The sequence below is a fragment of the Mercenaria mercenaria genome, chromosome 11, assembly GCF_021730395.1.
Source record: "Mercenaria mercenaria strain notata chromosome 11, MADL_Memer_1, whole genome shotgun sequence".
Taxonomy (NCBI): domain Eukaryota; kingdom Metazoa; phylum Mollusca; class Bivalvia; order Venerida; family Veneridae; genus Mercenaria; species Mercenaria mercenaria.
Genome location: NC_069371.1, coordinates 48,029,010 through 48,101,098, shown reverse-complemented (window position 1 = coordinate 48,101,098; position 72,089 = coordinate 48,029,010). Strand labels below are relative to the sequence as shown.

At 33.3% G+C, this 72,089-nt stretch overlaps 1 protein-coding gene across 1 annotated transcript; it reads left to right on the top strand.

The window, feature by feature from the left end:
• Positions 1-18,692: 18,692 nt before the first annotated feature.
• On the top strand, positions 18,693-56,969 carry LOC123532458 (calcitonin gene-related peptide type 1 receptor-like). Its single transcript, XM_045313899.2, has 12 exons — positions 18,693-19,153; positions 28,934-29,372; positions 29,567-29,658; positions 33,762-33,853; positions 37,688-37,841; positions 42,189-42,339; positions 43,179-43,239; positions 52,660-52,726; positions 53,275-53,357; positions 54,481-54,616; positions 55,045-55,086; positions 56,183-56,969. Exons 1-12 carry the CDS (start codon positions 19,103-19,105, stop codon positions 56,375-56,377), a joined length of 1,563 nt encoding a protein of 520 aa, XP_045169834.2. The 5' UTR covers positions 18,693-19,102; the 3' UTR covers positions 56,378-56,969.
• The last annotated feature ends 15,120 nt before the right edge of the window (positions 56,970-72,089 follow it).

Below are 72,089 nucleotides of genomic sequence, written 5' to 3'. Positions count from 1 at the left end.
GAGATCGTAATGTTCGAAATCTTACAAATCATAAAATAATTGTAAAGACAACAGTTTTTTTTATAATATCTCGTGTGGCAATTTGAGACCTTTTCACATAACACTGTCTTATAGTAAATGCTTTACTATATTAGTTTTGGGTAGCAGACAGCAACTTACATTACCTTTGGTGCTATTTTTGTTAACATTCCGTTTGATCATAACTGACTATAATCTAATCACACGGATGATTGAAGCTCACCAAGTTTGCGGTAGACCGTAATGTCAATTAGAAGATAAGACAATTGATTTAATACTTTTACCTACACGAATGAAGATATGAACCGCGCCATGGGAAAACCAACATAGTGGGTTTGCGACCAGCATGGATCCAGACCAGCCTGCGCATCCGCGCAGTCTGGTCAGGATCCATGCTGTTCGCTATTAAAGACTATTGCAATTAGAGAAACCGTTAGCAAACAGCATGGATCCTGACCAGACTGCGCGGATGCGTAGGCTGGTCTGGATCCATGCTGGTCGCAAACCCACTATGTTGGTTTTTCCATGGCGCGGCTCAATTATATCTAAAGTGCCTTTCTGTGCCAGGACTTTTGTATATAGAAATTTTGTTATAGATCTAGTGTTTATAACGATCCTCCTACCGATTGCAAATATCCGTTCCGACATGCGCTTTTATGTCTTGCATATAATACACAGTCAATTTCGAATATCAAGAAACTTTTAAACAAAGTTTTACAATATATTGACATCTTTTGTAAACAGCACATTGGGTCCTCGTACCCAGATAAAAGCTGAAAAGCCGCCGTATGTCCTATAATTGTGTAAGTATGACGTTAAATCCAACAAAAGAGCTGTTTGACATTCATAAGCACCTTCACTTGATAATCAGATATGCAAGGCAAAGGTAGTAAAATAATACTCGAAAACTCAGAAGAACGTAAATGGATAATTTATCCTTCTTTAAAACCAGCTTATAAATGACGTTAGGGTGTTAGATAACGCTACCAAATAGAAATAAAGTCTTTGAAAAATCCGTGTTTGTAAAGATATGCAATAATTGTGCATACCAACAGAGAAAACATTTCAACAATGTAAGAAATATGTGACGTATGTCTGTTATAATTTGATGAAAAAAGTAACAAATGACTGATGAGAAGAAGGCTATTTTTTCAAATTGTAATAAATCTTATAAACTTATTTTTATATAAATAAAGATGCGCACAGGGAATTAATTCCTCTGAAATATTAATTAGTTTTGATAATACGAATGGCTCAGGGCTATTGCGACCTGGAATTTAAAAGTATTAGAGGCATAGATACATTATATATATTCCACTTTCTTCCGTAACCCAGATTAAAAAAACACCGATGGAACACACATACACCTTGTACATGTAGCTGAAATTAGAAATCAGTGAAATGCTATTGGCGAAATAGTGGCTATAGGATATATACAGCTGTAGTTAACATGCTGGACCAGAACTATCGATATAGTTTAAGACGTTTGCGTGTTGGAATTCTTTTCGCTGCTTTTGATCAACTTTTACCTATTGCATTTTTGCCGTGTAATGACGTCAACAGAATAGTTAAAGATGCACCCTGATCAATTCAAGCTCTGAGCCATTTGTATTATCAAAACTATTTAGTATTCAGAGGAATTAATTCCCTGTGCGCATTTTCTAGAGACAGAAAAAAAAAGAAAGAATGCAAACGTATTAATTTCCTTGTTTTATCTTATGACTATCTCCTACATATTCGGAAAAAAGGGCAATTCTATTGTGATCTCAAACGTAAACAACCTATCGTTAACTTATAACTGAGGTAAACGATACTGCCCCTTTAAATGCTATGCAATAAGCTACGTAGAATTCAAATCTTATTTTGTTATTTTCTTGAACACATTTAGTAGTATATAAATTGTAAGTGACATTCAGAAACACAGTAATTGTTTGAAAAAGTGACATTCAGAAACACAGTAATTGTTTTTTTTTATTTGCCGTCTTTTCTGTTGTATAATATCTACGGAAGGTCGGTGGTTCTACCCAGGTGCCCGCTCGTGATGAAATAATGCACGGAGGGGCACCTGGGGTCTTCCCCCACCATTTAAGCTGGAAAGTCGCCATATGACCTTTCATGTGTCGGTGCGACGTTAAATCCAAAAAAAAAAATATATTGTATAATATCGAGTCTTTTTTACACTTAAAATAGAAGGTCAATATTTAGCCCTGAATTATTTATCTAATAGTATATTCAATAGAAAATGACAATCGTCAGTGACTTTTCCTGTATTCATTTGTGTCTAATTACATTTTAGCTTTTATAAGGTCAAGATTGTTACAATTATTTACTTCATCCTTTGTGTTTCAACAAAAGAGTTTTTAATAAAAATAGAAGAGATGACTGTCTGTAAGCATCTAGCGCTTTTTACTAGATACTTATCGTTCTGTTTCTTTACAATGTTGTCATAAAATAATACATTATATTATAATTATCTCTGCAATGGATGGTTAAATGTGACCCATACTAGACATGCCAATTTCTGTTAATAGCCAGGTGTTTGTTTGGCGATTAATGTCTTTATTCATATACATTTGTAATTGCATAAACAGAGAATGCATTGTTGTATACATTGCACTTTCTTACGAAATATAATATCTATTTACAGAGATCAGCATTATTTATGCAAGATTTTTATCATTTGTACGAAATACATTACATTAATTTAACTGTAACACACTGACCGAGGGTTACACAAATATGACAAGAAAACTAATAAAACACTACTGTAACACTATTTCTCATCGCAAGCAACATTGTGCATGTTATAATATAAATTCGTTTTTGTTAATTATCAACGTATAATAAGTTTAACTATCGCCTTCATTTTCCAGAAGGAAGAAAATTCTAAATACGCGCATGGATGTCGTGATAACATTTACATTAAATACATACCATTCCATCAAAATATATAATGTTCATTAGCAATCACCAGTTAATATCAGCTATGCAAGAATGAGGGAATGAAAGAACTATATCTAAACACAGAGCTCAGAATTATGTAATTGGATAATTTCTTACTCATTAAAGGCAGCTTATACATCACTTGGAAGTTGTTACATTATGAGATAATACAAGAATCTTTTTTTAATCATATGATTAAAACGTTTTATTAATGAGTTTTGTTAATTTGATGTATCAGTCTGGGAACATCAAGATTAAGGGTGACTTGATGTTCTAGTGCTAACACGCTCGACTATCAGTCCGGTGGTACGGGGTTCAAACGCTGGTAAAGGCACTGGAAATTTCTGCTCTTGGGTGGATCCCATCTAACTATGAGGGACGTTCTGGTTATTCCCGAGAAAGACGGTTTCGTGTGTATCGGTGCTAAGCACCGGGCATGTTAAATGAGCCAGACTGTTTATTTGCAAAGAGGTAGGCTAGGTAAACCGGAAAGGCCTGTATCTTATTTAGGTATCTCTCTTTCTGTTGTAGGGGCCTTCTCTCTCTCTGATCTGACAGTTCAGTGTCTGTACTAGGAGAGGATGAATTTGTCACTCTGAATGGCTGTATTTGTAAAGTTAAATCTGGTTTGGTAATAATAATAATTGTATTGATGATAATAATAATAAGGATAACCTAGTAAATAAATAATAGAGATTTAAGACATACATGCATTTGAAAATAAGCGACTGATGATCGTTTGCTGTTTTCCTGTATTCACATTTGAAATGGCTTCCCTTGTATTCTTTTGTGCCTACTTAGCGTTTCTATGGTCACATTTTGTGATAACTTATTTTTCCAAAGCCTCTTTTCATACATCACGTATGAAAATAAAGGAAATCTAAATACTACGCAAAATACAGTCTGACATGAATTTGTGAAATGTGTATGAGTTCTGTAGTTTGAAGTAAACGAGTGTAAAATAAGTGATCGCATATTTTCTCTAGTGCGGTCAAATTTCGTAAGCTTACTGTGAAATAAACGAAATGTAGAAGTGAGTGAGAGTGTTTAACAGAGATGTGTTGAAACAACTCATTACGATCATATTATCACTGGGATAAATAGATTTGAGGAATGACATATATATTTTAAATAATAAAAGGAAAGAAACTTCAGAAAACCAATAAGTCAGAACTGTACACGGCCAACCAAATATTATCTAAAATATGCTGTTAAGTCCATACAACCATACAACATTAAACACGTCTAATAGAAGTTAAGAACAAAGTGCTTATTAGTTAACATTAAGTATATTAGGGAATTGATACTTTTGAAAGTAGTGCAATTAACTAGAGATTTTAGGAAGAATGTATTCGCATTTGCATTCCCACGAAACAAACCATTTGGCAAAATCATTAAGAGTCCAGTCTAGTGACCATAACTTTATCGTGAATTTCTGTGTTTCTAATTTTTGATTTCGTAGTATCATGGGAATGAAAATGACACTAATCTATTATCAATAAGCATGCTTAGCCTACAAATGTTTTTATACTCTGATTTGACCCCTTTTAATTTGAATTGCTTAGCTTCCTGTGGTTTATCGTCTAATTTATCACGGTTCACCTTTCAGGTGCTTGAATATTGTACCATTCGGGCTATAACGCCCTCGTGGTACAACTCCTGCTATTATATTTATACCAGTTGGAAATGTGTGACCAACAGTCATCAAAATCGTTGGTTGTAACATTAACACTGACATAGTTATTGGTCATATCGCGATTTTCGAAATTTGGCACTAAAGGAAGCCCACAAAATTGTTTCTTACTAATGTACGCAGCCAACATAGAGCTTCAATCATTCAGTTACGAAAATATGAAGTATCTTAAATGTAAACAGTTTCTTGTTGTTAACAATGTTTAAGACTGTCCAAATCAAGCTTAATTCAAGATAAAGATCATTCGTCTACGAGTTTATTATGGACTTCGTGTTTATTGTCACCGAGACGTCCTGGTTTCGAAAACATCAGTCTATAAAAGTGTTCCTAAATAATGCTTATAGATAGTAAATGATTAACGATAATATTAGGTACGTTATAAAGGTGGCTTTATAAAAACAAGGCAATAAATAAATATTGATATATTATAATAGTAAAACTACATAAAAACTATTGTTTGTATTGTACTGAATCTGTTTCTGGTACTGCTCCTTTTTCAAAATGAAAATATTTCCTAGCATCTCATTACAAACACAATGTTTTGGTAAGATCAAATAAATATATATATAATAACATACATAGGTTTTATCGAAACATGAAAACGTCACCGTCTACAATTTCACAGAAATAAATCTCAAAAAGGCCATTACCAGATGTTTCATCCCTGGTATGTATTACCTATACGCATCAATTTATGGACAATTTTTGTTTTTGTTTTTACATACAAAATAACAGTAACACTGTCATGTCATTCAGTGTTAAGAGCTTCGATCGCTAGTATATAAGGCAAATTTTATTACCATGCTGTTTCAATATGGTTACGTCGTGTTGTTTGTTTTGAAGAATATTGAAGGAGGCTTTCAAAACAAATATAAATCCTTATGTGAGATCCTTATTTCTTGCCTGTCTGGCAGTGAAAGTCAAATTAATTGAAAGGAAACAGATGCGACCTCACAATTTCAAGTAATATTACTACGTCAATCAAGCTACAAAAATGTTTACCTAGTGTCTATATACTTGAGTTGTCAAAGCATATGGATAAGCCATCGACTGAAAATTAATTCTACTAACGTAACGTTGATATAAAGATGTATGTATAAATCATTTCATATATGCGTTTGTTTTACTCTGACACAGGCAGTGACGTAATCCAGTGACTAAAAGAACCATTTTACTACACAATGTAACTCCAGTAGCGCAAGTAGGTAAAATACTGTTTGTTTGTCAAATTTTACTACGGGTATCGTGACAATTTCCATAAAGGACAAAGTAAGTTTTTTTTTCTATTCTCAAGAATAGCTCAACATAAAGGCATAATATTATTTTATCAGCTCTGTTTTGCATGCAAGTGATTTGACTAAATGTATTTTCAAAGTTCAGTTGGCAAATGAAATCTAATATTTCAAAAGACGATAAACATTTATAAACAATTAGTCTCTGGGATACGCTTGAACGCTTGCATGGCTCAGTGCTGGTCGATTTCTAGAATACTATAATAGAATTAAAATACAGCGTACACATTTCTCTTTTACTGGCATCATAAAGATTTAAAGCTACAGTGGAGTCCAGACCAATTAAACACACAGAACGTCTATAAACTGTCATTTAAAACTGGTGATGTGCCATTAGAATAACCAGGAAGTTAAAAAAAATCAGGGAATACTCTTCTACTGTCTGCAGGAAGGAAACCATGTTCGCCTTCATTGGTTAAGATAAATTTGTTCCTGTTGATGCTCTGAAATGAATACAAGACGAAACAACATTTTAATTGACATCTTGAGCTGTAGCGATTAATATAATCATCCATTCTTCATGAGAGGCCAATTTACTCTTGATTTTCGGATGGAGAGAATCATACGCCATATTGTATGGATAATTTTTATCTCAAATGTATCAATGTTTTTGTGCCCCTCCTCCCTCCCCCATGAGTGGTGGGGGCATATAGATTTGCTCTTGTCCGTCCGTCCGTCCTTCCGAGAATGTTTTGTTGCGCCTGGCTCCGAAAGTATTTGACGTAGATTCACAAAACTTTACAGGAATGTTGGTCAGCATGTATAGTTGTGCACCTGGGGTTTCGCGTCCGGATTATTCAGTCGTGTAGGAGTTATGGCCTCTGACTTTGTAAAAATTGGTCATTTTAATGTTGTGTCGCGCCTAGCTCCAAAAGTATTTGACGTAGAGTCACAAAACTTTACAGGAATGTTGGTCAGCATGTGTAGTTGTGCACCTGGGGTTTCGCGTCCGGATTCATTCAGTCGTGTAGAAGTTATGGCCCCTCACTTAGTTAAAAATTGGTCATTTAATGTTGTATCGCGCATAGCTCCAAAAGTACTTGACCTACAGTCACCAAAGTTTACAGGAATGTTGATCAGCATGTGCACCTGGGGTTTCGCGTCCGGATTCATTCAGTATTATAGGAGTTATGGCCTCTGACCTAGGAAAAATTGTCATTTTAATGTTTTGTCGCGCGTAGCTCCGAAAATATTTACCTACAGTCATTATTTCACTACACAAGACCAGACTTTTTGTCCAGACTTACTCAAAAAAAAGTTTATGAAACATGTATGTTAAAATGTACTTGACCTAGAATCATAAAACATTAGAGGATTGTTTTATAGCCTATGAAGTGTTCTCTTTAGGATTTTACTCAGCTAGGCCAGAGTTATGGCCAACTAAGTGAAAAATACACGTAAGATTTCTTAAACGTTTTTGTTGCAAACATCTTAAAAATTGTTTAACCTGAGTCATTAAACCATGTTACAGTGGCAGGAGTGGGGGCACATGTGTCCTATGGACACACATCTAGTTATTTTAGATTTCGATTTCTAAAATATAATAGTTTCCAGTTGTGTACACACTGACACTTAGCGTCTAGAAATCTTCTGACAAGTCCTGATATTTTAAAATGATGCCGTCACGGAGTTAGTTTATATGTAATTGCAGATGAATGCGTATGTTCGTTAAAATCGGAGAAGTAGAGTCCAAAATTTCAAAATGAGAGTATAATTATTTATATCTGGTAATAGTTCACTGGATTTAATCTGGCGATAAAACACGGTCAAAGATTAAAACATATTCAGTTGCAGGTATCCGTTATATCACATTAGCCATAATAACCACAAAAAGCAGTTAATGTTATACAGGTGTTTTTGCGAGTAGTAGAAACTTTCTGATCTCTCGTTTGTTTTTACAAAAGAAAACTACTTTCTTTCAAATGACGACGAATGGTCTAGATGAAACATTTTTAAAAGAGGTGGAAATAAATTATCTATTGGATGACAGACATGACCTAAACCCTGTCCATGTAATAAATATGAAAATATTTTTTTTCCATTAATTAACCACATTCCATGTCCGACGTCACACTTAATTATATCCAACATACGTTCTCGAAGACGTAATTATTATTCTCTCACGCGAATACATTTATGTCTCCCACACCACTGTAGTGGGATACATATTGATTTACTCTTGTCTGTGTGTCCGTCCGTCCGTCCGTCTGTCACAAATCTTGTTCCGCGCTCTAGGTCGAACAGTTCTCATCCGATCTTCACCAAACTTGAATAAAATGTGTTTGCCAATAAGTCCTCCGCCAAGTAATAATTAGCCAAATCGGTCCAGGATTTTCGGAAATATGGCCCTTGACACATTGTTTTTTATAATCAAAGCACTGAAAGTCTGATTGGGAATTGCAGTTGTGGGAGACATGCGCTTTTCTCAAAACCAGCTCTAGTTTTTATTTTTCATTTTATTTAATGAAAAATAACTTTTCTCGTAGTTCCTTACACAAAACCGACCAATCAGATTGAGCATTATTACAAGTTCCCTACACAAAAGCGACCAATCAGATGGGGCATTATTACAAGTTCCCTACACAAAACCGGCCAATCAGATGGGGCATTATTACAAGTTCCCTACACAAAACCGACCAGTCAGATGGGGCATTATTACAAGTTCCTTACACAAAACCGACCATCTGCCTACACAAAAGTTCCCTACACAAAACCGACCAATCAGATGGGGCATTATTACAAGTTCCCTACACAAAACCGACCAATCAGATGGGGCATTACTACAATTTCTCTACATAAAACCAACCAATCAGATGGGGCATTATTACATATTAAGGTAGTGAACACGTAGTAACAATTTCTGTTCGTTTACATATACTCCGTACGCGATTTCAGCACGCTCCGGTTGTTATGAAAAAATGATTTTCTGCTATCATGGCTGAAGGTAGACGAAATCGCATACATCACACGGAATTGCCAGTTGTCACTACGGCTACACAAACCTTAAGATAGTAACATAATTATTGCAGGCGTCCTCTCTCTCCCCGCCATAAGATGGATTGAAAGAAGGCGGAACATCATTAGAATTTGTATTAGCAGACGTGTACTTGATTAATTTTCACAGCTAAAAATGCTGTGATTAACAAACGTCTGCCAAAATCAACATTAACAACAAAAAGCACGGTTACGCTCATGAACATTTCACTTAAAGAGCATATATACGTCACTAAATAATACAATAACACTCTCTTCGACTAGGTTAAAGCGATTAAAATATCGAAGTATGCACTTGGCTGCCAATAATTATTCATTCCTTAGGTATTTTTTTCACAGATATGTAGCTAATAACAATGCATCGCAAAGAATATTATGCTATATATTTACATTCACTTTAAATAAGCTGTAATTATATAAAAAAATATTGTTCAAAGAAGCCTTGTACATTAGCAATTATCTTTGTGTTTTGAATTTACTAAGTGAAATAATACATTCCCTGTAGTGATCCCTTCCTCTTGTATTGTGCTTTAATCGCCACCTCAGTGTGTAAAGACAGGGCAAGGACAAATTAAATATACGAAAGGAATAAAAGACACAAAGCAAAACCTACAATAGTATATGCTCGTTTTAACGATATACATCTTCACAAAAATACATAGAAGAAGAAGCAAATTCAGATAGACAAGGACAAACCAAACACATAAAGAAACAGAGTGTGTCCCGATCTTGGAAGGTTCAGTAGCACCCGCTATGTAAATCCCATACCTATATTGTTACAGTTAGGCTTTTTGACACATCAAACACAATTATAAATAATTTTCATCAAGCGAAATTGTACTTCTTGTCAATCATCATTCATACAGCATCAAGTAATGGGGTTCACACACGCTTCAGTCTGAGGTTAATGACCAGCCCCATTTTCATATATATCATTTTTGTTGTTCGGTTTAACGTCGCACCGACAAAAATTACAGATCATATGGCGACTTTCCAGCTTTGATGGTGGAGGAAGATCCCAGGTGCCCCTCTGTATATTATTTCATCACAGGCGGATACCCGGGTAGAACCAACGACCTTCCGTAAACCAGCTGGATAGCTTCCTCGTATAAAGAATTCAACGCCCCGAGTGAGGCTCGAACCATATATATCATTTTGTAAGAGACAGGAAATATGTACAATGTACCTTATACCGTACTATTATATTGTTCCTGACTAGACCACGGATACGTTTTACTAGATGAATGCATAATAATAATGACAACTAAAGAGCATTCAGGTTGAAGATTTCCATTAAGAATGACATCAAAAGTCGGATATAACTATAGCTTGGAGCTAGATGATTGCGTAATGCTCTAAATGATTTTAAAAGACATTTCTTCTTCAATGGCAAAGTATAATACTAATGAGAGCGTGGTAATAATCTATAGATATTGTCTATATCTAGTTATCTTAATGGTATTGAATTTTTATTGTCTAGTGTCTAGTGTTTACAATGACCCTTGTACCTATTGTAAATATTCATTTCGTCATGCGTTTATGTGTCTTGCACATTATGCACGGTCTATTTTGAATAAATGAAGAAACTCTTTTAAACACAGTTTTACAATATATTGATATCTTTTATAAACAGCACACTGGATGTGTCAGTATGACGTTAAACCCAACAAAACAGTTGTTTGACGCCCATTAGCACCTGCGGCTGATAATCAGATATGCAAGGCATATGAAGTGAAAGAATAACTCGAAATAATAGAGCTCAGAAGAATGTAACTGGATAATTTATCATTCTTTTAAACCAGCTTATAAATTATGTTAGCGTTTAGATAAAGTTACAAAATAGAAATATATGTAAAATTCTTTTTGTGAAAAACTGCATTAATTTTGTGTATCAAAAGAGAAAACTTTTCGACCGACAATGCATGAAAAAGGTGGTGCATGAATGGCATAATTTGATGAACTGTAATGATTGATGAAAGAAAAATGCTTCTTTTTTCAAATTGTAATAAATGTTATAAACTGTGTTTTCATAACTACAGACGCGCACAGGGAATTAATTCCTCTCAATGCTAATTCTTTTGGATAATTCGAAGGCTAGAACTAATGAGATGTAGAATATAAAATTACTAGAGACATAGATACATTATATACATTTCTCCTCCGTCCGTAACTCAAATTAAAACCCTGGGCGAACACGCAAATATCTTTTAGCTGAAATAGGAAACCGGTGAAACATCATTGGCGATCATGGAGGCTAGTTAATGTGTAGGATCTATACAGCTGTATTTAGAACATAGAGCTTCTTTGTATTGTATAAATGAAAAAGGAAGGACATGAACTCACATTAAGAAATGTGGTAGCTATTTAGTGGAACTGAGACATTAATAATATGACAATTTAAATACTTTTCTGAGGAGAAGAGATTCGCGAAAGAAGACAGACTTTGGTATCTGAATTATATTGATCTCAAAGATAACAGATGTTTATTAAAATTTGATTTCAGGGTTAAGTACCATCTATTGAATTACGCGACTTCTATAAATATGAGTCCTCAGCAAGCTTTCTCAGAAATAGTTGCTTCAGATTTCCCTCTGCAGTGGAAGTGCACAGGATCAATTAATTGAGATAAGACAATTTCATTTACATGCAGAACTCTTTCAAAAACAAAATAAGGGTAATTAATGCTAAATCTGGGAATCCCTTACTGTTAAATTACATCTACGTTAATTTAAATAAATGATAGCGTCTGTGGCAGCTGAGTGATTAAGTTCGATGTCTTTAATCACTTGAATTTATCCTTTTCTAGCCTAAAATAGTTAGCGAAGTTGAACCTTGGATCGTTTTCTACTATGAAAAGTACAAAAAGACGCTATATGACCTATAATTTTGTTGGTGTGACATTAAGTCCACCCCCACTCCACCCACAAACACACAAATAAAAATAATGAAAAATAGAAATTAAAAAAGTATTTTTAACATCTCCCTTTGATTATCTATACATCTTCATTATTTTTCATTAAGCTTGACACTTACACAGAAAATAAACCCTACTCTAAACGTTGTCTTCATCTACATCACCTCAACTCAACTCAGAAATATCTACATCTGTTATGTTACAAACACTGATATGACAGTAACTATATAGTAAAATGATCGTAATGGCAACGTACACACTAGAATGATCACATTTTTAAAATTATGGAAAATGTCATGAATAAAATGTCATAAAAGATGCAGAGGGGGTATGCTACCCTTGTTCTTTTGTCTCCTGTATTCATTAACTAGCTGAATGTCAAGTGTAGAGCTTTTTTTCAGTCAGTCAATGGCAATATGTCTGTGAATAGTAAAAAATGGTTTGTAATTGTCCATATATAAATTTATTTGTAGAACGTTTATTTTTTCCTACAGGGTGTTTGTGTGAACATTCCTGAAGTTACAAATCGTTTTCTTTTATCACTTATTACACATCAAACGTACATTTTAATACAGAAATAAAATTGTCAGGGATTCTTCGCTTCATTTTGTTGTGTCCATTTAATATGATCATCTGTTTAACGGCACATTAAAAACAGCGCGTAGAAATTCGCTATTTTGCAAGCTGTTACATAGGGTAAAGACATTTAGAATAGATGCTTTTACACTGAACGATCTGTCGGTCTTATTTGATTTAAGATTTAAATAATCAACAACTTTTGATGAGGATTCATTATGGATGGGAAAAAAGACCTTAAGGTTAGAGAAATAAATGATTTGAAATTGTAATAAATTTCGAAACTGACGAAACCATTATGAAAATTTAGACCGTGACTACTACAGAAAACTGATCTGAAATCTAGTAGATAAAATTGAGCCAAGTCTAGCCAATATCTAAGAAATAAACTGCTAGTTTTCACCATCGAAAGTATTTGAGACGAATGAAACACTAAGAACGTGCTCAAACTAGTATTGGAAATTTATGAAACGCCACTCGCGTACCAAGAAATCTAACGAGAGGAGTTAATGCTTGATTTTTATCTTAGCTGGCAGCGAGGAGTAGAAATATTGTTGGTTTCCTTTACCTTTTAACGAAGCTTACTTGGTGCTTTTGTTTGTATTTAAAAGATTAACGGCAAGAAAATTTACCTGCCGAGAAAAAATGAATGACATCTTATTAATTCTGTATGATTTATTGTTGCCCGGATATTCGGAATGAAGGGTATTACTTTTATAAGTATATGGATTATTTTGATCTCAAAGGTAAAATGTAAACACGTTTGTTTTTGTTCAAATATTTCTTTCATTATTTTTTTATCATGTTCCGATATTTTCGTAATTTAATTTAGAATTAGTTTTATGTATATAAATTTCGTCAGTATCAATTTTTTCAAAGCAGAAAAAATGACTTTATATTAGAGCGAAAATGAAATAAAAAATAGATTATAGCATAAAGGAACAAACTGCTTTATAGTTACTGTAGTACACGGACACGGAGGAAACGAATATAAAACACCCAGATTAATTGTATAAGCAAATTAAAAACGACTCAAATTTCTATGATGAGGCATTATGTAAAGCTAAGACAAGTTAGAAACATATCATATTTTCTTTGGAAAATATTGAACTATTACGTAGAGTCAAAGGTACTTTAACATTGGGAAAGATAAAAAACAAACATGTCATATATAAATGCGCTTTAAAGTGGATTTGCGTCGTTTCTATGCAGATCCGATTCATGGCTCAGGTATATCTCTTATATCGGCATTTCTGAAGTTTAGTGCGAGTGTCCTATTTAGCACTATCTGGTCACAGACGGGATTCAAGATAAAGGTATTACTTCAACGAAGCAAAACTGCAATACATAAGAGCTTTGTCAAAGAGAAAATATCCTTATAGTTGATTTATTATGGTTTGCTTCAAGACATTAAATAAATGCAAACATGTTATACATTTCCTTTGTCTATATCTTACAATGACCACAAGAGGAAAAATTTTAATACGTGGGTAAAGATTATTATGAAGTCAATGTATACATTGTTTTGGATCAAACATTTCTTATGAAATGACTCCATGTGTTATATAGCCGAATTAGGTTGATGCATTTGTAGTAATATCATTTTCATTTTATACATTTTAACTAGATCTATTTCATGTAAAGTCAAAACTGATTAAAAATTACTGTCACTAGAAATGCGACAAAATAACTCATGTCGAAATTTGTTATTAATATGAACATATATTGTATCATTAAATGTCTTTTATTTACATGTACGTAAATTAAAGACCTAATATGGTAGCACTCTTTCTCGGCGACAAACAATCTGTAACGTGACGTCAATATTTCCGTGTTTAAATTATATTAAACGTGATTTTTTCCAGAATCACTTTTATTTTCTTGTACATAACGCTCAGAAAACACATGAAACAAAATTAATATACAAACTGTAGTCTTTTATCAACGCCCATTGACATTAACAGCAGATGATCAAATGATTATGCAAATCATGAGGGAATGAAAGAATTATACCACAAAATAGAACTTAGAAGCAAGTAATTGGATAATTTGTTACTTATTTAAACTACTTTGGAAGTGCCAGATAACATTAAAAGAGAAGGAAAATCTAATTTCATAAGTCTTAAAATAAATAAGATTTATTAATGAGTTGTGTCAATTTGGTGTATCAATCTAGTTACTATTTCCTTGGCCTATCAGGAACCTATGCGCAAGAAAATGAATAGAAACTTTAACAATACTTAGCTCTATATAAAAACTGTATCAAGACATTGAATAATTTATGCCCAAAAAGCTCTTAAAGATCAAGACTGTTAAGATTAAAGAAGTTTAAGTTAGTTAGGGGGTTGACTGTAAAAATCAAGATTTTTTTAGATACTAATTGCACTGCGTATTTTTTTTAGTGTAGGAATAATATCCGTAAGTATATCCTATTCTATAAGTCTTTGTCAGGTCGATTCACTTAGATGTTTACGTCATCATTATACACTATTTGTTTAGTATAATTACTATGATTTACATTTGAAAAAAATGCATTATCTCCAATTGTTATAATCTATAATCTCAAACTGATACAAAAATAATATGATTGGAAATAATTCTTCGTTATCGTCTGAATGAAACCCATGGCACAAAGCTGATATCTATATACACATTACGTATATTTCTCGTGCTTTCATCAAGAGCTACAAAAATTATAACTTACGCTAAGGAAACACGCAAACATCCTTAAGCAGAGCTGATATTGGAAACCATAATTCACATACGAGAGTTACTGTAGTAAAACCCTATTTCTTTGTTGGAGAAACTAACCTATTATTTCTTCTTATTTTCTTTGGTTAATGTGTTCGTTATAATTCTGTCTATCTACGTTTTTATGTCAGAAAAATGGAGTGGCATGAAATGTCATCAAGGTACTTTGTAACAGTACATGAATTCATGAATCGTGTAAAACATTATTTTCGTTTGATAGTTTGGCATTCTTTCGTATTAAATATGCCAAAAGAGCACACGATTTGCCGTAAAACTGAATAATTCGCGAAGCACATGAATACGGCATTTGCCTATTTCAATCAAGGGTCAACTAAGTTTTGTTAGATGATTTAGATAAAATAAAACCTTTTGTTTTGCTAAAATGTAAACCTTAGAATTTCGGTTGTCAATGAAATGTTGAAATGTATAAACAAGAATGAAGTGCAGATGAAACTAACATAGGAAGGAACACAAAATGGAAAAAGCGATTATCAACGGCGAATCAAAACCATTTAACAATCCACCAAATCCAACATTGTGTCAAAACATGCAGGACAGTGGAAAAGAAAAAAAATCTCCCCGACATTAGAATCAGTTACACACGTAATGATAAATAAAGGGACGATAAATATGTAAACAAAATAAATGTTAGTGTAAAGATATATAACAAAGCAAACTTAAGGCACCATGTACGAATATATTCCATGTGTCGGTAGCCTAGTGATAGAACGCCCTCTTTGAATACGGGAGGTTGCGGGTTCGTTCACTGACGACGTCATGCCAATGACCTGAAAAGGGCACTATAGTAGCTTTCAAGCTTGGCGCTCAACATTAAGAGGATTGTTATAGGACTGGTCATCCCGGTGTCAGTATAATTTGACTGCGTGGGGTGTCATTTCACGTGAATTTGGCATTATTTTCCAGTGATGCAGCAATACAGAGTTGGGCATTGCGCTCACTGCAAAAAGGAGATTCCGTTGTGTGTATTATATGACTGAAAAAATGTTGAAAAAGATGATAAGTCCGAACAGAAAGAGTCACGTTCCATGCCTTTACATAGTTACAAGAACAACACCAAGTTTCCTTCAGATCATGAAATATCATACCACTGAAGCAATATCGTTGATTTTTTCATCTCATAGTTTTTTCTTTAATTTGCAGTGATTGTTAATTAAAATACACATTAAGCAAAAAATATGTCAACCTCTCAATGAATTAGAAATGGAAGTTAGAAAGTAAATTCTTGCATGAGAAATAATAATAAAATACATTCTACTGCTTTTTTCTATTTTTATTAGACGTTAGATAATTATCTTTACAATGGATGGTTTTAGAACAGGTTCAATTCTAGACATTCCAATTTGTCTTAAAAGTATTGTGTTTGTTTTACGATTAATATCTTTATATGATTGCATGGAGATTGCATTGTTGTATATACAGCACTTTCCTTGTTGCATGTTACAAAAATTATATTCTATTATTAGAATTACATTAGAACTAAAGTGCAAAATCATTATTTTGTATTTACTGACGAGGAAACAAACATGACGAGGACATAACTGAAACATTGTTTTAGACTGCAGACTGAAATATTTTAATTTAGATATATACGTTTTACATTATTAGGCAACAAAAAAGAGGATATGAAATATCGGTGTCAATTTTCGGAATGAAGGCATTTCGTAATATGTGTGTATGGTTAATTGTGATATCAAATGTAAATTTTTATACATTTAAACTACCTAATGTAAATCAGAACGGAGAAATACTTTACTGTCACTTGAACTCCATTGAAATCACCCATGCTGAATTCAAGCAAAATTTTGTACTAAACTCAAACATCTTTGTGACAAGAATTGTGAAGGTTTGGTAAGAGTATCTCCGCTTGAAACACTTTTCAGGGTGTCAACCAGGAGATCTTTATCATTTATTCAACCATCATTTCGTGTAATTACACATTCCCTTACATGAGACGGATTGGATCATGGTCTTAAACATTGTTTTTGCCTGAACATTTATTTTTGAATTCGAGTTAGGACAAAATATATATTCGGAATTTCGGAATGGTATACGAAAGGATATAGTTTCTAAATTAGTCAATTAATAATGGACTTAGCCTCCAGAGATAGTGCCCTTTCATGCCAAGACGTTCGTAAATATCTAAACCATATTTTGCTGCTGTTGCATCTAAGGCCTACCTCATTCAAATAGAGAACTCGTGTTTGACATTAAAACAAAAAAAGCAAGGAAACAAACATTTACACTGAAAGCAATTTCTGTCATTTAACAGCTGTATAATGTTCATTAGTATCAGCGGCTGATTATCAGATATGCAAGAATGAGGGAATGAAAGAACTATATTAAACAAAGAGATCAGAAATATTCAATTAGATAATTTCTTACTCATTAAAGGCAGCTTATACATCACTTGGAAGATGTAGATTACATTACAAGATAAGACAAAATCTGTTGTTGTAAATCTTATGATAAACACGTTTTATTAATGAGTTTTGTTTATTTGGTGTATCAATCAGGCAACAACCAGATTAAAGGTGACCTGATGTTCTAGTGCTAACACGCTTGACTCTCAGTCCAGTGGTCCGGTCAAGGCACTGGGGATTTAGAGATAGTCTTGAGTGTTTCCCACTTAACTAAGAGGGCAATACTTGTAATTCCGAAGAAAGACGACTTTGCTTCTATCGGTGCTATATACCGGGCATGTTAAATGAACCAAACTGTCTATTTGCAAAGAGCCGGACAGGCCTGTATCTAATTGATTTATCTCCCTCTTTGTTGTTTTTTAATCGCTCTGTCCCGCTGACCAGACAGCTCTGTGTCTATTCGAGGAAAGAATTCGTTTGTCGCCTTGAATGACTGTCTTTGTATAAGGTAAATCTGGTATAGTAATAATAATGATGAAGGTAATGATAATGAAGGTAATAATATGTGAGGCAGCCATCCAGCTGGCTTACGAAAGGTCGGTGGTTCTACCCAGGTGCCCGCTCGTGATGAAATAATGCACGGAGGGGCACCTGGGGTCTTCCTCCACCATTAAAGCTGGAAAGTCGCCATATGACATATCATGTGTCGGTGCGACGTTAAATCCAACAAAAAAAGAAGAAGGTAATGATATCAATTTCCATAACGCATCAAACAATTGTTCTTATCAACATAGAACGAAATAGAAACGTTTCGTATAAGCAAAACTAATATCAGAGGCGTCCCTTTCTGCAAAATTGCATGCGCGATCTGACGTCATTCACCTAAAAAGTCATAAATCAAAATGGTAATCATAAGCGCAATTTGCATGAAATCCTTACGTGAATATATACACGTCCAAATGCATAAACATAACATGTTATCAGTTTAAGTACGTTTTTATCTTTTATAACTCAGTCAGTTAATAATATATTTGTGTGTGAATGCGCAAAAACGATTAGGTGCTGTTATATTGAATGATCTACAGTTCAGGGATGAGAGAAACAGATGTTACTAATATCAGAGCATGAATGATTTGAAACTGTAATAAATGATGTTGACGACATATTTATAAATACGCAGGGAACGAATACTACTGATAACTCATCTTTGGACTGATAAATTTGCACCAAGTCTAGCATACCCGGATACAAGATTGTTTTCTACGCATTTTAGGTATCGACACAAATACAAACACTACAAACATCTTCAAACTATTATTGGAAACTTGTTAAAGGCCATTGGCATCACCAAGAAACTAACGAGAGAAGAAAAGACAATTTATTTGTTTACGGGCTGTGGTGCTGGAAAGACGTGTTGTTCATCTTTTTTCTGTTTTTAGTGTCGTTTAGCTATTTCGGCTATAGTTTGTCTATTAACGGAAGTATGACATTTTAAATTCTCTTCGATTTCACAGAATAATAAACTGTTGCCTGGGTTTTCATGATGAAGGGAATTATTTTTATTTCTGTATGGATTTGTCTTGTCTTGAAGGTAAAAAATTGCATACCTCTTTCTAGTTATTTAATATTTCTTATAACATACTTTCAAAATTAAAAAAATGTTTTAGAATGGCTGGTTTTAAAGTAGCTAGATGCACGCCTAATTTAGAATCAGTCGTATGAAAAGTGATAAAATTTCTCAATTATGTTTTTATATAACCTCTTAGTTTAACAAAACTTTTACAGATAGGTAGTAAAATGGTTAAATAAGAGATATTTTGGAACTCATATATTAACTGAACGACAAACATAAAACCTAGTAACGATTACATGGTAGAATAAAAAACAAAATATGAAGGATGATCTTAGACTGAACTCTTGTATTAATTAATGCTAGTCAAAAAAATCAGATATTCACCGCATGCTCTGAGATTTGTAATGTATCATAATTGCTAATCTATTATATTTATCACTGCTTCATATCGTAAAAGATGATTAAAATTATGATAAGCGTTGTAAAATATTTTCAACTGTTTTCTGGCTGTTTCATCGATTTCAGGGCAGTTATTTTTTATATAAATTTTTGAAGTTTTATTATCAAAAAAAAAAGAACATAAATTTAGTTAAAACAAATAACAATACGGGTTACGGGTTATAATATTGATTTTGTTACAACTTGTAACTTGAGATTTTTGTAGAATGAAATTACTTGATGCTGTTTTCAAACAAATTTTTGGCAGCAACTTAAAACATGTACACTAATATTCAATGAGTAAAGAGTTCTTACAATTATTTCAAAAGGTAATGCTAGCAAATCTAGTTAATATCATATTCTTTAGCGGATACAAAGATGATCTGTTAATGTCAAAATGTTTTAACAATAAGTAAATGTTAGAATGTTATTTAGCTTTATGTCCTATGTTCGATATACTTTCTCTGCTGTCTTATCTGTCCTAAAGACTCACCTAAGTCTTATTTCTTCATTATGACACTGAACAAAAAAGAGGTATTAACTTTTTTAATGAAACGTTTTCTCAGAAACAATACAAAACGTGATGAATTTTTCATTACATGGGGAGTGCAACGCCTTTTGTCTCTTTATCATTCTACTTAATCATTTTAATTCAATGCTCAAAATATGAAATAGACACGTTTCTTTGAAAAACATTTTGCTGTATTAAAAATGAAAGGTAAGGGTAGATTTTCGGAAGCACTTATCACCCTAAACACAGCCATAGAGTTATGTATCGCAAAGTAGGTCCGCAACAGAAGGAAACTGTAACATAGAAATATAGCTGACTAATTGCTTTAAAAAAAAATGAAATCAAACAACGTATATGCAACGTACAAAAATGGATAAGAGGTAGATACAAGGGTGGGGGTATTGGGAAAGTAGAAAAAAAAATATGAATATTAAACAGGGATTTCCGCCTTAAACCGACATTTGTCAAAGTTGTCAATATTCGCTGCATAGCATAAAGGACGGCTAAAAGATATGAAGACGAAATGTCTTTAACTGTTTATACTCACGTGCATCACTGCATTGTTTTTCAAAATCTTAATATTAGGTTTTCAAGTACACATGTATAGGGCAAGAAGAGCTTTCAATAAACCGTATGATTGTAGAATATTTTACGCCTATTTGTATTTTCCCATTAAGAATACGGTCAAAACTTTCTCCTCATCCCTAGTATTAGTTATACCCGAGACGAACTACACAAAAAAGAAGAGCTACAACGAGGCTCTTAAGAGAGGAGTAAGGACTTCAAATTGTTTATGAGTTGCAGTGTGGGGAAGGAATAATATTTGTATTTCTTTGCTTGCTTTAAGGCGACATTAATCTACTTTTTTGTTGCTATTTTTTGTTTTTGCTTTAGAATCTAGAAACTTACTGTCTTTACAAGTTTCAGAGTGGAAGAGGAGTTTTGTTCATATTTTTTCTATCGAGTGACATTTAGCTACTGTTGCTGAAGCAATGTGACAAAAAGGACGCGACAGTTAATTTGTTTCCTGTATTAATGATTATAAAACGTTGTAAAACTTAATGCAGCTTGGGAAGAAGAAATTATTTTTCTAAGTACTCTAATGTATGCATTGTTTTGATTTCAGTTGTGCACTTGTCCTGTTTCTGTTCGATTATTTTAATCACGTTTATTCTGCGAAGCCACATCAGGTTTATGACATCCTTTGTATACGCCAGTTTTGATTTTGAAGTTCACAGCATTTTAAAACTTCAAAACTATTTACGGTATTGACACATTTGGATGGTGATGAGGCGGATAGAGGAGTACAACAATTCATATCATTCCTTCCCCATCCACTCCAAACAAGAAAAAAATTATTTAAGCTATTTTTTGGAGTTCCTACATCTGAAATTTTCTTTTGGTGTTAGTATTAAATTTTCAATGCAAGACTGTTGTATTGTTTAGTGAAAATTTAAAATCATAAAAAATGGAATCTGATACAGAGTTACTATCACAGTAAATGTGCGGGTATAAAAACACAAGATATACAAAATGCACAAAGAAGTTAACTAGCAAAATATACATTCATTCTAACTAAAAGAAAACTCATGTCCTATTATTAGGCACTATGCAAAGCTTAGTCTATCAGCATGTTAAAAATGAGACAAATATATGTAAGCTACGGAAAGTGCGGCAGAAACAATAACTTCTAGAAAATTGAGACAAATACACGTAAGCTACGGAAAGTTAGGCAGACATAAGGGTGATATGGCAATAAAACTAATAATGGCTAACCAAACGCCCATATTAGTTGATGTGGTGTTTCTTTGGGAAAGTGAAATACGGGGAATTAAAGCATTATGTTAACGCTTTATCTTTTCTGGTGAAATATTGTTAGGTTGTTTGTTACTTTGCTTTGTCATTGTGGGAACGAATCAGAGCACTGCTATATTCACTATATCTGTATTCTAGAGGTTGCTTATCGTTATAAGTCAATTATGAAGGTAACCGTCCTTTTTAAAGACATTTGCTATATTTTTGTCAGTGACAAATGTTTTTTTTAACATTTTACATTCAATTCTATCTATATTGTTTTCAATATATACTATATCAATTTCACCGATTTCATAATGGTACGCCACCATTTCCTTTTAAGGTCTAGACTGGATAGGTGCATGGCTAACTTGACATTTGTAGTCAACTATGAGAACACAGAACAGGAGCAAAACAATTTTCATTACAAATTAAATTTGTTGACAAATTTTCATGAAGTTTTACTTCAGTACACACTGTATTACGTAACTGATACAAAAATTACTGTAAACTCCAAAATTTACAGGAAATATTTTCTTGAGAAAAGTTTTCGGAAATATTCAACTGTAAGAAAAATTGCATATTTTATTCAACTGTTCAACATTTTTCTATTTTGCTGTTAAAATGATTACATCATACACGTCAGAAAAAAAAAACAACAACAGAAAGATCATGGGTAACTACGCTTTTTCTGAGATGTTTAGATCAATTAATGATTTACAAAAATAAGTTATTTCAAAACCAAATATTTATTTTCTGTTGCGTATTTCTGATAGCCTATATTGTTCAATAAAGTTCTTTAAATTTAAATTTCATTACAATATGCACTCATTTTGCATAAAAGTAAACATTTACGATCATATACTGCATTTTCATTATTTTCCGTCTTCTGACTTGTAAACAGGCATCTTTGTTTTTCAATATATTTGTCTTTTCTTTAGATATAAACCAGCCTTTTAGTTGTCTACATTCTAAATCTTTATACGGTTGTTCACACGTTCCGTACCTATTCAGCTTTATATTTAACCCCAGAGACGATTCAATAAGAAGAGACCAGCATCTGCGCTAAAGATTGCACAAGTAACAGCTGTCAGAAATGCCTTAGCCCTATATAGTTCAAGATAAAGATATGATTATTAGTTTCATTTATCATAAAGCCGACTGCAAAATAGCTTTCGATCAACCTGCTTCGCATCGACGTTTTTGTCTATCCCTTTTTAGGATGGAGCTAAGAAATTCAGTGTGCCAACTTACTCCGAATGTTAATCTTCTCATTATCTCAACATTCTTAGATTAATGATGAAAAAATGTCAGGACTCACACATTTATAGCGGTAAGAGCTAGATGGTTAACGACTTTAACCATTCTATGAAGGAGACCTAAAACAATCCAGTTGGTGACAGCTTATCGTATTGATGCGATGTGATTGTAATTAAATAAACTGTTTTTTTTACAAAAAAATATTTCTCGGAGTATTTGCTGATGTAAATGTGTATAATACAAAGCATTTGAGATAAACTTCGGTTTTGTATCGGTTTACGACTTCGTAGCGTCGACACAGGCTAGAAATTTCTGGAAGCCTTGTCTGAGTATCAGATAAGGGGCAACTGGTTTAAGAAACATTTCTTTAGGTACAGATGTAGTACGATATATTGCTAATATAAAGTAAATTAAGTAGATGCGGCTGTGTCCATACGTTAAAAAGATATATAAATACCGAGAACCGATATAAACTATTAATTTTGTTTCAAAACAGTGTTTTACAAATTACAAAGCCTACAATGAAAAACAATTTTCTACCAGCAGGTTGCTGTAGGGACTTGACCATAAGAGTATGTCGATCAAAAAGTGAATCGATCAAAAGCGTTCGATCTCACTAAGTTCATATTGTACATTCAGTTTTGTAGTGGGTGGTAGCTTCTTTCTTTACAAGCTTATTAATAATCATGTCAGTGTTTACACTTTTTACCAGAGCATTGTATCGTCCTTGTTATTGAAAGTATGCAGTAATATGTTCATCTCCCAACGTTTGTGGGGAACATATTTTCTACCTCAGATACTGGCTTGTATTAATACAGCAGTGACCAAAAAAAATCGATCAGAGAAAGACAGTCTGGTATAAAATACACTATAATTAAAGATTCTCAGAATCATGCGTTCTACCCTATACATGAAACATTTTTACACTTAAAATAGTCATCGATATTGAATTTCCAGAGAACCATCATCGGGAACCTATTTCTCAAATACTAATAAGCGAGAAAAAAAATAAGATTACATTTCGCTATTTTTTTAGAACGAGATCTTGAGTGCGTTTTTTTTCTTTCACTATTACGAGGAAGGTCATCAATATAGGCCTGTCAGAATAAAGATTTATTACACACGTGTTGTAATTTTGAACAGTTTAGCTGTAAGAAATAACATTTTTATTAGAACAATATCATATTGTAGTCTGGAATCATCAACAACAATATCAGAAAATATGTTTTTGTATCTTATCTTAGTATTTTTGCAGTACAAAACATATTAGTCTGCTTGCTAATTTAAAAAAAACAACAATTTCTTCTGAATAAAAGAGAAGTATTTGTTTTGTTAATTCTTCCTAGAAAACATTTAATTGGCTTTGTGGCATGACAACGCCTTAAACAAATTTGGTCTGTCAGTTTCGTGTCTGCACTCAGGTGCCTAAGTGAATCGAATATGATACGTTTGTTCAATATTAATGAGATATTTAATATAAAAATGCCTACATTATGTTTATCTTGTGTAATCCTAAATTACACTCCAAGCATTGACGTCTATCATGTGAAGAACCGTTAAGTGATAGTTAAATTTACCCAACGCAATATATTATGGGATTGAAGGAAAAAACACTCATCCCTGCGGCTCATACAATTGTCCGCGCTAGGGCCCAATCGCGAGGACGAACGGACATTGACAAATCTGTGAGCCACGGACTGTGCATACAAGTGGACAATGTGGATAATCCTATGTATGTAGTTATGTTTAGGTAGAACTTTATTAGTTTTACGCCTTGATGCGAATTGATAAAACTGCAGAACGAACAGTTGAATACATAGATTTTATAGTATTGATCATTTTAGTATTAACGTATTGTCCAAAGAATTGACCGGTTTATTTTGTCGACACATTTCTCGTAATCAATAAATACGCTTTATAATTATTTGCAACAATGTTATAAGAAAACTAAAAATACATTTTTGTATCCCCCAACTTTCGGGATATTCCGCAGTGCCAAATATTTTTTGTTTAAAAGACAATAAAATTAAGGTGAATTACATGTATATTATATAGTATGATGCTTTAATTATTCCTGCCTGGATTTCGGCTGGTCTTGTTGGTTTATTTCTTTTTAATTTAAAAACCGCATTTTCTTTATTTCCGCTTCCAAAATTGGTACATTCGATATCTGTATGTTCGTGGTATCATTTTTGATATTTACATTAAACATAATGCAAATGTTTGTGTAAATATATGAAAAAAGAACGAAACAATAATATCTTTTAAGCAAGGTGTAAATAAACTCCTACGTTCAAATCTTCCCCTCTGTCTTTATCTAGATTGTTATCATATGATTATTGTTGTGACTGATAATATTGTTTTGTAATGATTGCCATCCACTGTTGGTCATGAAAGTTAACTTATCTATCACGTGACAAAAAGGCTTTAACATTACTAATTATATGTCGTAAGTAGTAGCATTATTTAGTTCTGATTGTTAGCACTTACGTGCCGACAGCATATTGCGTGATTAACAGCAATTCAAAGTTATATCGTGATTTACAGTGATTTTTCTATTCTATAAACACTGTCGATTCTCTTGATAAAAAATATTCCCTGTGACAGAATAAGCTGCTTCCATGTTTGCATTTATCTTCTCTTGTCTTCGTTTATGAAAATGATTTGTGGTCAGTCTTGTACGACCTTATTGTTGACATTTGTCGGCAAAAGTAATTTTGTCTGTCCTTGTGGGGTGTTTCGTGTTCATAAAATATTCCCTTGCACTCTCCAGAATTAATTAGAGAAATGTGTGAGAGCTGTGAAAATATTCAGAACACAACATTGAATAATGTTTTACACACAATAGACACAGAATAAACTATTTGATGTATTTTCTTTCTACTGTATTGGTAAAGCTTGTTGTTTTGTCCTTCTAAAATAGCAAGATATTCCTTTTTCAGGGTAATTCTATGTCTTAATAGTGGCATTACAAAGTATATTACTTACCGTATGCTTTTACCTTATAATAACGTTAGCATAACATGTTATACAAGCGTGACCCATATGCTAGAATATTGCATCAAATTTATGTTTAAATCGTAATGGTATTATTACAACTTACAGGTTACAAAGCTTCTTTCAAATTGGCATACACGCTTTTAAAAATAACGTAAGGTGATACCCTGAAATCCCGAAAATAAGCTGGTTTTGAAAATAAGCCGGTCTCGAAAATACGCCACCATTTCACTAACAGACAAAACGGAATTAGCCGCACTCAAAAATAAGCCGTCCAATCTTTTGTAAATGATACAGGATGGATTAATTGGGCGATTACATCATAAGTGTGTTTGTTTATTAGGCCAAACACAACGTTTTAATGGGTGATTATCTGTTAGCATCGTATTATTTTCATTAAGAAAGTGTAATAAAAGAGGTCTGTTAGAAGTATAAGTATTAACTGACGTCGATGTTTTTACTAAAAAGCTAAAAAAAAAAAATGACATCCGTATCTGCAGTATTTTGGTACTCGAAAATACGCCGGTTTTAAACCTGTACTCAAACGTTCGCCGGACTCAAAAATAAGCCGGTCTCGATAATAAGCCACCAAATCCTTACGAAAATCTAAAGTAAGACGCGGCTTATTTTCGGGATTTCAGGGTATGTTGGATATAAGAATCGCAGAAATATATGTTCAAAGACCCTATTTCACTTAATATCTAAATTATCACATAAAAAGCACGTTAAAATTGCCATGTTATTTTTTTTTATCAAAACAGTTAGATAAATATTATATCGCTCTCATATAAATGTCATAATAAATACATATATCAAAATATCATATATACTAATACTTTGTTTCAGCTGAACAATGTCTCAGAAAATAAAACATGTTCCATTTGGCAAAAAATGATCTTTCATCAAAAAGTACCATGTGAAAAAATATATATATATTTATATATACAGATTAATAATTGTAAGCTGTAGCAAAATCATATAAGATAATGACATACATAATAATAAACTTAAGTACCTGCATAAGTCAATATCTCTGTCGTAAAATGTTTAACGTTAAGATCTTAGCAAATACCAAGACAGCATTAACAGGAAATGTACCTGATAATGATGAAATAAACATTGCTCAAAAGGAATTTTAAGATAGGTAGTGACAAGGCAGTCACGTTCATAACAAACGAGGCCATTTAGAATCTGAAACATAATAGCTTGACATAATGATATACATCCCTGGTTGATATGATTGAGGTAGTGTCTGTAGAATTTTAATTCATATAATTTCATCGTTTATTATGAACGCTGTGAACATCTACAAAATCTATAGACAAGTTATAAAAAAAACGTTTTCCAAATTTAAAGCAGCATGCCTCCAGATTTGGCTAAAAAATAATCTGTCTTTCAAATTGAAATGTTGGTCATATTATGAACATTAGAAAATGAATTTTTGTTTCTAAAATATTTCAAAAATTCCAAATCAAGAAAAAAAGATGACCGCGTCGGGAATCGAACCCCGGACCACCGCGGCAATAAAGACATTTTCCCGTCGTCGTAACCAATAGCGCTGTAGCTTAAGTAGTGAATAATGACTTCAAAATATAGATATTTATAATCGAAACAGTTTACCTGGAGTAAAAGCGTGACAAACGCTTTTCGATTTTCATCGTAAAAAGTAGTAAAAACAGCAAAATCTCATGTTTCCGTAACATAAAGTTTGTCAGTAATTAAGTTTTAAAGCCTTCTTTAGAAATATAGCATTTATTTCAAGATATCTGAAAATATTTTTTGTTGTTGTCGAACGATCTGGAGGCATACCGCTTTAATAATTTCAGCATGAATCTACTTCTTCGGAAACGGTGTAGACCAAACAAATAGCGAGATATATAGCATACATTCTAGATACATTTTGCTAAATTATTCTTTTTAATCTGATAAATTTTGAAAACATTAATTCTTCTTTCAAAATCATGGAACGATTGTTTTTCGAAACATTACAAATGTTACACATTTACTGGTAATATTAAGTTATCTGTATTTATTAAAAAATATCGAACAAAGAAATAAATAAGTATGTATATTTTCACCGTTAGATTTATTGACCTGTTTTTTGTAGAAATCTTATGTGCAAAGAAGTTTGCTGTAAAATGTAAAGTCATTGCATTTTTTAAAAAAAAAAATAAACGTTAGTTTCTTTTAAGTCAAAAATATTTTTGATTTTCAAAATTAAATGAAATGGATATCAATGATGTGACACTTGTAGACATAATTCAGTAGTATAACAGAAAATTCATATGAAGATATTTCAAACTTTGAAAGGCAAAAAAGGTGGGCGAAGGTGGTCATATGGATAAAGATGCATCTACTTATTCGAACATTTCTCACCATCCGAATTTTATCTAGGAGTATCAAATAGTTTAACTGGCTTAGAAATCTAAATTCCTATAATGATTTCACAATTTTTTAGAGTATTTTTGTTTAAGGGTTTAAGCAACATGGAATGTCTTAGTCTGTCAGAAAAGATGGCTTTTATTTAATCAGCAAACGATGATGTAGTCTTTCTTGAATTATTATATGAATATGGAAAAAAAGTTAGCCGATCAATGTATAATGCTGTTATATACGCATTCTAAAATTCCGTTGATTTGTTTTGAGAATCCATTCTGAAATAACAACGAAAGTCGTGCATACTTCCAGATACAAATCAAATAACCTATGCATATCATATGAACCTATATAGATGTTGCATAAAGTTGAAATAACAATTTTGTATCAGTCAGCAAACACTGTTTTCGTTTTGTTTTCAGTTTCTATGTCTGGCTCAACAATGCAGAAGCAAGTTTGGAATATTTAAACCGGAAGACTTTGCCCTCCACGCATGCGTATGGTGCTACTACTTCCTGTATCCGGAATATGTGTTAAAGCCACACCCATATCAGGATTATCTCGTACTTTTCACAAATAGCTCACAATATCCTATATACTCTAAATTCAGAGCGGATATTTATAACATAACATCAGTTAATATTATTTGCTCAACTTTAACCTCAGACGAATGTGACAGATGGAAACTGTGTTGTGAAACATCACATGACTGTTGCCAACGTCAACAAAGCACACAGAGCGTAGATTTAAACGAAACATGCTCACCAACATGGGATGGTTATGGTTGCTGGGATCAAGGAACACCGGGACAAACAAGTCATATATCATGTCCTGTCTTTCTGCAGTTTGCAGTTCCTACCAGTAAATAGATATTTTTTCTCCTTTTATGTAACATCAGTTCATTGCTTCGAATTTTTCAATGCTACAGTTTTTCTCTGCTGGACAATTTAAATCAAGTTTCCGATATAACTTTAAAACAGCAGCTTTGAATCATAGGCTTTTATTAAACTGTTTATAAATTTAATAGTTAGTTAAAATATATACTTTCATAACAGAATCAGCATTAAAGGAGTGCCAACCCGATGGATCTTGGTTTAAGAGGGATGAACTGGAATGGACTGACTACACACCTTGTCTGAACTACCAGGTAATTGTACTAATGTAGGACATTTTATACCAATTTCGAAGAATATATTTCCCTCAATTTTCTTTGAAAGCTTTAATAAAGACCTTATAATAATAAAATCATGAAATTAAGATGAAATATGTATTTAAAAGTTAAAGTTTGTACAGACGAGAATAACATAACCAATTTTGTTTAAATGAGTGTTTAAATTATAAATTAGTCGTACACCACCCAATGCCTTTCGTGCTTAGCAAAAAGACTGTCGAATATATGCCATAAATTCACTGAGGTCACAATACACACGACATAGCGTCAAACGCCAGATTGGTGCGCTGAAAATAATAACAGTTAAAAGGAAATAGCTCTAATTAGCCCATTCACCATGTGACCCGTGGCTGTGAAACCGAACATTAAGCTGAGAAACAAATTTCACACCCTATAAACGACTGTAGCCCCCTCTTCCTCTTGCGAGTGATCAAAACAATAAACTGACAGCTAAAAGTTAAAAAATAACATTTTAAAGTGACTGATTTGCTTTGAAGGTATGTATATTTACATTTTATTGGAAGCTGAACATGATTTGTTTCTGTATATAATGTGTTAGTCTGATGACAGGTAGAATTATAGCAAAAAACTTGATTGATCACTGATTTTGTCCAGAATTATACATTATCGGCGTCAAAAGTACTTATTTTCTTGCTTGAAGAATGACCTACTTGTAAATTTCACTGTTTCATGGATGAAGAATCAATACTAGTTTGGTAAAATAAAATAAAATCATTGATAAATTCTCCAATATGTTCATACCCGTCAATGAAAGAAGATTCGGTGTTATTTCCTGATTGTATGCGTGCTTGCTTAAATACTGTACAAGTCCTTGTGAGTTTCGTAAAAAGACTGTATGCCTGTTTGTGAGTGACTTCTTTATAAAATATCGGCGTTTCCTATGGTCCTGTAGTACTTCTTCATAATTATAACCCGCAAACACAGTTTGAAGGAGGGTGGAATATAGCAGTCAACATGCGGTCTGTCTGTTCGGTCTGTTTGTATATGTGTCCTCATATATTTGGTTGTGCAATTACTTCAATGCTATTACACCTACCTCTCTCAAAGATTACGTACAAACATCGGCAATATGTACTTAATGTCCATCTTATTATTTTCCTTTTTCTTTTTAAAGTAACACCTGAAGATGAAACATGGTCTGCTATTATTGTGTCAGTGTCGTAACTTCTTTATGCATTAAGGGATTTTGAAGTAACTTGGCACAAATGTTCACCATCATGAGACCATAATTAGACAATGTGTCGCATACAATTCTATACTTTCTAGAATTTCAAACCATTGAAACCAGTATATAATCGCAACTACAATTAATAAAATGTGAAAATATGAACAGTGAATGGGGTGATTTGGAGTGAAACGGCGACAGACTGAATCTACTAATCTTTTGTGAATCGCTTTCTTGATAGCGTCGCACAGTAATCAGCATTATTTTAGTTTTGTCTTTGTATTTGCCATTAACACACGAACTTTAACATGAAACTTGTCTTATTTTACTGAAAATACGTTCTGCGAATGAAATAAGTTCCCATTTTACAAGCAGAAGTGCCATTAGAGGAAAACCTAACCTGAGCAAGAAGTGCCCAAGGTGAGCTTTTGTGATCACCCTGTGTGCGTCGTCCTCGTCCGTCGTCAACAATTTGACTGTTAACACTGAGAGGTCACACTTTTGGTCCAATCTTAATGAAACTTGGTCATAATGTTACCATCAATAGAATCTTAGACGAGTTTGATATTGGGTAATCAGGGCTCAAAAACTAGGTCACCAGGTCAAATCCGCAAGGACAGATTGCTGACGTGTTATCACTATCAAATGTAAATTATTTCTAACCTGAGAAATAGCAGTAAATCTTGACAGGTAGTAATCACGACGGCTGTACTACTCGCGCACGGTATTTATAACGATAACATGTTTATGTTATTATTGAGGAAGGGGGACTCGGGTAGTTAGACCATTAGGCCATTCGTGACAAAATAGTTGTACTACTTTTGAATCATGTTGACTGGTTTACCATGAAGTAAACTCTGAATTACTAATAAGGACTTAATCGACTTTCCCGGTAATGTTTTCGTTATCCTTTTCTATTTATACGTTTATCCGCAGGATACTTGCGGGTGAAATAGTTTTTTTTTTTAAAAATCAGAGGATCATTTTGCAGACGAACAGAGAGACGGGAGTCAACCTAGGCCTATAGTACCCTCCTGTCTCATCTCATATTTATTTTAAAATCGTCAGATAACCGTGATTTCCGTAGGGAATCGACGGTTTATTTCTTGCATGAAATAGTAGGGACCCTGTTTATGTTTTCAGTTTCTAATTCGTATTTTGTGATAGTATATGCTGTGACAGGATGGACGTACCGGGGACAATAACTATCAGAACAAATCAACACCCATTACAATATTTACAAATTTATTTACAGAAAATGATTATTTACAATGAATGAATGAAAAGTGAAACAAAAATCTTATTATAAGAAAGAAAGAAAAAAAATCTGAGCTCAGTAACTCTTTTGTGAAGTGTAAAGTTCTAACACTGACTGTTCGTTGACACAGATGTTTCCGTTCACTTTGAACATTAAGTAGCACAAAAATACAAAATATCTTCAAATAAAGCCTACTGTACTCGCAAGATGGAATACAGTATCACTCGCAAATACGCGTTCAGATCAAATATCAAAATTGGCAAGTCGGCATACAGTTAATGTTTTTACACAGACTAGATAAAAAATCAATTTCATTAAAAAACGCAATAAATACGAAACATTTTATTTACATATATTTATGGTGTATGCATACATATTACAGAAAGCATCATGGATAATTGGATTACAAATCAATTTGGCGTAATCTTTATCAGTTTCGTGACTTTTCACTCGAGTGAATTTTCATGCAATGAGTGTAATTAGTCAACATTTTGTAAACATTACCTGTCAGTTTCATCTATTATATCACCATATACACATATTTATGTTAGACTTATCGTTAAACTTTAATACACATACAGTGTAAAGCAAAATAATGAATTTGAAGACGATTCTTACCTTTCGCGTGTCTTTTTATTGTTTTGATCACTCGCAAGAGGAAGAGGGGAGCTACAGTCGTTTATAGGGTGTGAATTTGTTACATCCGGTATAATTTTCTCTGGTAGTGAACTGTAATAATTTATGGATACTGTTACAACCTTACAGACAGTTGCTTCCGTAGAACAGTGATAATGCTATCAGCTTAACACGCGGAAGGATCATTCAATCTATCAAAGACAAAACGACAAACAATATGCACAAAAAACCGACAATAAATTTAGTTGTTTTCCCTTAGGCTTTCTGACAATGTTCAGCGAAATAATGTACAGCTATATTGCTTTTTCACATGGAGTATGGTTAGTGACAAATTCTTACCACTGTCCAGACTTCAGGACATAACATACATACTCACAAATATTAGCACTTCTGACATATTACATATGACAGCCGTCCATGCTAGTTTATTATTATTAGAGAATCTCACATTTATCTGTCAGTATAGAGATTAATGGACTTTGTAAAACCTGTATCGTCCGGCTAGACGGAGACTGTGATCTATACGTTTTAAAATTTCTTTTGTTGTCAACCATTATGAAAGCTTTGAATAATCATACTTTCGGGGAGATTACATATTTGAACCTAAAAATGTTTTTGTTCGTATTATTTGGCGAAATGGTACGGTTTGTTTTTGTTATAAATTAGGTTTTGTAAAATAACCCTTCAGTTAACTTTATTGAGGTACATAGTACTTTTAAAAGAAACAACAACAACAACAAATAATGTTTCGAAATGTGTTAAGTTTAGATGTGAGGATGGAAATCAACATAGTTCTCATCTAAACACTATATTTGCTTTTGTTTAAATGATGCTAGGAGTTGTTTCTGCAATAAATGATTTTTCTTGTCGATTCACCATACATCCAACTATTTTATCAATTAATTCTACATTCATAGATATACACATGTCATATTCAATGCAGAAAATGGAAAAATATAACATTGCACATTGCACTTGCTGTATTATTTATGATTTCAGGAACTAAAGACTACGATATACATCAGCCTAGGCTGTCAAATAGCAAGTCTTATTTGTCTGATTCCATCAGTCATCATCTTCTTTCAGTTTAGGTAAACTTTCTGTTATTATGTTAATGCTATTTAAATAGTGAGTTTGTCTTATATTTTGCCTTGAAGTCACACATAAACAATTTAAGTGATATGGCGACAGACCAACTTCTTATTGTGAGGGCTTTTTTGGCATGGTTCTAGACACAGACGACGAGTATCTTCGTAGTAGAAAGCAAGGTGTCCCTTTATGGTAGAATTGTAATTCCTTTGCCGAATTTCGTGTCTACAACTTAAATAAAATTTGCTATTGGCATGTGATTTTGAGAACGTACCTACGAAAAAGTTACGCCAAATGTATGATTTTATGTGTACTTTATTCAGCAAAAGTAGTGTCAATATTCAAATAAATACAATTTTTGCGAAGTCTAGACGAGATCGGTGGGGAAAAAATCAAAAGAAAACGGTATTTGGCAATGATTGGACTTCGTCGGTGACTGCATTGTTTAGTTACTGTCTTTGTCAAGACAGTTAGAAATTAGAAGGCCAAATCTGTAATGAAATAGAATTTGAGTTCGTGTGATCTCAAACGAATTTTGCCTTTAGCAAACCATTTGAACTTGTAAGACTGTTCCATTTTTCTATATATGAATAACACGAAAACCTTTTTCTTTCAAAGAATCCGAACTGACCAGTTAGTTGGATTAGCTGAAAAGTTCAAGAGAATCTCATTTTTAGCTCACCTGAGCAATGCTCAGGTGAGTTTTTGTGATCGCTCGATGTCCAGCGTCCGTCGTCTGTCTGTCTGTCGTCTGACATCTGTCTGTCGTCTGTCAACATTTAGCTTGTGTATGCGATAGAGGCTGCATTTGTCGACTGATCTTTATGAAATTTGGTCAGAATAATAACCTTGATGAAATCTAGGAGGAATTTGAAAATGGGTCATTTTGGGTCAAAAACTAGGTCACTAGGTCAAATCAAAGGAAAACATTGTGTATGCGATAGAGGCTGTATTTTTCAATTAGTCTTTATGCATTTTGGTCAGAATGATTGCCTTGATAAAATCTAGGTCGATTTCGAAAATTGGTCATCTGGGATCAAAATCTAGGTCACTAAATCAAATCAAAGAAAAAACCTTGTGTATGCGATAGAGGCTGAATTTTTCAACTGATCTTCATGAATTTTGGTCAGAATGATTGCCTTGATTAAATCTAGACCGTGGTTGAAAATGGGTCATCTGGGGTCAAAAACTAGGTCACTAGGTCAAATCAAAGAAAAGCCTTGTGTATGCGATAGGGGCTGTATTTTTCAATTGATTTTCATGAAATATGGTCAGAATGATTGCGTTGATGAAATCTAGATGTAATTTAAATATGGGTCAACTGGGGTCAAGAAGTAGGTCACTAGGTCAAGTAAAAGAAAAACCTTGTGTATGCGATAGAGGCTGTATTTTTCAGTTGATCCTTATGAAATTTGGTCAGAATGATTGCCTTGACGAAATCTTGGCCAATTTTAAACACGGGTCATCTGGGGTCAAAAACTAGGTCACTAGGTCAAATAAAGGAAAAATATTGTGTATGCGATAGAGGCTGTATTTTTCAATTGATCTTCATGAATATTGGTCAAAATGATTACCTTGATGAAATCTATGCCGAGTTGAAAATGGGTCATCTGGGGTCGGAATGATTACGTTGATGAAATCTAGGAAGAGTTCGAAAATGGGTCATCTGGGATCAAAAACTAGGTCACTAAGTCAAATAAAAGCCTTGTGTATGCGATAGAGGCTGTATTTTTCAATTGATTTTCATGAAATACAGTCAGAATGATTGCCTTGATGAAATCTAGGACGAGTTTAAATATGGGTCATCTGGGGTCAAGAAGTAGGTCACTAGGTCAAATCTAAGAAAAACCTTGTGAATGCGATAGAGGCTGTATTTTTCAATTGACCCTTATGAAATTTGGTCAGAATGATTGCCTTGATAAAATCTAGGTCAAGTTCAGATATGGGTCATCTGAGGTCAAAAATTAGGTCACTAGGTCAAATCAAGGAAAAACCTTGTGTATGCGATAGAAGCTGTATTTTTCAGTTGATCTTCATGGAATTTGGTCAGAATTATTGCCTTGATAAAATCTAGGTCAAGTTCGAGTATGGGTCATCTGGCCTCAAAAACTAGGTCACTAGGTCATATCAAATAAAATACTTGTTTAAACTCAAGAGACCACATTTTTGGTCCAATTCTAATGAAAATTGCCCAGAATATTTGTTTCCATGAAATCCCTAAGTCAAACATGTTTAAACTGTTATGGTGTGTTTCACAGGTGAGCAACCTAGGGCCATCTTGGCCCTCTTGTTTAGTACCTGGACGGGTGTTCAAAAGTCAAACATATTACGACTAGTAGGCATTGTAACTGAAAATACAAACTTCAAATAGGAGCTATCTCTATTAAATATATGTGTAGTTAACTGCATCAAAATACAAGGACTGAAAAAAGTATTAAAATATCATTTCCTGAAAAAGAGTTATTTGAGCTGAAAAAAAATGACCCCGGATGAAATATTTGGAAAAAATGGAGACAACTCCGCAAAGACTTTATGATAGGCTTAGGTGACTATTGACCTAGAACATCATGCAAACTATGCACTTTTTACCTCTAATCATGAAAAAAGCATGCATACTTGCAACATGGATTAGCAACTTGAATACAAAACTATGTAAAGATCAAATAATTGACTGCCCTGGGGAAAGTAGGACATTTTTTTGTGGTGACATTTGTCAACAAACAGACGTTTTTTTTTAAAAGTCAAAACCCGCATAATTTCACAAGGTGAAATATGTTGAAAAGGCTACTGCTGGAAAGAGAACAATCTCAACTACCCATACATATGCGTCAAAGTATGGGGAAAATATCTAGAAATATGAGAAAATCGAAGAAATCAATTTCAAGACTGTTAGATACATAACTGTGTAATCATACACTGATATAACATGGGCAGGATTAGGATTAAGAAACGGTGTTCACTCAACCATTTCACTATATAAACGGATTGTTTCCCTTGTGTAAAGAAGGCTTAGGGTACGTCTCTACGACTAGACAATCGGGCAACCAAGGTTACCACAGTAGACGAAATTAATTAAATCAAAATCAAAGAAAACAATCACTAGTTTATGCGTTCAATAATTCAAACATGAAAAGTTTCTTTTACATTAGCATATTAGCATGACCTAATGAAATAAGACATACGAGTTTACCTTACCTACAAGCAGATAATGAAAACGAACACATTGTCCAGTAAATTCAGACGTCAGGGTATACTGTCTTATTTTGCATTTAACCTACGCTGGTGACTGTGAATTTTTGATACACTTATTATTTATGCAATTCCTTTCTTGCATAAGCTACCTTGTCATATGCTATTGTTTATACGGTCATTTGTTCAGAAAAAAAAAGCGAGATAAAAAGTTTTATCACAAGATTTCTTATATAAATCGCCGTTATGGTTTTGGCCACCAACTGGTCTATATCTCAACAGTACATATTGCAAGGATAAAGACAAACCTTTCAAAAATAAAGAAACATTGATTTGAAAATTGTACTGTAAATATTGTTTTTGCCTATTGACCGACAAGTCATTTTATAAGTGTATAATATTAACGTATCAATAATAACTAGATGTTTTGCACATATACCTAAACAAATTTTAGTACCATATAAAAGAATATAGAATATACCTACCACATTTTAATTCCATCAGAGAATAAAAGAATAGTACCGGCGGAGAGTAAAAGAATATGGACTATTTGTAACAAATTAAAATAGCCTCTCAATTTTCAAATCAAATATCAACTTCATCTTCACATATAAAACCATTTGGCAGATATCTTGTTCTTCTTTTAGGGCTTTAATTCATCAGCACCGCATTCGACTTCACATCAATTTCTTCATCAGTTTTATTCTCAGTGGAACATTTATTATCGTCTGGAACACTACAGTGACTTATGACAGGATTACCAACACCAACGTGTCTGATACACTGCTGTATAAAAACTCCGTAAGTTTTTCTTTCTCAAAATAGACTGAATTTGGCCTCGTTTAGGTTTTCAGGCATGATGTATACAATTTAAAATTGTGTGATTATTTATTTTACAAACGTTTGACACTTTGTTCGTTGAGAAAGAGAAATGTTTGTTCGTTGTAACTAAAAAATTGAATTTGATGTGCGTTTCCTTATTTTTCTAAACCTACACGGTTTTTCATATAAGGAAAGGCGTGACATATTGGTATAATTAGTTCATAGTTCATTTGTAAATAGCAGCAAATCAAAGTGTTCAGTAAGCGCAAAATAAAATTTTCTATATTTGAAATTTAGTTCATCAAATCTAAATATCTAAAGATCAAATGGATAAGATCATTTCAGGAATGCAAAACTACCATGCACAATAACAGCAGGCGCGGTCAGAGTGAGTCTGTTCATGACAGGTAATGTAATGTGCAACACCATTCACGTACCTAGCATCGGCTTCAAAATAACTTAATTATATACAAAGTATGCTACTTTTTCTTTAATATCCTTTCCCGAAGCTACCTGAAAATTTGCACATTTGTAAATTTTAAACAATTTACCGATTAAAATGTAGATCTTCGGTTTTGTTTCAAGTGTATTGCATTTCCTAGATTAAAAAATGCACCCCAGCCAAAAAAAAAATATATATATATACTTATATGTTAGATTATTCGTCTTGAGGTCTTTTACGATGTTTTGAAATTCAACTTTTGTTTATTAATATAATTGCTAACAGAAATGGTTTTCAGGACTGAAGAAAATTAGATCCGAATTTGGAATATTTTTTGTGGTTAAAAAGATGACATTGTCTCTTCATTATTGTGAAAAATGTCAATACTTGTATACAGATGTCTTGGGTTGTTAACGGATTCATCAATAATATTGAAAAGATATCGCTATTATCTGAAATAAAGTTTCTAAATAGTTACAGTTTGCGCAAAAATGAACAAAATATGTCTTTTCCGGACTTCAAAATTTGACTAAGTTACTTCTAACATTTTCTTTTTAATATAAATTCTAAAAGATGATGTAACTCGATTCTAATCTGATGACATTAGAAGAAAGTGTTTGCTTCTGTGTACCTGTAAAAATCATCATTTAGCATAAACAGTGATCAAAAATCCGCCTTGATACCCTGGTTGTTGATCCATCCGCGATCGTGCGTTCGCTTCCTGGCAACGTAATATAAAGACGCAAAAATGTGCCAGTAGCTTCTTCGTTTGGCACTTAGCATTATGAGGACTGTTCTTGGACTGATCGGCCATGTTTCAGTATACTGTGAATGGGTGAGGTATCATGTCACGTGTCTTCGGAATGATATACCGTATTTTGTTCAGTGCTACAAGTAAACACAGTCGTATATATGACTGGAAAACTGTTGAAAAAAGATGCTTAACACGGACATACATGTAGCAATGATCCTAAAGAACCAAAAATGATAACAAGACTGAGCCCAATGAAGTCCTGTCCATTGACAATTTCGGCGTGGGCTTAGAAAGTTGTAAGCTTTCACGCCAATTATCCACTTCCATAAAGCTTGTCGAGAAATTCAAAGTAATTATAAATGATTGCTTAATATGATACTATAACGGTAATGGGTATTCATAAAGTAAAGGAAACATAGAAATAAGTTTTGCTGATATTACAAATAGCTTTTTACATTTCACGAGCTCCTTATTGTCATTGTTATCTTATGATTAATATTGACAAAGGCTATCGTGCGGAAGAAATGAGTGCGATAGAAGCTTGTTATTTCAGTTTTTATTTCTCAGGACATCTTGTCATTTCTTATTAGAAATAGAAGCCAAGCCAGAATAAGGAAACGTTATTTCATTTTCAGCATTTTTTTTTACACTGTCTGACCCCTAATGATTTTGAAATTACAAGTCAAAGGTAACGATTACAGTAAATATTCATCACGGATCTTGACGTTGAAGTTTATCAGACTGAGTGAAACGACACTTGTACGCAAAGAGGTCGGATGGATAACCATTGAGGTCGCGTTCCGCTTAAAGGGTTTTACCAGCATAATAAGCTCTAATGCGTACATGTCTATTGCTCCGCTTTTTCTACAAAAAGCCATGATTGTTCGTCATCGCATGCTTCTATTCTTGTTGGCTGCTGCCTTTTGAATAAAATGAAGTATTTTGTAATCTTAAGGACCTTTGAAATTTGAATAGAAATAAAAGACAATTTATCATCTTTCGTTGAACCAACCACAGTGGCTTTAAAATATTTCCCCCAAAAATAATTAAGTAGCACATGCATATTTAGCTATAGTGCACTTATCATTAAAGTTATTAACTATTTGTAACTGGACGCCTACGAAGAAGCTTAGAAATGAAAAAAAGTAATACTTTCTCTCTGATTTTTCTGTATAAAACACGTTTTTCATTTATATACTATTTAAATATGTTTAATTCTTCAAACGTAAATAAACTTGTTTAAATTTATCCGATATGGGTAAATCTATTTAACAAGTTATTGTTGAATAAATGTAGGTTATATATTTGATACGTTGTTTTATCTGATTGCCCGTAATATTGTTTTCATGTTATCTCCCCGTTTAAAACAGTGACCTTGTCCTCAGTATACGAGTCTGCTCGGTATTTTTCCGAGAGGTATCATTTCATTTTGCACCCGTTTGTATATCACAAAAAAAACTCTGCTATTGCTAACTTAACATTTGGTCTGTCTTTTTCTCTGAATGGTGTAAAGATAAAAAAAACTTCATTTTTTCCTCTTGTATAATGAGGCATTGATTATATCATACTGTAGTATTTGGTAAAGCGAATCATATGAAAAGTGTGTAGTTTCTTTTTGTAGCCTCCATAGTATTATTTCGAGCAATACTGTTTCACCAGATGATTTTTTTAGCTATCAATCTTATTTGGTCAGTCTGGAATGACATTTTCATTATGCCTTTCGGAGGGATAAACTGACATATGGTTATTTGTCTGCTGAAAAACTATGTCATTAATCCCCCATGGTTTTGATCAGCCACGTTTCAATTTATGATGTGTAAAAATTCCAAAATTGAATCATGATCTGTATTCAACCAAAATATAAAGTTACTGTACATGTAACAGTCTTCTCAGGAAACCTTTCCCATGATATATGATATTTTAGTATATGTGTTTATGACTCGTCTGCTAGTACGGCGAAATATACGCAAACTCTTATTTTCGTTGACTTCATAATAATGGGGTACAATTAAAGCAAAATTAAAGAAAGGAGAACATTCTACCAGACGAAACTTGCACATGCATCTATAAGGATGTGTACAAGAATGCAACAGTTATACATCACTATTTTAACAACAGATATACGTAATTAAGTACCTAAATCCACTCTTTAAATATTTATTATTTGTTGTAAGATCCTTTCTGATTGTACATGTAAGATAGGTATGATGATGCGCTAAATATTGTAATTAAGTGTGCAGCAATTCCTCAACTTTCTTTAGAATGTTGTATACATCACCACTAGAATAAATTCAAATTTTATTTAGTACTTATTTCTTTATATGCAACCGCACATAAAACGTAAAGATAACGTAAACAATGTAACATATTTTGTTAATAAGTTTGACTTTGACACTTGAAAATTGAATTTAAAGACTATTTTGCGATTAAGGGAAATAAGTATGATTTGCTTTACCGTGATAAGTTCAAAATCACGGTTTTGGTTCAATATTCCGAGGACGCTGTTTTTCTTTCAGAAGTTTCCAGGTGCAGTAACTTCCTTTCACGATTTTAATTGTTAGATTATTTTATTGGTTTAAGTTAGTTTGCAATTATCTTTTAAGTTATTACTATCATTAGTAAAATGTATCAATCACAGACAAAGGAAAAGGTTTTCATACATATACTAGACATAATTTGAATCTTTTTCCGTAAAATAACATATATATCATCTAGACGTATCTGTAAGGAAAATTAGCTTAAATTAAGACAGTTTCAAGGCTTCTTGAGATTATTTAAGTTATAACTACTTCACAAATGCATCGATGTTTCCGGCCCAGCCTAAATTTCTTCGTTATTTGAGATAATTTAGTCGCCCGGATTATACAATTATGGTCCATTAAATAGAACCCGCGTTTATGGTGAACAGTATTAATTTCTTTACACATCTCAGTGATGCGTTATCTATAAGATTCTGATTCTTTGGGTTATCAATTTCATAACAATATGATTCCCAGACCTATGTGATGAATTCTTATTCAAACAAAAGGTGCGTATGTCAGCCACTTTTAACCAGAGTGCAAGTTTTAACATCGTTTGTCAATGACATGTTATACTTGTGAATTAAAACGTAATACTCGTACTGTTTCAGGCTCAGTGCAAGCTGCTGTCATTTCTAAAATTGTATTTTACAAGTACAAACTTTGCTTGGATGTTCTGCGAAGGTTTCTACCTGTACAGATTAATTGTCAATGCATTTTCTCCTCCAAAGAGATTGTTGCCATTCTATATCCTGGGATGGGGTGAGTAATTTAGCACAGAATATAGTTGAAGAAATTCTCGCCATAAAGTTGTTAATGTATAATAAGAACAGGTAAATATGCAATATATATAGCCATAATTATGCTTGATGTCTGTTCGTATTCTATGGCAGATATATTACACAGATATCTCTCATCTATTAAGTCTACTTGAAAGGTGTATTTTTACGCATGACGAAAATAATTGAAAATAATGGATAAAACGAGACAAATGCGTTATTTCAGAGATAAGGTTAAATTAATGACATGAGAAATAATTGAGAAATCTATTTATATATGCGATCAATTACATCTTAAGGTTGAAAAGTCACTGTTGTTTTGTTAAAGTTTCTAAGCAAAGAAGTAAAAAATGCAACTTGTCTTTTTTATTTTTCCAGATAAACGAGCATGCATTTAATTATTTCTTTTGAATTTCAGTTAAAGAAATTGATAAAGTCATTCTCAGGTCAACGCATACGAAATTACAAAGCACGATCAAAGCACATTCTATGACAACATTTTCAATCAAAAGCATGTCTTACAACATATATACAGACATGAAGCTATATTTTTGTGCATTGCGTTATTATTAACATAAATGCTTGGTTTTCTAATCCGTCTTTAAAATTCGATATTTTCATCTTTTTTTTCAGTATAATTTTTTACACTTTAATATTCTGTTTAAAAAATGTTGACACAAGACAATTTTAGACATCTATATTGTACACTCGTTTAACATCATAATTATTCAGATTAATTCTGTTGCATTTTTACCGGTTATATTATGTACAAAGTGCTGATTTTACATGAAATGAAACCAGCTGGTGAAATTTTATTTTCAGGTATTCCTCTGCTTTTTACAAGTGTGTATGCCATAGTGAGATTAACTCAAGCAAACGAAAGGTAAAGCATGTCTATGTGACATAGTTGTTTATTGTGAATAATCTCTATTTTCACCAGTTAACGTGTGTGGTAGATTGCTGTTACGAAACAAAACACTGCTCATAGCATTACAAATCTATAAAATAAATCATATATCGGATGAATGGTATAATGAAGTCCTCGCTCCTCGCAACATTTCTAATAAAGTGAAATGTTATTCCCTTAAGTGGGTGGACGGATAGCTCAGTGGTTTGCACACTGGCCTTCCAATCCTGAGGTCCGGGGTTCGATCCCCGGCAGCTACTCGGGAATTTTCAGAAACACTTTTCAGTGTTTCCCACCCAACTAGAGGTGTACTGGTCAGGAACCCAGGCAATCCTTGCGTGTATCAGTGCTATACACTGGTCACGTTAAAGAACCAGGCTGTCTATTCGAAACGAGCTAGGCTAAATTAGCCGGACAAGCCTGTATCTGATATCTGATTTCTGATCTCTCTGTCGTGGGGGCTTTGTCTCACTCTGTCCCTCTGAACAGATCACTCTGTGTCTGCTAGTAGAGGATGAATTATGCGCCCTTGTGTGGCTGCATTTAAACTATGTAATGTACCTTTGAACGTGAAATTGATCATGAAAAGGGCGCTATATAAATCTGGTATAATAATAATTAAGTGTTCAAATAACCTTGCAGTACAATAAATAGTAAAGCTGTCAGATGTATAGTAACACACGCAGAAGAGGGGTTTGGTGTCATTTACGCGTTTTATCTGTGTTGTTTCCCGGCTTTCGCAACTGTACAAACAAAACATGTAACATATTCACTTGTGATCAAGAGATAGATACTACTTTTGTGCCAGTTATTTTGCCTTTCCTTAACATAAATAACTTGCGCCGTGAGAATGATGCTGTTTCTCGTGAAGAATGTACATTGCATACACAGTATATACAGAAAATATCACATAAGAAATATATCTCAGGAACAAGTCAGTTAAATATTAGTGGGAACATAGATCGGAAGTATGCCATTTATTAAGACGACTTATATTTATATTTGAAATAACTTCTATAATAATCTTCTTTTTAAGGCTTAAGTTCAAGTTTACATATTTGAAAAAATATATAAGAAATAGAGAAATCTAGTAAAAAAGCGTTGTTTACATGAAAAATGGACAGGAAATAAAAGCTGATATTATACTTTCCATTTATGTCTTAGAATACGTAAACAACATTTGCAAATAAACTTTATAAATGACTATACCGCCTTTTTATGAAATTGACATATAGAGGAAAGAAAACCAAATCGTATTATGAATTTCTGACAATTCCTGGTAAAGGAACAACATTTACTAACAGTTTACCTGTCCAATACATGTTTTCCATTCTGCCATTACTGTTCCATACTACTGGATGCTAAAATATTTTGGAAAGCTTTTCCCATCTCTTCAAAATGTCATTTGTAAATAATTAACAATTAACAATTTTCAGAATGGCTCAAAACCATGTTAAAGCTTAGTATGTGTGGTTTCAGCACTGGAACATTTATGAAATGTATCTGAATATTGATATCTTACAGTTCTGTTTAATGTGTTAAAGTGTTGAACGGTCCGGAAGTATGGCCCGTTTACTTCGTTTCATTCTAAATTTAAAGTCATAAATCAGTAAACTGACAATCGTTTAGTAGAACGATATATATGTTTAATATATGCTGTTTAATTCCCATGTAAAACGCCCATTATTTCTTTATTTTGGTAATAGTTTAAATTTCCTGTGAAAGAAATGACCAACTAACATAATTCCTAAACCCAAAGACATGGGAACACCTATTTATGATATCATTACGATGTGAAGTATACTAATCATAAAACGTTTCACTTGAAAGCACATAATCAATTATGAAATTATAAAACATTTTTATTTAAGAAAAGTTTTATTTCTTGTTATCATCATATATTTGTTTTCCTTTCGTCAAAATTTAAGATCTCGCTCGGTCGACAAGATAACATGAGCTTGTAAGCGATCATCATTGATGTAACGGCTTTTATCATTTGCAGATATTTAAGGTTAAATTTCTAGCTTTATTTTATTCCATTAGCTAAGGGTTTCTTTAATATTCATGGTTTTTAAAGAAATGAACAATAATCATGGATTATCGAAAAGTGTTTTCATTAGCAAAGTTGCTAGCAAACGAATATATTTCTTTGAAATACATTATTATTCACATTATTTTATAGTTACAAATATTTTTTTTAATGATGATACTTGCATAACACTATCTCACAAGTGTCTATTCAACGACATAGCCTTCTTCCACATTTAATCTTTGATCATACGAACGATTTCGGGTTAAGATTCAATAAATATCCGAAGATACATGTTTGAACGACAGCCATAGTACAGCTTCTTAACATATATACTTTTTTCTGATAAGAAGATAAAATCTACCCATACCATCATTTCTTCAAACTTTCCTTACATCTAGGTCATCAGAGATTCCAGACATCCGATGCAGGTTTAAATAACAGATTCAGATTTAGATTTATTGGCATTTCGGCATATACAATATACCTTTGGCCATTTACAGAAATAAAAAGAATGGCCAAGATATCACAAAATATACAGTAATCAAAGCCTTGAAATGTCTGTTGGTTGCGGGTTTTTGGTAGATTTATTTTCTGTTTTAATGCCAGTCTATGAATATACATGAATGAGAAACAATTACAAATTTAATGTGCCTAATATCTAAGATGAACTCTGCCTGACCTAGCTTGTGATATAATCATGGGCTGGAATATCTTATCATTGACAGATCTTATATAATCTAAATGGTCAGTGTGAGTGGATACAGGTTGTATAAGAACTGCTTGTTCATTGATAATTCATCCGCATTGTTCATGAATGGGACTACTTTGTGTAGCACATTCACATCCTTTGGATGTGATTCGAAATAAAATAAAGATGCTATGATTGTCAGAAATACACTTTAAGTTTGATAGCGGAATGAACCCGCAACCAAAAACAACTATAGGTTCTAAATATATATATTAATCATTAAGAAGCAGCAATATCTGTAAGTTTTTCCTTTCTTAATTGCATAGCATAATATACATATTTGGCTGTATTTCTAATAATTTAATTATTACTTGAAGATAATGTCCTTGTAAATTTATTTATACATGCAAATGACTGATCAGTACCATATTTTTGACGAAGATTTCTATAAATTGGACAGCATAACAGAAAATGATATTCTGATTCTACATTTTGTGTACAAAGTTTACAAACACGTAAGTTTCTTTCAACTCCAGAAAATCTCCCACTTTCAATTTCAAGATAATGAGAACAAAGCCTAAAACGAGACATTTCTTTTCTATGTAAATCATTATCTACTACATCTAAATATTTTTGAAATTTGTACACCGTTTTAAACTTTCTATAATAAAACAATTTGGACTGGTTACTTATCACATCATTCCAGTCTTGTACATACTGATCACGTAATCTTTATTTTAACACTGGCATATAATTAATATCATAGTTCTGATTATTCCACAAATAACTATATCCTAAGATATCCAGTTGTCTTTTAACAGCTGAAGCCCGAGTAGATTCAATATTGTTATTTAACAAATCACACTGTGTGCATGTGACTGGGGAGTTTTCATTATATTTAACCAATACTTTAGAGATCGCTCTTTACATATAATAGAGTGAGGGAAACGACCAAGCTCACCAAGAACAGCCACATTGGAAGTCTAAGGACGAACCCCTAGAATGATTTTACAGAACCTGAGATGAATTGTGTCTGAACCATACAGAACTATTGGAGTTACAAGAGAATCGAACAAAGACAATTTTGTTTTTATGTCCATCTTAATCCGATTAAATACAGACAGCAGGTTATTATATGCTTTCAGAGCCTGGTCATTTAGCGTTTTAATAGCATTTAACATAGTACCTGTGTAATTAAATTTCACCCCAAGATAGCAAAAAGAATACACTATTTAGACATGTTTATAATAACGGAAAACTCGAACTAATTTCCACGGGACCCTCGAGTTCGAGCCATCGAAGTTCGACTGTATTTTCAACCCCCATTTGCGTGAATAATCAGAAAGATTATTGAGTTGGAGTTGAAGAGTATCAGGACTGGAAGTAAATAATGCAATATCATCAGCAAATAGTAACATATATATAGATAGCAAGTTTATGTCGTCATTTGTAAGTTGTAAAAAATCAACTGTACTATTTATATCATTCACAAAGAGGATAAAGAGCAGAGGAGAGAGTGGCTGCCCTTGTTTCAAACCGAGTGATATATCAAAATAATGTGAATATGACATTGTATGTAAGTCTTTTATACAGGATTTAACATTTTGATATATGGCTTTAATCATTTTGATCATTTTACAACTTATTCCAGACTGCACTAGTTTTATCCATAAAGCTTCATGTATAATTGTATCGAAGGCTTTTTCGTAGTCAACAAAGACACAGTAGAGTTTGGCCTTGTTTAACAATTCCTTTTGAATAACTGCATGTAGAAGAAAGATACAATCTGTGGTACTACGTTTATCTCTTAACCCGTATTGTACATCATTTAACACATTCTCATTTACACAAAAAATATTGATACGATTACGTAGAGCAAGTCAGAGAAAAAATCTCAGCAACAACATTTACAAGAGTTATCCCTCTATAATTAGAAGGATCTTTATGGTCAACATTTTTATAAATAAGAACTATTGCGCCCTTACTCCATGATTCCGGATATTCCCCTTTATCATATTAAATAATATTGAATATCTGAACAAGATAAGGTGATATAAATTCTTTCGAGTCAATAAAGAAATCCGCCACATTTTTGTCAACATCACAGCTCCTGTGTCTATTTAAATTTGAAATTGTTTTCGTATTTCCTCTATAGAGAAAGGACGATCAAGGCTATCAATAAATAGTGATTTGTCCCTATTAGGAAAATCATTTTGATTGAAAGTGTTCTCATGTTGTATATTAGACACATTGCAAAAATAATCTACAAAATCATGTAAATCAACATCACTACTAGTCCTATTCGACTTACACATATACTTTTTGATATATTTCCAAAGTTTTCTAGAATTGCTTTTACTGAGATTAGACAATGTTTTTTTCTCTTTCATCATATACTTTCCTTTAGAATTTCTCTTCGCATTACAAAAATCTTTTCGTGCATTTAAAAATAGAACCTTATTTTCATCTGTAGGGTTTTCATTCAGTAATCTTTTACACCTATAAAACTCAGCTTTACTTGATTTACACAAATCATCAAACCATGGTGATCGCTTAACTTTTGGTCTGTTCTTACGCTTCAGTGAACATGTTTTGCCTTGCAGTTGGTAAGAGATATCATAGACTAGATTGGAAAAATCATTAATACATGCATTTATACCTGATTCATCCGAAAGTAATTTATTTGTAATATCATCAAACAATGACTTTTTATCATTTAATACTGTATTCAATTGATTTATATCACAATTTTTCATACTATTTTGTCATATGACTGACATCCTTTACCACAATTTTTCATATTTACAACATTTAAATTAAACGAGATAGAGGGAGATAGGACAATGATCCGAAAATTCGGATAATTCATGTACATTCATACAAATAACCAATGGTCTCCGATGATTCTGTATAATTTATCATTTCAGATGGTACTCAAAGTCATACTCTAGTCTGGGACACATCGTGTATTTAATGTTTGACTTTTAAGAGAACTGATTGTGACTTCACATAAATCCCCAAAATATGCAGTGCACTATTCATTTGATTTGGGTTTGAACAACCATTAAAAATGTTTTCCTTAAATTTGTTCGGTTCTGTAATGCTCTTTTGTGACATTTTGTAAAAAACATTGAATAAAATATAAATAATTGTCATTGATTATGTAACCTTGTTGTTTGGTTGTAGCAATATTTGTTATTGTTATGTCAGCAGTTAATTTTCATTGCAGGTTCTTTCCTCATTGCAGTTTCAGTGCGGCATTCTGGGATTGATTTGCGTTTGTAAACATATTAATCAAGTTAATATGCGTTTGATTTGATTAATTTGTAGACGGCTGTTGTTGGAAAAATAACTTTTCTATATAATTAAGTTATTTGATATGATAGCGACAACATGATTAGAATAATTGCAAGTATGGTTTCATCTTTTATAATCAGCCATCGACAAAAACAAATATTTGAATAAATCGTTCTCTGTATATTTAAAAAAATAGCTGCAAGTTACCTGTCAGTGAGTTAATTTGATACCAGGTTTAGATTTGCTTCCTCGTAAATACATGTAGTTTATTCAATTTTCATAGAAGTCTTTCGTATAATTGGATTTGCTTGTGACGTAATTTAACTGTGCTTTATTTAATAAATCAGATATATAAAAGCCTAGATATAAAGAAGAAACAAAATGGTATAATCCAATTCCAGTAACATAAAACGTGCGCAATAAGATGGTACGTTCAAATAATTGGAAGTTACCTTCAAGTGTAAGAACAAAAGCCCGATTCAGCAACTATAGCTAGATGTTATATGGCAATCTTAAACCTGTATTCTCGGGGCGTTGAATTCTTCATGTGAGGAAGCCATCCAGCTGGCTTACGGAAGGTCGGTGGTTCTACCCAGGTACCCGCTCGTGATGAAATAATGCACGGAGGGGCACCTGGGGTCTTCCTCCACCATTAAAAGCTGGAAAGTCGCCATATAACCTATCATGTGTCGGTGCGACGTTAAATCCAACCAAAAGATAAAAAATAAACCTGTATTGGCACTCGGATAAGTTAAGTAGTGCCAATAACAGGAAATTACTGTCAGGTGTATGATAGGAAAACACCCATTAAGCAGGGTGACACTCTTTTTGATAATATCAAGCAATCCTAAACCCTAATTGACAATCGAATAGGTTTATTCATGCCAATAACCAACGAAGGCTAGTCATTGTAATTCAAAAGGCCCTTGTTACCCCAGCAACTCAGTAGAACGATGCAACAAAAGTATTCATACATTTTCAACTTAAAGGTAAAACGCATACTTCGCAACTCACGTCCGGGTCCATGGCCGGGCCGAGCCCCCCCCCCCCCCCCACACACACACAAGTTGGCTGAGAAGTGACCCATACTCATCATAGTTGCAACAAACTAATTTGGCAAAGAAATAACATTTTCTCAAAAGTTAGACCCAAAACGCACCAGAGGCCACCATTTCATATCTAGCCCCTGACTCCCTTAAAATGAGGGGAGTAGGCCTCCAGAACTTCAACATTTAGACCAAAAAATGCACCAGAGGCCACCATTTTATACCTGTATTTCAAAATTTTCCGGGAGTGGGTGGAGGAGAGCCCCCTAACCCCCCTAAAATGACATGGACACCCCTTCCCATACATCACAATTTATACCAAAAATGCACTAGAGCCGAATGAGGGAAGTTCACCTCCAATACCTCAAAATTTAGACCAAAAATGCACCAATACCACCATTTCATACTTGTATTTCAAAATTTCCCCTCTAAAAATGACAAAAAATACCCCTACCATACATCAAAACTTAAACCAAAAAAAAGCACTAGAGCCCAGCATTTCATACCTCTATTTCAAAAGTTTCCAGGAGAGAGCCCCCTCACCCCACTTCAAAGAAAATGAGGGAAGTACCCTTCCAATACCACAACATTTAGACCAAAAAATGCCCCAGACGGCACCATTTCATACCTGTATATCAAAAACTGGTAGCAGACCCCACTCTTCCCCCAGTAAGGACATAGCCACCCCACCCCCACTTCGTCTCGTCCCTAGCCCCTCTCGGCGCTATGCAACTCGCCGGTGACGCCTTTGTTTTAAACTGGTGTTCCCCTCCCCCCACCAATCAAATATTTCTTGACCCGGGCCTGCAACTTATTGTGGAATGTAACATTCTCTGTTTCATATTATTTTAGTTGGTGAAAATGAAAACTTCAGCACTTGTTAATTTTATGTAACACGTCTATGTCACATGGATTGGTATTCATTCTCATTTTTGTACCGGTACCATAATCTGCTAAAGAACTTTATTGCAATTCTTTCCTGCTTTCGGTTCCTCTTCCATAAAAATGTAAGTGTCATACATATATAGAAAATAACTTTAAGGAAAATTATGACAACTAAATTTGATATTCCTCTATATTAAATCAGACTAATATTTTTATAAGTCGCACTTCCGCGATACTATAATCAAGGAATGAGTCATCCATCATGCTTTATCATCATGAATATTCATGTCAGGTTTTATGTAACTCACAAAAAGCATCACATTGATATAATCTAAAATTACACAAACGTATATTGTTAGTACCAGTATGAAACATATTTTGATTTTGTAGGATGTAAATTCTGTTTATTTTGCAGCTTCAATATGGTATTCAAATATTTCCTCTATCTAAAGTACTTTTGCAACACCATGCCAATATATTTAATCTTATATTAATCCATAACATTCTCAATTTACACCACTGAAGATAAGACTTTGAACGTACATGAAAGGATAATAAAAATGGATGTTGTCATGCATCAGTCAACATTATCTTGCATTTTCATCAGATATCATATAAACATAAATTACATATTTTCGCAATATGTATCTTGTTAAGCTTGCATAACATCAACAATCTTTGACCCATCAAATGAAACGATGCCAGATAAACATGTCAGGATACGGTAAAATAAATCAACATTAAGGAAACAACCCTCACATTACCAGTCTCAATCACTGTTACATGTATAATAGTATTACAACAATGATATATTTATATTTAAATTAACAATGCTGAAACATGTGTTTTGTGTTTCGGGTTTAACGCCGTATGTTTTGCAACAGCAGTTTACTTATTTAACGGTGGGAAGTTAACCTAACCAGTGTTCCTGGATTCTGCAACAATGCAAACCTGTGCTCCGCAAGTATCTGCCAACTTCCTCACAGGAATCAGAGGTGGAGGACGAATGATTTCAGACACATTGTCTTTTATCGAATCACGGAGAACATGCGCTTCACCCGGAGATCGAACTCACGGCCTCGCGATCCATAGATCTGCGCCCTCCCTAAGCAGGCAGGCTGCTAATATATTGTTATCCACAGATGTTTAATATGATAAAACAAATATATTGCAACTATATATACCATTTTGATTTCAAATATGAATATGTATATAATATATATTTTACAGATGTCCAAAATAATTCATATATCATTTGAAGTTATTGTTGTTTTCTATATCTTATTTTATATAAGTATAAAAGAATTATGCATTTATATATGACAATGCTCTCATATAAGGTTAAGAACAAATGACGGTTCAATATTGTCTTTTATTAGATTGCAACATAGAACATTTGCCTCACATGATGAACCAATGACCTCCTATTTGTATACATTACATTTCAGCTGTTGGGCCGAAAGTATAGGTAATAAGGAATGGATAATTTACACGCCAAATCTGTTTTGTCTGGCGGTATGTATATTACTTTCTATAAGATTTATTTACTAGATATTGCTTAATGCTGTTGTTACAAACTTGCAGTGGAGCCGTTATTGTCTTTCTTCAATTGACTATATTCATTTTATTTTGTTTCTGACAGAAGTGATTTACAAACTGATAATTTTCAGTCTAAAATGGAGCAAAAATCACTAGAACAAAATCACACTGCTTCTTTTATATAAGCAAAGCGCATACATTTGTTTATTCAGTTTTACAATGTAACACTGCATTTACGTTTTCTCGAATTTTTTGTCAATTCTGTTTGAGGAGTGAACAAAGCTTTAACTTTTGCAATATGCAGTGAAATGTTTCATGCGTACAATTATTTTACCTATACAAACTGAATCTTAATCACTGGTAAATTTTCAGAAATGTGTAAGGATAATAGTAATTTTATTGTGGTTTTAAAACTAGCTTTAAAATAATTCACACCTTTAATCGAAAAAATAATTTTGACTATAATTTCTAAAACACATAAAATCATTGCTGACTACAGCTTTCAACAAAACAATATTTTTCAGGCGAACGTATTTTTCTTGTGTAGTATACTACGAATTCTGCTCACGCAACTTCAGGTGCACCCTAATGAACCAAGTAACTTCAGGTGAGTATTTGTAGCTATTGCAATAGACACACTAACTCACTCGGTTGTTTGCGGAAAATTTTTCAGAATATTGCCAAAAAGGATATGCATTTCAATAAAACGGCGTAAGGTAAGCTCGTTTTTAGGACAGGACACTGCTGATTTATGAGACACGAACAGAGATTATAAAATTACCAGTTGTTAGTATTAAAGTTCAAGATCCTGCTACTGTTAAACAGAGGAAACCTTATATATTATATATAGTCAAAAATGAACCTTTTCCTACCAACAACCGAAAAAATTGAATGCACGCACGGCAGCAAACCTTCAAGAGCATAGTGAAAGAGTTACTGTTATTTTAAGACCCTTTGAACAGTGATGTAACACGATGTAGATAATATATGTTTTAGAATCACTTGTAGTTTAACAGGGGCTTGTAAAGTAATGGTCGGAAACTGTCAAAGCTGTACAAATGGAATGTGTTAAACATAGAATGTTTGAAAATGAATGGCAATTATATTGTGTCATTTTGAAATTTTATTTCTAAACAGTGCAAGTAAATTCAAATTTTCCACCAACTTAACTCAGAGAAGAATGAAATACAATAAATGATAATATTTATTGTTATTACAATTTCTATATTGACGGCAACTGATAAATTCTACAAAATATATACAGCTGTCTTTATTTTGCAAAGTCAGAAGTTTTTCTTTTCATGTGTGTGTTCTTTTCATATTTAAGGTAGTCCTGCACGTTTGACAGAAAACGAAATCTTGCAGTAACGTCATTTATCCGGATATTATAGAATAAAGCCTGGATTATTTTGAAATATTTAGAAGTTTAATAAAAAAAAAAACTCATAAATTCTGCATTGTAGAAGTTTTTTTATCAGATCGTCAAGCAGTTCTTTAATATGTTTTTCTAAAACTAGATATTAATGAGCGTAAAAGCAAGCTTTCAAATAATTAATGAACTGTATGTTTGATACATAAAAACCGAAGAAACATCAGTATAACAAAAATTATCTTTAATGATAGAAACAGTGAGATTTGTTTTGTCGGATACAGTACCGTTATTACTTTACATGTAGTACTGACATTAATTCTAAAACTTGTTACTGCACTTGTTTTTTATGTAATTTCAGAAAAGCTTTAAAAGCTACTTTTGTACTGATACCATTATTCGGTGTTCAACTTGTTGTCACAATATACAGAATGCCCCCGGAGTCTTCAGGGTCTTTGCATTATGAAAGGTTTAATGAGTTTGTCACAAACTCGCAAGTAAGTATTAATTTAGTTTAACGAGTAAGAAGTTTATTAGCCTTCTTAAACATTGTGATTTTGTGTTGATAAATGCGGTTGCTAATTTCTGCCAGTTTACCATCCATGTCACAACGACATTTTGCTTGGTATTGTATAGTCCGGCGACAATTTCTGGACACTTTTATCGACGTATGTGTCGGTTTTCCATTCTTTCGCATTGCATCTCTCGTTGAGTCGTTGCTTTTTCTATATTACTGACATAAACTATATGCTACATGTTTATCAATGGAGTATTGTGGGGATTTGTAAGCTTCGTAACTATTCCCATGTTATTATGCCCAATTATAAAAATAAATGATTTCTTTTATTAAGGGGTTTAATCTCTTATTTCTTTCAGAACTGGCTTACTTGCGCAATAGTAGTGATAAAAAATATTTCCTTTTCAGGGAATGTGCGTAGCTTTATTTTTTTGCCTTTGTAATGGTGAGGTAAGAACACGTTTTTGTCTTATTTACAATTTACCCTTCCGGTTATTATACTCAATCGTTCAAATATATACTTTGTTTTCTGCGTTTATCATCAACTGCTGCCGAAATATTTTAAACAGGGCTACAGAAATGTTTATAATGTCTACTCCTAAACACTAATTAACTATACATTTATTATGGCTTATTGTAAACAATTCCTTTGGCAAATGTTGTAGCGTGATATTAGAAAATGACAGTTCTACGATGTTCTGAGATATTTAAGAGGAAGCAGTGTAAAAGTTCTACTCTGTGCAAATTGTTTTGTAATTTAGAAATGTCTATTAAAATACAAAGTTGTGTTACATTATGAGAATAGAGTTAGCATGCGTGCACTCCTACATGTAGTATTTTTGTTGGTTTCATGTAACTCTAAGCTTCTGCACACTTTGAATTAGAACGTATGCTTCAGTGAAATAGGAAATATGAAGGACTATCAACGATATTACACATTTTGACCCTTCGAAAAAGACAATCCCTTTGCAAAATAAAACTCTTCTTTGGTTTTCCTGCATCAGTGATACCATACTTATATAATAAAAAATGTTTCACACGTGAATTATGTCTGCTAATGCATTTTAGTTCCATTTAGAATAAATCAACATTTGAATGTCTAAAATAAAATGTTAATGTTTTGGTGAAATTCGTTTTTATCGCGCTGGCGTTTGCAATAGGACTTCTTCTCGGCGATATATGACCATTTTGTGTCGGTTCGCCGTAAAACCCAACTCACTCACTCGTTTTTATCGTGAACGCCGTACAATATATTTTATATTTATAGACATGTAATGCTGCAGACACTCTTGAAAATATTAATAAATGGTGTTTCACTTGCCGTCACAAATTTTGCTAAGAAAGGTCCTCTGCATGATCATTTTAATCTTACTGAACGTTTAGAATATGTCATAATGATGATACTAATTTAAAGGGCCGTGGTAATGGTAAACTTTTTGATCAAGTCTTTAAAGTAATGAAGATAAAGTTGAAATTTCCCATTATGAATATTTGGTTTATACTTTGCTTTAGAATGAATTTACGAGAAAGTCTTGTCCTTTTCTAGGTTACATCGTTAGTGATGCATTCCTTAAGGAGACGCCGAGATACGATGTATATTGGTTCTAAAAAAGAACACACTGCCATAAGTATGAATAATACTGTTACTTCACGATACCATTCTACCACAGACAAGGGATCCCCAAGCAAAACTCTCATTTTATGTTATAAGAAAAGAAACGGAGAGACAACCTCCTTTTGACGCAGTATCCTTTATAAGATACAGTAGGGCAATCGAAGAAGACAATGGATATTCGGAGAACGATATATATTCAAAGAAGACAACGCATATTAGAGGAAGACAAAGTATCTGTGCTACATATGTACGCTATGTTGTTTATAATGGGAAAGTATGCTGCGGTTAGTAGAATGACACTTAACTGTCAGGCTTTTGAATGCGAGTTGTTTAAGTATTATTCGAAAAAGTAATAATCGAAAACGACAACGTATCTACATGCAGTGTATGCCCAGTACATATACATTGAATATAAGAAAAGTGTAAATTGTGCGTAAATGTGTCATTAAAACATATTTTGAAATGTTTGTCTTTAAGAGTTTCTAAAAGTTATGTACATGTACATGTATCATGTTCATGGTTTGCTTGTTCATATATACTACTGCTGACGAACATTCAAATCAAATTTGGAGTTCTTAGACTGTTAAAATACAAGGCGGTAAAATCGATATTTATCGTAAGTTTTTCTATTGCAAAATGATTTACACATAGGCATCGTTAATTGTAAAGATAACACCATGTATTCAATACAGACTTCTATATTAAAATATATATACTGTATAAACCATCTTTGTTTCTATATTACCACTTCATTAACACTTCATTAAAAAATCTTTACCACCAGACTATGAAATGTGGTAAGAAAAAAAGAATAGCGGCTGATTCAAAGCTTTATATCTAACAAAGCAGCGCTGTTCTGTTGATCTGATGTAAAACAGCTGGATAAAACTCACGTAATATTATTGGCAATTTCTGAAGAGAATATACTCGATACTAACATATGATTAATAATAAAAGTGAATAATTCATAAACTAATGATACATTATAAAGGTTTTATCATAACTTTGTATTCAAATATTTCATTTTGACATACATAATCGGCTGGTAATAATCTCTTTATTACTGTGTTATATGCAGTGTACAGTACATAAGATAGATTCGATAATGGTGTTCTAATTGCGTCACCGTGGTCATTACAAACGCACAATGTACTTCTGTATGAATTTTGTAGTGATAAAACTAAGAAGATTTCATAAGAGTATGCAGTCCTTCACAAATCAGCAATACTTTTGTTCTATCTAGAAGTACTGTGATGTTTAAATATGTGTGGCAAAGGTATGTCAAGTTGTGAAATCACATATGCCTATTCATATGCAAATCACCACTTCTATAATCATGTTAAAGGCAGTTAAAAGGCCAGTGAAAGTTTGTGTAACATAGAGACAGCATGAGCTGACATAGCATCTTTGGTACATAATTACTGTCTTTGCACTATAACAAAACCACATGAATGTAAAAACACGAAGATCATGTAAGATGCAACATCTTTTTGACAGCCATAGCATCAAGGATTTAGTATTTAGAGTGTTTAAGCTGCAAGATTATTTCTTTACAATAAAGTTGTTAATCTTTTCAAGACTGTTGAACGGTTCAATTGTTTCTCACCATCCGAGAGTTATATATTGATTGGATATATTGCATACTATTTATTTTTATCAAGCAACTGTCCTCTTAAAACCAGCAAAGAAATAAAATCATGTCCAACCTTTTGGAAAGAACTGATCATACAATTGTAATAACATGAAATAAAAAATAAACTGATTGTGAACTAAACATACTGTTGCAAGAATATTTGAGTGTTAGTATATATTTGTTACAAATAGCGATGTTGTATATACGAAAAACAGTTACAAAGTTATTTCATTAAATGCGTGACGTCTTTATGCGGTCGAGTTTGCGCAATTTTCACAAGTATCTTCATTTACCAGTGATTTACACATACTCTGCTGTTCATATTCGGCCGATGAACAAGTTATTGAAAGTTTACACAAAGTTATTACGCCCTATAACAGAAATTCTATTCATTGCAATATCTAAATTCTAAATTAAGATGATATAAAAACTCTGTCAAAAAATTCTGAAAATAATGTTCTTTCGTTACTATCTCTCTGGATGAAAAAATATACTATGGAAATTGTCCAACCAGTTTTCTTAATACTACATTTGAGCCGTGCCATGAGAAAACCAACATAGTGGGTTTGCGACCAGCATGGATCCAGACCAGCCTGCGCATCCGCGCAGTCTGGTCAGGATCCATGCTGTTCGCTAACAGTTTCTCTAATTCCAATAGGCTTTGAAAGCGAACAGCATGGATCCTGACCAGACTGCGCGGATGCGCAGGCTGGTCTGGATCCATGCTGTTCGCAAACCCACTATGTTGGTTTTCTCATGGCACGGCTCATTTAACTCAATCTGCTATATCGACGGCTAGTCCTGTGTATTTATTTATTTGCTTATGATACATTCTTTGCTTTCTCACACGTTACTTATTACTGTAGACTAGTAAACTTATTTGTCTGATTCTGTCATCATTTAGGTGAACTATTACAGTATGTATATTCCGTAAATTCAATCTCGAGTGAACTGGGAAATATTTATATATACTGTGCTGAACATTGTATCAAAACAAACTGATAAAATGAGCCGTGCCATGAGAAAACCAACATAGTGGCTTTGCGACCAGCATGGATCCAGACCAGCCTGCGCATCCGCGCAGTCTGGTCAGGCTCCATGCTGTTCGCTAACAGTTTCTCCAATTCCAATAGGCTTTAAAAGCGAACAGCATGGAGCCTGACCAGACTGCGCGGATGCGCAGGCTGGTCTGGATCCATGCTGGTCGCAAACCCACTATGTTGGTTTTCTCATGGCACGGCTCAAAATGAGTTTTGGACTAATTGGAAGATCCGTTTGAAGCTCAGATAGAAATTAAACAAAATAAAAGTTAGTTTATTACAACAATACACAATAAAACATTATACTACAGTACGATAAATTTGCAATATGATTTCCCGCACAGATAATGCTTGTTTCCTCCATCTTTTAATACAACAAAGTCTCAAATTATTTTATATAAGTGTGAATACTGTGTCTAGATATATAGAGGATATTTGTTTGTTTCAGTGAAATATCAATTTTATTTCACAAGTGAGCATCAAAAACTGATATTTTCACGAGTGGCGTAGCCACGAGTGAAAATGATTTTTTGGTGCTCACGAGTGAAATAAAATTGATATTTCACTGACACAAACAAATTTTCTTTTTATTTCATGTGTAAAACTCTACTTTTGTTGCGTAATTTATAAAATGTCGAAAATCGCGGGAAAGGTCAACAGAAAGAATAACACAAATGACGTCATTTTAACAACGTCATCGTCATTATGGTCCCCGGTATTCATAACGCTCGGTATACAATTTGACGTCAATTGCGACGGAGAACCGGAACTAGTTCGGCAAAAACAGTGAAAAATAAAAGTGATAATCTACTGCTTCAAAAATGTGGATTATCACTTTTATTTCACTGAGAAAACTCTATAATTCACTGGAAAGCAAAAAATAAAGCTAAATCACTGTTTATTTTCCCTTTTTATTGATGCTAAAAGGAAAGTATACTGAAAGCTTGATAAGTGGCTTTATTTACAAAAAAATGAACTAACAGTGAAAGTAATTGTACCATTAATTTATGTAGTTACAATACTTACAAAACATTGGAAAAACGTTCAATCGCTGTTATTGGAATACAATATGACGGGATAAAGTATAATTATTGGAGTCATCTATACAATACTAAATTTTGAAAACATTTGCATATTGTAATTGAAAAAGAAAATCTTTTATCAAATTACGAAAAAAATATTTCGTTGACACTAAAATGAAAGCATTATACTATAAAAAATGCGAGTTTCTTTTTTGTGTATTATCTGAAGTCTGAATTATTTTGTATTATTTTGCTCGAATCCGCACTTACGGGTTTTCTGATTTGAACCATTTTTCCTAGTTTTGTTTTGTTTCAGAAACTAATATTACTTTATTAAAACAAAAAAGATGATGCTTCTTGTAAATACTGACCCATAAAAAAATCCTTTTTTTTTCATAAATAATGTCTGACGAATTTGACAAATTGAACTTGAAAGTCATCTCAACATACATCAGCTGAGTTATAACACGAAATAATCGGTTATCACGTGTAAAACGTTAATATTATATAAAGCTTGATAATGAAGTACGTTTATCAGGATAAAACTTCAGCGTTCTTGGTGGAGAGGTTGTCCAAGTGCATCGAGCAGTGACTACCACAATCTTAAATGCGGCATTTTTCTGTTAATGATTTTCCTTTATTTTTACTTGTTTGACATCGATCAATTTTGATACATTTTATCCTCTGGTTCCGTATGTCCGACAGATCTCTCTAGGACAGTAGTTGAAAAATGCTATGAGTGAAATAATTTCTGCTTAGTCGAAACTACTACATCTACAGTGTTTCTCATGCTTGATATACCAATTACATTAGAACCTTAACTAATGCCGTACTTTTTGCTAAAGGCGTAATTTGTGCTGATGACAAAACAATTAGACATTCGAGCGGAGATCAAGAATTTCAAGCCTTCTTTCAAACAGATCATTAGGCTCCTTGGTCTTGAAGAGGCTGTCATTCTCCAGAAGCCGAGCAATTACCTAGTTGAGACTTTCACAGTTGATGTTAAAAATAAACCGTTGTCAAGTGATGAATATAGCGGTGAAATACTTTCTCCTTTTGTATAGGCTAACATTACCCATGGAAAGTGTAATTTAACGATTTAATGAATACGTGTAATAACTATATATAGTTTGCTATTAAATGTGAACTCTAGCTTATTGGCCCGTAACATATCATAAAATATCATACTTTACCAGTTCTCATGAAATAAAGGTATTTTTATAAGATGCAAAAATGATGTTGTTAAGGTACATATACTATAATATATACAGGAATTAAAGCAAAATACATAGGTAATGCCGCTAAATTACTTTATCTTTTTAACAAATAGCTATGACATTACCTGTGATAACAGCTCTTAAAACACAGTATATATTCTACCCAAGTTAAATAACATTTGATAAGATAAATATTTCTTTATTCAGTCATGTTTTAATGAATAAACGTTTTGGTGAAATTTAAGCATAGTGATAATCCCCGTTTCCTTGCTTAGCTATTCGTTCTTAAATTCCTGTAGAGGCAGAGAGGGGGAGAGAAAAAAACTGTAAAATGTAAGAAATGGAAATATTTTGTAATTATTGAAAAGGTCTTTTGACAACATAGAACGCAATCAAAAACAGGATAGCAGAGTCAGTTTGATTTAGTGCGTTCACGAGATACAATGAAATGTGCAAACACCTAAGCCTAAACCAGAATTTGTTAGTTTCTTAATGGTCCTAAATCACCAAAAACTATAACAACACTGATTCAGTGCCGGGAGACATTTTTACAGCCGCCACATTTATAGTTAATAAAATCTGTGAAAACAATCCATTGGAAGCATAGAACGCAACTAAACAACATTATTGCAAGCTACTTTTGAGGACAGAGGTAAGTAAATGTGCAACACCCTCACGTCCTTCTCAGAGTTCTATAACAGTAGAAGTGACTTTTCTACATAATCCGAAAGGACCAGACATATTTCAAACGATTTCAAATAAGGGGACACATTTTGCAGCTGCCAGACGACCCTTAAAGACTTTTGTAACGAGGTGGACGGAGGACCGATTCCGTCTTGACTTACATTCTACATCATGTACATATCAGTATATATTTTAGACGCGACTGCCTCTAAGAAGCTAGCGAAATCGATTAAAACATTCATTTATTTCACACAAAATTAGGCATTCTTGGAAATGTTTACTTCTATATTTAATTTCATATTAACTAAATGATTAAGTGGCCAGTCAGTTGAATATGAATGCCTATTTTATTCATAGAACGTACCCTGACAAAAATTGTTTATATCGTATGTGATGCATCACATGATTGCAGAGCTCGGTTTAACTGCAAAAGGAGTCAATGGAAAGCGAATATAATCAACTAGACGTGGATACCTTTGATGTTGCGGTTATCAGACAGAAAAGTCCGGGACAGCCTTATGAGTATAAAGATCTCATAACCATAGCTGTAAAATAACGGTTGTAAACTTTTTGTCAATGATGGAGTTTTGCCTTATTGAAAGCAAATTTTAATAAGGCTGCATTTCACAGAGACGGGCCACAGATAGGTCAGTATAATTAACAAAATGTTAGAATGTAAGGAGGGGACAGCGTTTATGGAAAATACAGGGAATGTTAGATAGGCAGTTATGGGCCATTTGGTTGTAAATGTAAAACGGCCGCTAAAAGGCGTTGAAACCAACGAGGGAAAATCATGTTAACGTTTTCTCAGAAACAATACAAAATGTGATGAATTTTCATTTCATGAGGATTGTAGTGCCTTTTGTCTTATATCCTCTTTAACTCCAACATTCTATTCAGTGCTCCAAAGATGAAAAAGACAAAGACATTTCATTTTAACTTTTTAATGTATTAAACCACCATTTGTCACTGGTGTCAATATATTTTTGCCGCTTGGCATTATACTTGACAGCTAAATTGTGAAGACGAAATGTCTTTAACAGTTTATACTCTTGTACCTCACTGCAAAGTTTTGCAAAATCTGATTACATTTTCATGTAATGGGCATCAAGAACTCTCAAAAAACCGTATGACTATAGAATATTTTATCCTTAACTGCATTGTATCTTTGAAAATACGGTCAAAGCTTTCTCCTCATCCCTAGTATTTAATATTATATCTGAGACGAATTAAGCACTAAAGACGCAATAACTGTTATTTGAAGCCTGTGAAGAGTTACAATGAGGCTTCTTAAGAGAGGATTTAAGACTTCTAACAGTTTATTTGTTTCCTGTATGAATAATTGGAAAAGAAATCAAAATAATAAATTTGTAAAAACTTACTGCAGCTCTTAAATGTATTGTTTTGATTTCGCTTTATACAGTTGTTCTGTCTTTATTCGGTTATTTTAATCCTGTTTCATCAGCGTAGCCACATAACATTTTTATGATATCATTTTAATACGCCCGTTTTGATAAGAACGGACTTATAATGTGATTGCGCGTACGTTCTTTTGTGCGTGAGGTGTGCGTTTGTCCGTCCTAACGTAATATTTTGTGTCTGGGGCATATTTTGATACCAATTTTAGGTGTCGACATAAAATTTGTAGATGGCGATGAGACAATGTGCAGAGCGCATAAACTAGGTCGGTAGGACAAAGGTCAAAGACTCAAAGGTCCAATTTGACCCTCATATTTCTTATCCGGGGCATAACTTAATCCGACTTCATCTCAGTGATTTGAAGATTGAATACTGCTTAAGCCGGTGCTAGGGGGTGTGGGCAGTGTTGCATTTTCCATTACTGCTCATGAACAGACTCAATCAAACCGAGTCTGCAATTTTCACTGTCTGCATCGTTTTTGGTGCTTGCGAGGGATCTACTTTCCAGATTTTATTTACTTCACAACAGCGGGTGTTAAGTGCTGTGTGGCGGCCGTAAAATGTCGCCCCGACTTCATCTCAGTGTTGTTATATTTTCTGGTCCTTCGGAATAATTGATTTCAACTCATTTAGATTCAAAGATTGAATGCTGCTTAAGCCGGTGCTAGGGAGCGTGGGCAGTGTTGCATTTTCCATTACTGCTCATGAACAGACTCAATCAAACCGAGTCTGCAATTTTCACTGTTTGCATTGTTTTTGGTGCTTCCGAGAGATCTACTTTCCAGATTTTAATAAATGTTCAAGGTATTGACTTTAAACTTGACATACAGGAAGCTAGTGATGAGACGAGGTAAACGGCACATGACCAGCTTAGTAAGTCAAAGGTAAGAGTCATAAATGTAGCTCAAATATCAAAATCCTTTATATTTCGTTGTATTGACTTTGATCTTGGCATATACGTAGGTGGCAATAAGATAATGTGCAGAGCGTATGAACCAGGTCTGTAGGTCAAGGTCATAGTAAGGTCTAATCTGTCTGTCATATTATGTATAAAGGATATAACTTGATTACCAATTGAGGTATTAACTTCCAACTTGGTATATAGGTAGGTGGCAATGAGACGATGTGCATAGCAAAGGTCAATGTCACAAATTGAGTTCAAATCTGTCCTTTGTATTGGTACTCCAGAGCGCAAAGAAATTTACCCCAGAACAAGCAAAATATACATTCGAACTGAAAGACAACTTATTTCCAATTATTAGTCACTATGCAAAGTTAAGTCCATCAGCTTGTAAAAAATGAGACAAATACACGTAAGCTACGGGAAGTGTGGCAGACATACAAAGCTCAGTCTAACAGCGTCTGGAAAAGTGAGACAAACACTAGTAAGTTATGGAAAGTGTGGCAGGCAATAGGATGATACCTAGAGAGAGGCAAGACAATAAAACCATTAATGGCTAGCCAAGGAAACACTGGGAATTCAGCATTTCTTAACGCTATATATCTTCGGGTGAAATATTATTGGGTTGTCTGTTATTTTGTGTTTTCAGTGCGGGCCCTAATCATAGCACTGCTATATTCACTACGTCTGTATTTATGGAGGTTGCCAATCAATCGTTATATGTCCTTTATCAAGGTCCCTGTTAAAGATATTTCCTATAACTTTTTTCTATGAAGATCCTTTTAAAAGATTTTACGTATATCTGTTGCGATATATGTCAATTACAGCGATCATAATGTTATGTTACAATTTCCGTTTTTAAAGGCGCTCGCTACAGTTTTTCCGGACGGGTCGATATTTACCCCAACACCGTGCCAATTTGGTTGTGTTTCTAATCGATGTAGCTTATTGCAGAGTTGGAGCCGTCTTCTGTGCATGCCCGGAAGAGATTATCTAATGTCGCGTACGGCAAAAATTCGCAAATTATTGTATGTTTGCATGCATTTAATGTATAATATGTATAATATACCGACTAGAGGTTAGGGTAAGTATCACCATGGTTACAAAATATATACATTTAAAGTACTTTTCGTTCAAATTGCTTCAATCCGATATATACTGGAGTCTGTAATTTATACCGGCGCTCCAACTCTGCATTGAGTCACAGCTGTTTCTAATCCCGTACCGTACCCATACCGTACATCCGTATTCGTAAACTATAGGTTTTGTTCGGAGAAAGGCGGAAATTTTCATCGTTCTATGACATCAAAATGCTTCAGAAACACCTTAAAATCCGCTTATTAAGAAATCTGCCGTTTGATAATTTGATATATCTCTAAGTCATTTGCTCAAACACTGAAAGAGTATTTCGTACCAACCTGCGTTGTATAAATGCCCGCCACACCCCACCTCGTTGTAATTTGATTTAAGCGAAATCTAATATGGTGACCTATCAATTTTCTTTTTTTTTTTTTAGATTAGGTAGACATAACCAAAGGTATGTGCAGAGTTTGATTAAATTCTATTATGTGAAACTCGATAAAATAGCAGAAGTACCAACTTAAAATTGACAAAAATATGCAAAAATAGCCCTTGGGTCTGCTGAACAAGTATTCCTTTCTTTACAAAATCATTTTCTTTTGATTTCTCTGAGCATGTTTCAAATAGATATATTGTTTTCCGTTATAAAAATGCTCAGATATCAAATTTATGCTGATTATTGTACTTTACTGAAATATATTTTAGGATTATAGAAATTTTGAAAAATGTTAAAAATAGCACCATATCTAGGGGCAAATTTAATTGAAACAAAGCTGGTGACCTAGTATTTTTATTTCATTTTTCAATACATCATAACATGATCTTTTAATACAAAACATTTCATCAAAATATATTATTGAGAAAAAAATTACGAAACTGTAGCGAGCGTCTTTAAGGTATAGACAGAATAGGTGCATGACTAATTTGACAGTATGTAGAACAGACCGGAAAAATTCATTAAAATTGATTTTGTTGACAAACTTTCTTAACGTTTTTCTTCAGTATACATTAAATTACCCTAAAATTCTTGGATATATAAAACTGTAAAAGTGCATATTTTTGTTATATATTTTTTCACTATAATATAATTCAACTTTACCGTAAAAGTAGGTTACACCATATACGTCGGAAAAATAAACAGAAATGTCATTAGTGAATATGCTATTTCTGAGATATTTAGATAAATAACACGGGTTTAGGCTGATATGTACAAAATAAAATTATTTCTAGACCAAATGTTTTGACAAATATATTTTCTTTAATTTACGTATTTCTGATAACCTATATTGTTACATACGGTTTCCTACAAATATATTAACAATATAAATTTGAACCTTCATTATAGTATGCACATATCTTCCATAAAAATTAACATATTTCATTATTTTTCGTCTTCTGACTTGTAAACAAACATCTCTGTTTTTCATTTCATTTGCCTTTACATTACATTATATAACCGTTGTCTTATTTTGCATGTTTTCCATAAAATCAAATTGAAGAATTACGTTGTTTTGAACACAAGATTTAAATATTTTAAGCCTGTTAAATATATTTTTTATATTCTTTCGAAATAAATGAGTATAAGTTCTCCAAAAGTACGAGTATGTTTCCAAGAAATAAACAGACACGAGTGGATACGGTTATGACCAAAAGGCGGTTTGATCAAAGGCGGGTCGATCATAAGCGGGTCCAAAATCATTTCAGTCCTACTAAATCCATATTGTGCAGTCGGTTCCATGATGAATGAAACATGACACATAGGTTCTTACAAAGACAGTATTCATGTGAGCTTTTACACTTTGTAGCTGATCAGTATATCATCCTTGTTATTGAAAGTAGACAGTAAAATGTTCATCTCACAATGTTGGTCGGGAACATATTTTCTATCTCATGTACTTACAAGCGAAACAACAACTGATTAGATTGACTCAGATGAGTGGGTTTACATTTCGATTAAGTATCAATGTCAAAGTCTTGCGTTCCTTAGCTCGTTTTTTTCTGTTGCTTTGTTTATATATGCTCTTCAGAATAACGCATACTAAATAAGAGTTACATGTGTTTCATGTTAGATTAGGTTAAGTGTGTAAGAAATAACTTTACTGATAAGGCATTATCATACTACTAGTATATTTGTATTTTGTTACATGATTTCTTACATAAAAATCGCTTTTCCATAATTTGTACAGTTAACCGGTCTATAATTCGACACAAAATGTTACTATGTTCATTTTTCAGTAAAAATATTTCGTCATTAGAAAACAGCTTTAAATGTTGAGTAACCCTCATCAAATGAATTTACCTGGGCTAAATATAATAATTGATCATGTCATGTAGTATGAGTCTTTTTTTTAAATGCCAGTCTGTTAATGGTAGTGCAAATTCATGCTTTGACTAGATATATATTTATTAAGTGCATAATATGTATTATAACCGAACCCACAACACTGTATATAATACAGTTGTTGCAAGTTTATTTCGTGTTTATATATGGCTGTTTAGTACGTGAATAGTTTTCCTTTCAAATATGAAACTTTGGCATAAGATCCCTTTTAAAGTTTGGTAAGATACATTCTAACCATTCTACATCATTATCATACAGATATAGTACGCGCATGCTTTGTCTATTAGTATGTCCTCTTTTGTCTATGATTACCAGTAAAATCTACTTCAAGATTTCCGTTGTATCAACAGTAAGTAACAGATAGTCCGTCATTCATTAATCGTTCCCTTGTAAAAAGATGTCAATATTGCAATGTCCAAAAATATGTTCAATCAAAAGGTCTTCGATCATAGGAAACCAGTAAAGTATAACAGTCACTTCGGCATCGCGCTTTCTACACTTAGCATTTTTACACTTATAATAATCATCGATATTGAATTTACGTAGAGTGATCGTGAGCATATTTTCTTTCTTAGATACTAACAAGCAAAACAACAACTAATACGATTACGAGGGTTCTGCAAAAAGTTCTGTCATTGGGTTCGGATTTCTTCAGTGCTACGTTTTATCAAAATTATTTTTATTACAAACCTTCAAAGTACTCCCCCTTTAGCTAAACACATTTTTGTAACCTTTTAACCCAATCCCGAAAAGCAGATAAACAATCTTCATTTTGTATCTGTTTGAGACACTGATAAATGGCCTTGCCAAGAGAACTTCTGGACTTACATTTCTTTCCAGAATGAATTTATTTTCTTAAGCCCTAGAAATAAAAAAAAGTCAAAGGGATTCACTAAAAGTGAATAAGGCGGATGGTTTTCAACTTCCATTTTTTTCAGAAGTCACCAAAGCCTTAACAAACTTGCAATTGTGAGAGGAGGCGTTGTCGTGTATAAGATGGTCTCCTGAACATCATTCGTTTGGACTTTTCTTATTGTAAAACGTTTTCACTTTCTTCAGCACAGAGTTCTTGTAGAATCGTCCAGTAAAAGTATGACCAGATGGTTAAGGCACTTGATCAACTGACCCACTAGAATTTAGGAAAATTGCATACAACATCTGTTTCGAACCTATAATTCTCTTGGCAATACAGGGGCGTTTATGTTCTTCTCGCCTCCTTTGCTTATCATAACAGTCTTCTCTGTGGCTCAAAAATGTGCACCCAGGTATCTCACCTGTTAGCAAATTAGAAATAACCCGACTACCACAGCCTTTGTATGTTTTCAAAAGTTCCCGGGTACATTTAAGGCGGTGTTTCTTTTGCTCTTTAGTTGTACTGGCTACATCTTTCACAGACAATCGCGCACCCTGTTCGACCACAGCTTTTACAGCAGCGATGTTTGCCTTGGTATCACAGGCTTTAGGCCTACAAGAACGGGAATCATGATCGACAGATAACTTCCCAGCTTTAAAAGCTTTAACCCACCTGAAAACTGCGAGCATTGAAATGGCCTGAGATCCAGATATACCATACAATTCATCAAATATTTGTTTTGAATCCATATCATTTAATATAGCTACTTATTTCAGTCTTTTCGTCCATTTTACAATGTGACAAGTAAATTAGTCAGTATAAATGACTGCATGTAATTCAATTTAAAATGACTCGGTCATTTTAAAAGCAATTTGCACGAAATAAACGGATATCGTTAGCTATTGGACACACCATTCAAGTACAATGTAGCGTTTTAAAAACAAGCCTGGGATAAAACTACGGAAGCCAGTTAGTGACTGAACTTTTTGCAGGACCCTCGTACATTTCACTTTTTATTAAAGCGAGACTCAGTGTCTAAGTCCCACATTCTTGAGCACGTTTTTGCTAATGTTTATCAGGAAAGTAATTAATATAGGCCTGCCAGAATAAAGATTTATTACACTCGTGATGCAATTTTGAACAGTGCAACTGTCAGAAAAAAAAACTTTTTTGTTAAAACAAATCATATTGTAGTCTGGAATCATTTTGTAACATTTAGTGCAGTAATATCAGAAATTATGTTGTTTTTTAATAATCAATTAATACAGTATTTTTGCAGCACGAAACATATTTGTAATCTTAATTTAGAATACACATCGGCAGTCTAGTGATAGAACATCCGCTTCAAGTAAAAATGGCGCTCATTGTAGAGGAAAGATCTTTGACTGGTCAGCCCGGTGTCAGTGTAATATAAATGAGTTTGGTATTATGTCCCATTTCTTCGACGTGATATACCAGAGATACAGCATTAATATGCTTCATTCGATTTGATTTTAAGGTTATGTAAATCTGTCAAATATGTAATATACCTTGCATGAAGTCAAAAAGAGTTGTATCACGCAAAAATAGTTATTTTAAGTGGGAGAGGTACGGTGCCTGTCCTTGTGCACGACTACACTCTGATATTGGACACGGAGATATTGATCATTGTTCTTAGAAAATAGTTTATGTAATTTATCATATTTGTAACAGCGGAGCAACAATACGATTCTCTGTTATAGTTCCAAAATTGTGCACTGACTTTATTTCTGAATTAAAAGTTCTAAAATACTTTCTTGTCTTAGTCAATTTGCGATCACTGCAAAGAGCACCTTCTCCCCGCATGTGACATCTTACATTATTGACTTAACAGAAATAATGTGTTTGTTTTATACTTATGTCTCCGAAAACTCCTTTGTGTCTAATCTTTTCTTAATTAAAGGGAACTCCTATTGATTTTAGTCTCGTTTTGTTATTTTTTCACAGAAAACATTTATATGACCTTTTTTAATTATACCCGTCGCTTGGCAACACTTCCACCAATTTGAAAATAAAACCTGTTAGTTTTGTGTCTGAACTAACGGGTGCCTTAGTGCCTCAGTTAAATGAATATGATACTTTTGTTCAATGTTAATGAGATATTTGATATCAAAATGCTTTCATTATGGGGATCTTGTGAAATCCAACTTACTCTCCCAACACTTGACGTATATATTTCGTAGAACCTTCAAGTATTGATTTAATTTACACAACGTTCATAAAAAATGGCAATGGGGATACAGAAAGTCTAATGTGTTTTTTGTTGTTGTTTGTTTTGTGTCAAAATTATGCTTAGCGTCGTTTGAAATTAAATGTAAAATATATTGTGTGCACTGTTACAATGATTATTTAACAAGAATACTTCGTTGTTTTCGGTGGGTAGCTCTTGATTCGCATGAACATGATTGTTTAAAAGGGTTACCAAACTTTAGAAACCACTTACTTTGATTATGCATATTAATGTTCAGTGAACACATGTGTTTTAAACAACATTCGACATACGTTTTCATTTCAGAAATCCGCACTATATTTTGTTTTTAAGATAGGACCTGTAAGAAACGTAACGTAGATTGTCATGGGAAAAAACGTAAAAAAAGGATAAAATGTGAAGTTTTATTTAAGGCTATGTTTTGCAGCTGTCTTTCTGTCTTCTTGCCATCTGACTTTAAAGTAAAAAACATTGTCGCGACTTTTCTTTGTATCAGAAATAGTGAATGATTATCCCGGGAACACTTGCTTATTATAACAATGAAACATTCTTCATGCATGGATTTTTTTATCAAATTTGGTCGTGATTGTACATATTGGCATTAGATTAAGAAATATAATAACACTAGGAGAGATATACAGCTTGTAATCAAACACTATAAAATTATGTCTGTGAGAGACATGCACAAGAATTTCAAGATTTGTACATTTCTTCTACATAGGCAACACGGGTTTTAAATTCATCACTCGTATGATCTCTAAATTGAACAATCCGACATAAAGATATATGTCAACAAATTTATGGATTTCAGCATTAATTGTGTTTTCACTAGGGTGTAAAATTACGGAATATCCAAGGTTCGTCATTTGGACACTGTTCAAATCAAAAACAGTAAGGTCTTGAAGGTTCTACAATTGTGCTACTTTGAATGGAACCTTAGACGATTGTGAGGCATTGTGCTTCATAAGAAAAGCTGCAAATGTTTGCGAGAAACTGAAGATCGCAAAGCTTGATTTACTTCCTACATGATTTATTGCTCGGGTGGCTTAAGTCCTACTAGATTCGTAGTGTCTACAAATGAATTAAATCTAGCTTTATTGTATATAGAAAAGGTTTAAATCATTTGTAGACAAACTGTGAACAAAATGAGCAGTCTGTTTCCGTATGTAACGAAGTATGAATATGTAATTTAATTATAATCTGTCACAAAGCCGTCTACTAAACAGATACAAGACTAACATTAAAACAAGGACACATCCGAGGACCGGACACTTAGCAGGTTTTAGATGAATTTACTTGTAGAGTTGCATATGACTCTGGAGGGATAATAAGTGGATCGATGCTTTCCTTTGGAAGTTAGAATACGACGAAATTTTAAGTTTCTTATCCGTCCCAACCTGAACCGGATATTGGTGAAATCA

What these genes read in the sequence shown, in the direction of transcription:
- LOC123532458 (XM_045313899.2), top strand. Translation starts at nt 19,103, where the DNA reads ATGATGAAGGGAATTATTTTTATTTCTGTATGGATTTGTCTTGTCTTG. An exon ending in TTAACTCAAGCAAACGAAAG is followed by an intron (nt 43,240 to 52,659) that starts GTAAAGCATGTC and finishes ATTACATTTCAG; the next exon opens with CTGTTGGGCCGAAAGTATAG. An exon ending in TTTGCCTTTGTAATGGTGAG is followed by an intron (nt 55,087 to 56,182) that starts GTAAGAACACGT and finishes GTCCTTTTCTAG; the next exon opens with GTTACATCGTTAGTGATGCA.